At 48.4% G+C, this 72,089-nt stretch overlaps 3 protein-coding genes across 4 annotated transcripts in view; 1 reads left to right on the top strand and 2 right to left on the bottom strand.

Annotated features, from left to right (window-relative positions):
- Window positions 1–24,428: 24,428 nt before the first annotated feature.
- Window positions 24,429–38,349, bottom strand: MRPL55 (mitochondrial ribosomal protein L55). The gene is made up of 4 exons (XM_069729099.1): window positions 38,222–38,349; window positions 37,797–37,907; window positions 25,064–25,259; window positions 24,429–24,626 (listed from the first exon to the last, which is right to left on the bottom strand). Exons 2-4 carry the CDS (start codon window positions 37,880–37,882, stop codon window positions 24,477–24,479), a joined length of 432 nt encoding a protein of 143 aa, XP_069585200.1. The 5' UTR covers window positions 37,883–37,907; window positions 38,222–38,349; the 3' UTR covers window positions 24,429–24,476.
- A 65-nt stretch (window positions 38,350–38,414) lies between these two features.
- On the top strand, window positions 38,415–64,644 carry GUK1 (guanylate kinase 1). 2 transcript variants are annotated; one of them, XM_069729098.1, is made up of 8 exons: window positions 38,415–38,539; window positions 47,690–47,803; window positions 48,047–48,088; window positions 49,819–49,915; window positions 50,309–50,447; window positions 55,097–55,181; window positions 55,371–55,456; window positions 63,262–64,644. In XM_069729098.1, the coding sequence occupies exons 1-8, from the start codon at window positions 38,500–38,502 to the stop codon at window positions 63,295–63,297; spliced, it is 639 nt and encodes a 212-aa protein (XP_069585199.1). In that variant the 5' UTR covers window positions 38,415–38,499; the 3' UTR covers window positions 63,298–64,644. The 2 variants fall into 2 exon arrangements, with proteins under 2 accessions (XP_069585199.1, XP_069585198.1); XM_069729097.1 differs by lacking the exon at window positions 38,415–38,539 and adding an exon at window positions 41,452–41,662.
- Window positions 64,645–71,786: 7,142 nt separating this feature from the next.
- OBSCN (obscurin, cytoskeletal calmodulin and titin-interacting RhoGEF) overlaps window positions 71,787–72,089 on the bottom strand; it is a 655,700-nt gene continuing 655,397 nt past the window's right edge. The window contains exon 115 of the mRNA XM_069730488.1: window positions 71,787–72,089. This exon is cut by the window's right edge and continues 512 nt beyond it. The gene's annotated coding sequence lies outside the window, so the exon portion shown is untranslated.

Below are 72,089 nucleotides of genomic sequence, written 5' to 3'. Positions count from 1 at the left end.
TGCAGTGTTGTTTCAACACCTACTGTACTTAACAAGAGCTACAAGCTAGAAGCTATCGAGAGTCAACCTGGAGAACACCTTGGAGCGGCAGACACAGTCTCTACAACCCAGACCCAACTTGTAGGCCTAATGCAGTGTTGTTTCAACAACTACTTAACGAGAGCCTAAAAATGGAATTTCAGGACAGGAAACCAGGAGAACAGCACAGAGTGGCATACACCGTTAGTAGGCCCCAACCCAACTACTAGGCCAAATGCAGTGTAATTATAACAACTACTTAACGAGAGCCTGAAAATGGAAGTTCAGGACGGAAACCAGGAGAACAGCAAGGAGCAGCAGACAGCGTTAGTAGGCCTCAACCCAACTGGTAGGCCAAATGCAGTTGTTCCATTTAACAACTATTTAACAAGAGCCTCAAGATAGAAGCTCAGGAAAGGCAACCAGGAGAACACCTTGGAGCAGCAGACACTGTTAGTAGGCCCCAACCAAATTAGTAGCCCCACTACAGTTGTAAAATTCCGATAGGCTGAAAACCTGATAATTGCAGGTATTTTTTTTAAAGAGGACAGCTGTATTGAGTGGCGCTGCCAGACACTGTTAGTAGGCCTTACACCACAAAGTTGGCTCGACGCAGGTTTAAAAAAGGTTACATGGGTCCATATACGAAGTATACCATGGGGGGGAACCTCCTGAGGGCTCTTGGTTCTTTTACGAACAACTAAAGAGCTTCATAGGCACATCATTTAAACTCAACAAGTCCATGGGGGTGTTGACCCCTTTCGAGAAAATCTGTCTCGCGGAGGAGCCCCCATCTCGTAAGGTGTCCCTCTTATATAATCTTTTCCAGGAGAGTCAAACTCCAACACATGACTTCCCAACATTTTTCTCAAGATGGGAGAGTGACTTGGGGATCTCATTATCCCAAGAGGAAAGGGATAAGATTTTGCTGTTCACCTTTAGGACTTCGCTGTCGGCCGTATCACAGGAGAGGAGTTACAAGGTTCTGTCGAGGTGGTATAGATGCCCCTGCCAGGTTCACACCATGTTCCCGGTGATACCGGATACTTGTTGGAGGTGCTCATCAGAAAAAGGGACTTATGTCCATATCTGGTGGGATTGTCCACCCATAAAGAAATTCTGGATGCTGGTTTTCGATCTCCATAACAAATTATCCTTTCGCAAAATACGACCCACAGTGGAACTGGCCCTCTTGTCTCTGTGTGACATGTCGATATCTGGTTTTAAGAGGAGTCTTCTCAGACATTTTCTTACAGCTGCCAGAAATTTAATTCCTAGATACTGGAAGCAGGATCGTTACCCCTCAGGTTCCGACTTTGTTGTGGAGCTTAACAACATTTTCAGAATGGAACAATTGATAAGTGAATCCATGGGGAACTCGATGAAATTTTTTAACACTTGGGCTTCATGGATTGTATTCAGGGAGACCCCAGAATTGGATGCATGGTTGTCCAGGTCCTAATTCATATCTGGAGCCGATCTGGGAGCGCTCGTGTAACGGTAGTGACCCATATCCTCAGACTTGCTGTTGTGGCCTAGAGCCAATGTTGATGACCCAATGTTCTTCTCACCTTTACGTGGGGCTTGAGATCGGTCCGGGAGGGGTGTCGCACTCCTCACACCTAGTGTACCCTCTTACCTTCACCCGCCTTCCTTTCCCCTCCTCTCCCTACCCCCCTTCCCCTTATTTTTTTTTTTTTTTCTTCTCTTTTCTTATTCTTATTTCCTCCTCTTTCCGTTTCTTTAATTCTTTTTACTTTTACTTACTTTTTATATCTAGTGACATTATATACTAACACAAAGGATTAATATAGCTAGTAATGCTTGAGTGCCTTTGATGCTGCTTATTAGTTTCAACTGTGAAGAATATCATTACTAATTTGAAAGTGTTATCGTTGGCAGTGGCCAACTACATTTAATATCTGCTGAGACTCTCTCTTTTTATACGATCTACGGGCTGTAACCCGCTGAGTTTAACAATTGTTTCAGCATTGTACTATTGTTTGTATTGTTTATTTGCTTCAATAAACCTGATTTATACAAAAAAGGTTACATGGGTACACGGTCAGCATTGGTGTGCTCAGTGGAGGACAATTGGAAGGAGGAACACTTAGTAGGCCTAAAATAAAAAAAGTAGGCTCTATGCACTTTTAAATAGGTTCCAGGGGTACACAAGCAGCATTGGTGTGGTCAGTCGAGGACTATTGGAAGGAGGGACCGCAGACAGACTTAGTAGGCTTAAAATAACAAAATAGGCTCTATGCAGCTTCGATTATGTGGCAACCTGGAGAACAGCAAGGAGCGGCAGACCCAACTTGTAGGCCTAATGCAGTGTTGTTTCAACAACTACTTAACAAGAGCTTCAAGATAGAAGCTAGGGAGAGGCAACCAGGAGAACACCTTGGAGCGGCAGACACTGTTAGTAGGCCCCAACCAAACTAGTAGCCCCACTGCAGTTGTTAAATTCCGATAGGCTGAAAACCTGATAATTGCAGGTAATTTTTTTTAAAGAGGACAGCTGTATTGAGTGGCGCTGCCAGACACTTTCTCCCTTGAGAAAGCGGCGTTGTAGTGCCGCGAAACGTGCGTCGGGGGTCTCTCTTTCCGGCTGTGTCTCTCCTCTGCACTGTCTGGTGAGTGTACACTGGTATTGCGCTATTATTTGACCATATGCATCTGCAGCCCACATGGGTGTTGCTTTTGAATAGCTAGATTGACTTTACTGCTCTACCTGATACTTACCTGTCTTGTATAGTGCTCCTGGTAAGCATATTGTGTGTTTTATCCATTATATGCGGGACTTTCCCTGTCATATGTTTAGGGGTATTTTGGAGGGACTGTCCTCTTTCGGCCCTTCATTGGAACTTATACGCTGTAACTTATTACTGATCGTGTTTTAATCATTTTTATGTATTAATAAAGATTTAATTATATATTGTCCATGACATGCTCCTTATTCTCCTCCTTTGATATGTCAACACATTGGTATTGTCAGTGCCAGGCATTGAAGGATGTCAGCGCATAGACTAAACATTGGTGGAGCTGTGAGAGATAATTTTGCAAGTGGTAGAGCAATGTTTGAGCTGGGGGTGGGGGAACTCTCTTGTGGCCGGCGGTACAGGCCCAGGGCCCCTCATGTTACAACGGTGTGTCTGACGTTGGGTGCGCACCACCACCGCCAGAGACACTTTATTGTACTATGAGGGACCCAGTGGCAGTGCCGTCGACCAAAAGTGGGCACACCCACCTCTTCAGACAAACGGCACTCTCACGGGTGCTTGCGCCAAGTGGCGAGACCACGGCCCCGTGGGGGGAGTTAGCCCATTTAGGGAGGTGTAAACATGTCGTATGCTGGACAAACAGCTGCTGCAAATTAAGAGATTGGAACAGTCAGTAAGACCAGTCCACAAGCAAGACCTTTTTATAGGAAAGCTAGGTGTCAGCCGGGAAAGGTGGGGCAAAATAATTTGAAATCCATGAGTAGTTCATTTTAATGTAGGTTGGATCATCAACATTCTGGGTAACCAGACGAGTTCTTTTTTCGGTCAATATTGAACTAGCAGCACTGAATACTCTTTCTGATAGCACACTAGCTGCTGGGCAAGCGAGCTCCTGCAATGCATATTCTGCCAATTCTGGCCAGGTGTCTATTTTGGATGCCCAGTAATCAAATGGGAATGACGGTTGAGGGAGAACATCGATAAGGGATGAAAAATAGTAACCATACTGGACAAATGTTGTCTCCTGTCACTTTGAATCGATGCAGCAGTACCTGTCGTGTCTGCGGTCATTGCAAAATCACTCCACAACCTGGTCATAAAACCCCTCTGTCCAACACCACTTCTGATTTGTGCAACTCTAACACCTCTGCCCTGTTGCCCCCTGCAGCTCGTGTGAGAACCATCACCGGCGCTGTGTGCTGGGAATGCCTGAATCAAACGGTCTACAAGAGTTGCTTGTTTGGTTGCTAATATTTGTTCGAGGTTCTCATGTGGCATGATATTTTGCAATTTGCTTTTATAGCGAGGATCAAGGAGGCAGGCCAACCAGTAATCGTCATCGGTCATCATTTTAATAATGCGTGGGTCCCTTTTGAGGATACTTAAGGCATAATCCGCCATGTGGGCCAAAGTTCCAGTTGTCAAATCTGCGCTTGTGCTGGGTTGAGGGGCAGTTTCAGGCAAATCTATGTCACTTGTCTCCCTCAAAAAACCTGAACCCGGCCTTGCAACGCCACCAGTTTCTATTGGCCCCGGAGAAGCTTCCTCATTCAAAAAATACTCATCCCCATCATCCTCCTCGTCCTCCTCCTCTTCGCCCGCTACCTCATCCTGTAGACTGCCCTGACCAGACAATGGCTGACTGTCATCAAGGCTTCCCTCCTCCTCGGCTGCAGACGCCTGCTCCTTTATGTGCGTCAAACTTTGCATCAGCAGACGCATTAGGGGCATGCTCATGCTTATTATGGCGTTGTCTGCACTTACCAGCCATGTGCATTCCTCAAAACACTGAAGGACTTGACACATGTCTTGTATCTTCTACCACTGCACACCTGACAACTCCATGTCTGCCATCCAACTGCCTGCCCGTGTATGTGTATCCTCCCACAAATACATAACAGCACACCTCTGTTCGCACAGTCTCTGAAGCATGTGCAGTGTTGAGTTCCACCTTGTTGCAACGTCGATGATTAGGCGATGCTGGGGAAGGTTCAAAAACCGCTGATGGTTCTGCATACGGCTGGAGTGTACGGGCGAACGGCGGATATGCGAGCAAAGTCTGCGCACTTTGAGGAGCAGGTCGGGTAACCCCGGATAACTTTTCAGGAAGCACTGCACCACCAGGTTTAAGGTGTGAGCCAGGCAAGGAATGTGTTTCAGTTGGGAAAGGGCTATGGCAGCCATAAAATTCCTTCCGTTATCACTCACTACCTTGCCTGCCTCAAGATGTACAGTGCCCAGCCACGACTGAGTTTCTTGCTGCAAGAACTCGGACAGAACTTCCGCGGTGTGTCTGTTGTCGCCCAAACACTTCATTGCCAATACAGCCTGCTGACGCTTGCCACTAGCTGTCCCATAATGGGACACCTCGTGTGCAACAGTGGCAGCTGCGGATGGAGTGGTTGTGCGACTGCGGTCTGTGGACGAGCTCTCGCTTCTGCAGGAAGACGAGGAGGAGGAGGAGGGGCGAACGCCTACAGCAGAGGCGTAGCTAAGGGTTCAGCTCAGGGGGGACGAAAAATCTGAGTGGGCCCCTAACCAATAGCGCTGATTGGTTAACAACTGGCTAAGACGATGGTGCAGACAACAAGGATTTGGATTCCTGGACCACGGTGTGAATTACTGGTATGATGGACTCCTCGCCAGAGACGGACTACACCTCAACAAACCTGGGAAACACACATTCGCCAGAAGACTCGCTACACTCATCAGGAGGGCGTTAAACTAGAAGAAGAGGGGACGGGAAGAAAAACATTAGACTCGAACAAAGACGACCCAGGAAAACATACTCAGAAGGGAGGTAAGAACATTTCTAAAACAATCCCCAGTGAGGAGATTGGAACAAAACAAAATCCTCTAAACTGCATGCTCGCAAACGCCAGAAGCCTGACAAACAAGATGGAAGAACTAGAAGCAGAAATATCTACAGGTAACTTTGACATAGTGGGAATAACCGAGACATGGTTAGATGAAAGCTATGACTGGGCAGTTAACTTACAGGGTTACAGTCTGTTTAGAAAGGATCGTAAAAATCGGAGAGGAGGAGGGGTTTGTCTCTATGTAAAGTCTTGTCTAAAGTCCACTTTAAGGGAGGATATTAGCGAAGGGAATGAGGATGTCGAGTCCATATGGGTTGAAATTCATGGAGGGAAAAATGGTAACAAAATTCTCATTGGGGTCTGTTACAAACCCCCAAATATAACAGAAAGCATGGAAAGTCTACTTCTAAAGCAGATAGATGAAGCTGCAACCCATAATGAGGTCCTGGTTATGGGGGACTTTAACTACCCGGATATTAACTGGGAAACAGAAACCTGTGAAACCCATAAAGGCAACAGGTTTCTGCTAATAACCAAGAAAAATTATCTTTCACAATTGGTGCAGAATCCAACCAGAGGAGCAGCACTTTTAGACCTAATACTATCTAATAGACCTGACAGAATAACAAATCTGCAGGTGGTCGGGCATCTAGGAAATAGCGACCACAATATTGTACAGTTTCACCTGTCTTTCACTAGGGGGACTTGTCAGGGAGTCACAAAAACATTGAACTTTAGGAAGGCAAAGTTTGAACAGCTTAGAGATGCCCTTAATCTGGTAGACTGGGACAATATCCTCAGAAATAAGAATACAGATAATAAATGGGAAATGTTTAAGAACATCCTAAATAGGCAGTGTAAGCGGTTTATACCTTGTGGGAATAAAAGGACTAGAAATAGGAAAAACCCAATGTGGCTAAACAAAGAAGTAAGACAGGCAATTAACAGTAAAAAGAAAGCATTTGCACTACTAAAGCAGGATGGCACCATTGAAGCTCTAAAAAACTATAGGGAGAAAAATACTTTATCTAAAAAACTAATTAAAGCTGCCAAAAAGGAAACAGAGAAGCACATTGCTAAGGAGAGTAAAACTAATCCCAAACTGTTCTTCAACTATATCAATAGTAAAAGAATAAAAACTGAAAATGTAGGCCCCTTAAAAAATAGTGAGGAAAGAATGGTTGTAGATGACGAGGAAAAAGCTAACATATTAAACACCTTCTTCTCCACGGTATTCACGGTGGAAAATGAAATGCTAGGTGAAATCCCAAGAAACAATGAAAACCCTATATTAAGGGTCACCAATCTAACCCAAGAAGAGGTGCGAAACCGGCTAAATAAGATTAAAATAGATAAATCTCCGGGTCCGGATGGCATACACCCACGAGTACTAAGAGAACTAAGTAATGTAATAGATAAACCATTATTTCTTATTTTTAGTGACTCTATAGCGACAGGGTCTGTTCCGCAGGACTGGCGCATAGCAAATGTGGTGCCAATATTCAAAAAGGGCTCTAAAAGTGAACCTGGAAATTATAGGCCAGTAAGTCTAACCTCTATTGTTGGTAAAATATTTGAAGGGTTTCTGAGGGATGTTATTCTGGATTATCTCAATGAGAATAACTGTTTAACTCCATATCAGCATGGGTTTATGAGAAATCGCTCCTGTCAAACCAATCTAATCAGTTTTTATGAAGAGGTAAGCTATAGGCTGGACCACGGTGAGTCATTGGACGTGGTATATCTCGATTTTTCCAAAGCGTTTGATACCGTGCCGCACAAGAGGTTGGTACACAAAATGAGAATGCTTGGCCTGGGGGAAAATGTGTGTAAATGGGTTAGTAACTGGCTTAGTGATAGAAAGCAGAGGGTGGTTATAAATGGTATAGTCTCTAACTGGGTCGCTGTGACCAGTGGGGTACCGCAGGGGTCAGTATTGGGACCTGTTCTCTTCAACATATTCATTAATGATCTGGTAGAAGGTTTACACAGTAAAATATCGATATTTGCAGATGATACAAAACTATGTAAAGCAGTTAATACAAGAGAAGATAGTATTCTGCTACAGATGGATCTGGATAAGTTGGAAACTTGGGCTGAAAGGTGGCAGATGAGGTTTAACAATGATAAATGTAAGGTTATACACATGGGAAGAGGGAATCAATATCACCATTACACACTGAACGGGAAACCACTGGGTAAATCTGACAGGGAGAAGGACTTGGGGATCCTAGTTAATGATAAACTTACCTGGAGCAGCCAGTGCCAGGCAGCAGCTGCCAAGGCAAACAGGATCATGGGGTGCATTAAAAGAGGTCTGGATACACATGATGAGAGCATTATACTGCCTCTGTACAAATCCCTAGTTAGACCGCACATGGAGTACTGTGTCCAGTTTTGGGCACCGGTGCTCAGGAAGGATATAATGGAACTAGAGAGAGTACAAAGGAGGGCAACAAAATTAATAAAGGGGATGGGAGAACTACAATACCCAGATAGATTAGCGAAATTAGGATTATTTAGTCTAGAAAAAAGACGACTGAGGGGCGATCTAATAACCATGTATAAGTATATAAGGGGACAATACAAATATCTCGCTGAGGATCTGTTTATACCAAGGAAGGTGACGGGCACAAGGGGGCATTCTTTGCGTCTGGAGGAGAGAAGGTTTTTCCACCAACATAGAAGAGGATTCTTTACTGTTAGGGCAGTGAGAATCTGGAATTGCTTGCCTGAGGAGGTGGTGATGGCGAACTCAGTCGAGGGGTTCAAGAGAGGCCTGGATGTCTTCCTGGAGCAGAACAATATTGTATCATACAATTATTAGGTTCTGTAGAAGGACGTAGATCTGGGTATTTATTATGATGGAATATAGGCTGAACTGGATGGACAAATGTCTTTTTTCGGCCTTACTAACTATGTTACTATGTTACTATGATTGCAACTGAGGTGGCGCACTCTATTTGTGGGTATAGAAGAACCTCAGCACATTATAGTGCTGTAACTGAAAAAAATCTCTACACAAAAAACAATACTGATAATACCGTCATATGATGATCTCATAATTGTAGATACCAGTGTTGCAGAATATACAAGAGTTTACAATACAGTTACAGACAATAACTTACAGGTGACGTTCTTTTTGATAATCGTTCACTTTTACACCTTACTCAGACCGACATGACAACTTCTTCCAGCCAGGACTCCTCTGCAGAGATTACAACAAAGACAAATTTGACTTCTCACACATTTCCAGCCCAGTACCCATGTATCTCCAACCTGCACAAACTACTCAACCCAATACTGAGCCACTGCTGTCACATGTGTCCCTAGTATTGCACCTGCTGTGTGATACAAAAGCAATGCTCCTCATTCTGCCTCACATAATAATGCCACCATTGGGACCTTTACATAGTAGAATGTCTCTTTTGTGCCCCCACAGTAGCTCCAACAATGTACGTAAACCCCAGTTTATGACAGACCCCACAGTAACTCCCACACTGTATATAGGCCCCATACTGTATAATGGCCTCCGCATTAGCTCCCATGCTGTATAATGGCCTCCGAATTAGCTCTAACACTGTATGATGGCTCCCAAAAATAGCTATCATGCTGTATGCTGGCCCCACATTAGCTCCCATACTGTATAATGACCCCTGCATTAGCTCTCACGCAGTATACTGGCTCCTGCATCAGCTCATCTGCTGTATAATGACCCCTGAATTAGCTCTAACACTGTATAATGGCCCCCGCTGTAGCTCCTATGCCTTTGATTCTGGTCTCTGTTGGTCCCTGTTTGTGGACTACATCTTGCACAGTGCTGATATATATAACAAAGGGCTAAATAGAAGAAAACAGAAACAGCCAGTAGGTGTATATAGAGGTCAGCGTATGTAAATAGCTCCCTTGATGTACCCAGGTAACCCTAAAAGAAATACTATTGTCTGGGCAAGGCCCCAAAGAGGGGACCGGAAAGAAAGAGGGAATTAGTAGAGAGGGAGGTAAAATATTACTCATGTAAAGAAGAAAGTGCACCCCCTGGTAGGTCTTCTCTTTTATTCACTTTTCTGCCTTTAGGGGGGTCTTGATGTCCAGACTGAGTATACGTTCAGGGGTCTATACGTGATCATCTATACACACCTACTGGCTGTTTGTATTTTCTTCTATTTGGCTCTTTTATCATATATATTCATCCTCAACTTTGTGGGGATTATTTTTTTTAATAAAAAGTTATATAATTGTGTATTCATGCTTGCCACCCTGGATTTACAATATGATATGATAGGACCCTCACCCCGGCTACAGGACCAAGTCACAGAGTGTATAGTATCTGGAGAGAGAGGGAGATTTGAAAGCAGCACTAGCAAACAGTGTGTAATACAGAGCTGCCAAACCCAAACATTCCAGGCATTTACCGATCTTCAATGTAGCAGCAAAATTAAATGAAAAAACTGAATTTTGGTTCTCCTGGATAAAGGTTCTCAGTAGAACCGACATGTGGCTGAGCCCCAATGGGCTACTAACACACTATTTTTTAATTTTGCCAATGGTGTGCTGCCTTATTTTTTTATGCTGCTATGTATTTTTGCATACATACAGTGTATATATACAGGGAAGGACACATTCTTCTTTGTGCTGTCCTGCAGCTGGGGTGACTTCTATCAGGACAGTGCATGATAGTAACTATTTATGTTAGTGGCTCTATCTGAGGCATAATGAGATTTATGGCAGCTGACTTGCATTGGCAGGGACACCTTCTGATCTGTAAAAGTTCAAGTAGACTAGCAGCCATAAATGTACGGTGGTGCCTCAGATACAAGACCACAAATGCAAGAAAATAAACATAAACAATCCAGGACTAGTAAGGAGGGGAGCAGCGTCCTGCCCCCTCCTCACTGCACAGACACAGCCCCCTGAACGCAGCAACCCAAGCTCTAAATACTCACAGCACCACCTTGTCTAGCTCCTCTCTGGCAGGAAGAAGCCTCAAGCGCTGCGTGGTGACGTCTCTGTGCAGTCTCTCCTGCAGACACCCAGGGTGCAATGGGGGCGTGTGCTATACAACAGACAGTGGTAGTCCAGGGAGATTACGTCTCCCCACACTACAGTGGAGAGAACTACATCGGAGTGCTGCATACGCCCAGCCTAGTTAACAGCTGCAGTAACTCTGAGTGGGCCCCCTCAGAGCAAGGGGCCCGGGGCAACCGCACCCTCTGCCCCCCTGGTAGCTACAGCCAACTGTTTCCTAGACCGTGGGCTAGGCAGAACTGTCCCAATATTGCTGTCCCCTATGGACCCTGCATCCACCACATTAACCCAGTGTAACAAGTAACGTCCCTGGCCATGCCTACTGGTCCATGCATCTGTTGTCAGGTGCACCTTTGTGCTCACAGATTGCCTGAGTGCATGGACGATGCGCTCTTTAACATGCTGGTGGAGGGCTGGGATGGCTTTTCTCAAAAAGAAGTGTCGACTGGGTAGCTCGTAGCGTGGTACAGCGTAGTCCATCAGGTCTTTGAAAGCTTCGCTTTCAACTAACCGGTAGGGCATCATCTCTAACGAGATTAGTCTAGCTATGTGGGCGTTCAAACCCTGTGTACGCGGATGCGGGGCTAAGTACTTCCTTTTCCTAACGAGAGTCTCATGTAGGGTGAGCTGGACTGGAGAGCTTCAGATCGTGGAACTAGCGGGGGTGCCGGTGGACATGGCAGACAGAGACGGTTGGAGATGGTATTCTTGCTGGTGCCCTACATGCAGTGTTTCCTACTACGAAACTGGTGATTCCCTGACTGCTTTTGGCTGGCAACAAAACCTGCACAGATACTGCAGGTGGTGCGGGAAATGGTGGGCTTACAGTGAGGGAAGGGATGTTGCGTTGCTGACTAGCTTCATTGGCCGAGGGTGCTACAACCTTAAGGGACGTTTGGTAGTTAGTCCAGGCTTGCAAGTGCATGGTGGTTAAATGTCTATGCATGCAACTTGTATTTAGATTTTTAACATTCTGCCCTCTGCTTAAGGTAGTTGAACATTTTTGACAGATGACTTTGCGCTGATCAATTGGATGTTGTTTAAAAAAATGCCAGACTGCACTCTTTCTACTATCGGATACCTTTTCAGGCATTGCAGACTGAGCTTCTTTAACCGGATGGCCACGCTGTCCTACAACTGCTTTTGGTTTTGCCACACGTTTTTGGCCAGATACGGGCCCGGCAGATGGAACCTGTTGCGATGTTGATGCCTGCTGCGGCTCCTCCTCCTCCGCTTCAGAGATACTGCCGCCTGCACCCTGTTCCCCCAATGGCTGCCAATCGGGGTCAACAACTGGGTGATCTATGACCTCCTCTTCTATCTCGTGTGCAACTTACTCTGTGTCAACATGTAAGCCGGTGGTATAGCGTTCGTGACGGGGCTCCATAGTCTCATCAGGGTCTTATTCTGGATCAGTACACCGCGAGGGCAATGTTCTGCTCTGAGTCAAAGGAACAGCATAGTAGTCTGGCTGTGGCTGAGCATCTGTGCACTCCATGTCCGATTCAACTTGTAATGGGCATGGCCTGTTAACTGTTTCACTTTCTAACCCAGGAACGGTATGTGTAAAGAGCTCCATGGAGTAACCCGTTTTTTTAAAGCGGATTTCCTGCGCAGAGTCCGGATTATATCAGGGAAATTCTGCTTACTTTCTGCAGGTGGGCACATAGCCTCAGTCTGGTATAATAAGTGGCTAAGCAATTATGGACGTGGTATTGCGGCTTTGCCGTATTTAATTTCATAGATTTGGACTGTGCATTATGCCTTGCAGAAAATTCTTTATAGTGGTTGTGTATGTATAAGGGGGTCACAAATCGGCTATCCAGCAAGAGACATGTTTAGTCAGGGCTGACACTAGAAATTTCGGGGCCCCATACTAGCAAAATTTTCAGGGCTCCCTTGAGACTCTGCTCAGGCTCCACCCCAGCCCCGCCTCCAACCCTTGAACTGTCCACAGTCCCACCGCTATCTCTTGGAAAAACTCCACTTCTCACCTATCACACATTAACATTTCTCATCACCAAATCACACATATAGCCGGCAGCTTTTGTTTTGGCCAAAAGATTTTTTAAGCCGCCACCATAACACGGTAGACACTTTTGGCCGGGCCCTACTCTTCTGTAACCTATTAAATATTTGTTGAAATATGCAATACAATTTAGGTATATTTTTATTTATTTTTCAATTTTTAAAATGACTAATAATATCACATACAAGGGACAAATACCGCTACATCATGACCAGACCACAAATTACCACCACAAAGTGACCAAATAGCACATACAAGGGACAAATACCGCAACATGACCAGACCACATATTACCACCACAGTGACCAAATAGCACATACAAGGGACAAATACCACCGCACCATGACCAAACCACATATTACCACCACAAAGTGACCAAATAGCACATACAAGGGACAAATATCGCAACACCATGACCAGACCACATATTACCACCATATAGTGACTGAATACCACAATACTGATCAGTAATAAAAAAAAAAACACAATACTATCACCATCAGTGCCATTATACACAGGAGATCTGTACTTAGTATGCAGTGTCTGTGTAGAGGTAATACAGTGATCACCGGTGACATTATACACAGGACCTCTGTATATAGAATACAGTGTATAGTGTCAGTGTATAGGTAACATACTGACTCACCAGTGACGTCTCTAGGTGAAGTCCTTCAGCCTCACTTTCCATCTTCATCCAGCACAGACCGCCATTACTTCTTCCAGCCAGGACTCGTCTCTGCAGGAAATAACACAGTTATCTCGAGCTCCTCTTGCAGAACACATTACTTAATTTTTCCCAACTTCTACATTACACCACATGAAGAAAAGAAGGTGACATAGTGTCACTCTACACAGTAACAGGACCGCCCCATTTAAAACAGTATCCTCAAAAAATAAAATAAATACATCACTGCAGTAATAATATCCCTTATTAGCCCCTATGGTAATAATAATATCCCCCATCCTGGCCCCGTGTATCTCATTCCTGGCTTCAGCCATATGTTCTCCCACCCTGCCCTCATGAGTATCCATTCTGCCCCATATGATCTCCCCATCCTGCCCCATCAGTCTCCATTCTATCCTTCCTGCCCCATGATCCTGCCCCACCTGTCTCCAATTATGCCCCATGTCTTTCATCCTGCCCCGTGTCTCCAATCATGCCCCCGTATCTCCATTTTGCCCCAATGTCCAGCATTCTGCCCCCCGTGTCCAGCATTCTGCCCCCCGTGTCCAGCATTCTGCCCCCCGTGTCCAGCATTCTGCCCCCCGTGTCCAGCATTCTGCCCCATGTCTCACAGTCTGCCCCCATGTCTCAGTCTGCCCCCATATCCAGCATTCTGCCCCCATGTCTCAGTCTGCCCCATGTCCAGCATTCTGCCCCGTGTCTCAGTTTGTCCCCATGTCCAGCATTCTGCCCCATGTCCAGCAATCTGCCCCCGTGTCTCACAGTCTGCCCCCATGTCCAGCATTCTGCCCCCGTGTCAGTCTGCCCCCATATCCAGCATTCTGCCCCCGTGTCAGTCTGCCCCCATATCCAGCATTCTGCCCCGTGTCTCACAGTCTGCCCCCGTGTCCAGCATTCTGCCCCCATATCCAGCATTCTCCCCTGTGTCTCACGGTCTGCCCCCCGTGTCCAGCATTCTGCCCCCCGTGTTTCAGACTGCTCCCATGTCCAGAATTCTGCCCCCATGTCCAGCATTCTGCCCCCATGTTCAGCAATCTGCCCCCCGTGTCTCACACTCTGCCCCCATGTCCAGCATTCTGCCCCATGTCAGTCTGCCTCCATATCCAGCATTCTGCCCCCATGTCTCAGTCAGCCCCCCGTGTCCAGCATTCTGCCCCCATGTCTCACAGTCTGCCACCCGTGTCTAGCATTCTGCCCCCATGTCTCAGTCTGCCCCCATGTCCAGCATTCTGCCCCCGTTTCAGACTGCCCCCATGTTCAGCATTCTGCCCCATGTCTCAGTCTGCCCCCATGTTCAGCATTCTGCCCCCATATCTCACAGTCTGCCCCCGTGTCCAGCATTCTGCCATGTCTCAGTCTGCCCCCCGTGTCCAGCATTCTGTCCCCATGTCTCACAGTCTGCCCCCGTGTCCAGCATTCTGCCCCCATGTCTCACAGTCTGCCACCCGTGTCCAGCATTCTGCCCCATGTCTGTCTGCCCCCGTGTTCAGCATTCTGCCCCGTGTCCAGCATTCTGCCCCGTGTTCAGCATTCTGCCCCCGTGTCCAGCATTCTGCCCCCGTGTCCAGCATTCTGCTCCCATGTCTCACAATCTGCCCCCGTGTCCAGCATTCTGCCCCCATGTCTCACAGTGTGCCCCATGTCAGTTTGCCCCCATGTCCAGCACAATTCTTCACAATATAATTCCTGTACTGGTATATGGATTTTCTGCAGTGCTGCTCTCCTTGCAGCATTCTCAAGTGCACATCAAAAAAATACCAGAAATGTAATTCTAGATGTTTCCCAATATCACCACCACCTTTGATCTGTCTGTCCGCAGGTCTGCTTCATGTCTTTTTATTGTATATAATCACTAAATCCCATTCACATTGCATCTACAGCGGCTTGCAAAAGTATTCAGCCCCCAACCCCCTTTGCGTTTTACCCATTTTGTTACATTACAACCTGTGTGTAAATATTTTAGTAATCTGATTTGTGTGTGATGCATCAGCACTAAATAGTCATGTGAAGTGAGAAAAATATAGGCATAAATTAAATTTATGGGCTCAAATAACTAAAAATTGTCATATGCATAAGTATTCACCCCTTTTGCGATGAAGCCCCGAAAAATTTCTGGTGCAAGCAATTCCCTCCATAAGTCCCATGCTTAATAACAGGACATCCCCCTGTGTGCAATCCAAATGTCACTTGTCTGTTAGTGTACACACTATATTTTCTGAAAGGCTACAGAGGCTGCAACACAATTAACAAGAGACACCACTAACCAAACATCACCATGAAAACCAATGAGATCTCAAAAAAACACCATGAAGACCAAAGAGATTTCCAAGCATCACCATGAAGACCAAGATCTTCAAAACAACCATGAAGACTGAGGAGATCTCCAAACAACACCATGAAGACCAGGGAGATCTCCAAACAACACCAGGAAGAAAAAGAAAATCTCCAAACAACACCATAAAGACCAAGAAATTTCCAAGCACCACCATGAAGACCAAGATCTCCAAAACAACCATGAAGACCAAGGAGATCTCCAAACAACACCATGAAGATCTCCAAACAACAACACCAGGAAGACCAGAGAGATCTCAAAACACCACCAGGAAGATAAAGATCTCCAAACAACACCAGGAAGAGAAAGGAGATCTCCAAAATACACCATAAAGACCAAGGAGATCTCCAAACCACACCATGAAGACTGAGGAGCTCTCCAGACAACAACGTGAAGACCAAGGAGATCTCCAAACCACACCAAAATGCCAAGGAGGATCTCAGGTCTGTAGATATGTTCATTTTCTTGTCTAGCCCGGATGGATGTCTGTTCCAGGCTGATAGAATTGCACTTTGAAGTTCTCTAGAGTGGGCTTGACTGCACAATTGGGATGCAAGAAGTCATTAAGACCAGAATCCTCATAGCATACCTGATCAACACTGTCTTCTTTCTCTGGAAGGTTTGAATTCTGCCAATGATCTTTTCCATTTCCTTTTCTTTTTGTAGGGGGAAGGGAGGACATGCCACCACGGGAGTTGAGGAGGACCCCTAAGAATAATTTTTGTGTATCCGGATGTGCCATCTTAGATTTTATAGCATGCAGATAGTCTGGGAGAATGCTGATAGAAATTAGCCCTTGACTCTGCCACTAGGAGGAGATCATTCAGGCATGGGATGACGATGATTCCCTCCTTCCACAAGAAGGCAGCCACCTCCATCATTATCTTTGTGAAGATACAATGTGCCGAGAACGGGCTGAACGGCAAACACTGAAATTGGAAGTGGTGTATTACTCGCTGACATTCCCGTGTAAATCTCAGGAATTGTTGGTAGCTGAGATGGATGGCACACGGCAATATGCTTCTCTCAGGTCTAATGTCCACATTACAGAGTTCCTCATTATTAACGGAATAACAGATTTTTTTGTCTCCATCTTGAATTTTTTGTACCTGACACATTGATTTAGGAGTTTTAAGTTTATAATGATACGGTATTTGCCCAAAGGCTTTTTGTATGGAGAAAAAAAGAATAATAATGGCTCTGTGCTACCTCTGAGGGGTACTGTACTGACTGCCTCAGATTCTAGTAGGTCCTTGATATCTCCTCTAAGTCTTTTTGAGGAAGAGGGGGAGTGAGGCGACACTTTTGTCGGGGTGGGGAATCTATTTTGTAACCCTCCCCTATTGTTCGCAGAATCCATTGAGTTTTTGTGATGGCCTGCCAACCCTCCAGAAATAACTAAAGCCTCCCGTCGTCTTTGGTGTCGTGGTCTCCATGGTGGGCCTGAATTAAACTGGGTGGTTCTACCCTTGCTCACTTTTGTAACTCCACTTTCCCATCTTACCCTTTACTCTTTCCCCAAAATCTTGTCTCTGGGATAGATGGGGTCTACAAAATGAACTTTCCACACTGGGGTCATTTTGGGGGGTTTTCTACAGTTCTGGCACCTTTGGGACTCCACAAATGTTGCCCGTAAACTATTCTAGGAAAATCTATGCTCCAAACTCAGAACAGCGCTCCTTCCTTCTCAGTCCAGACGTGTGGCCTAACTGTAATTTCTAACATATGGGCCAGCACCGCTTTCAGGAAAAAATTGTCAAATAAATTGTGGGGTCTTGGTTCACCTATTAACCCTTGTGTACCTGGCAAATTTAAAGCAAATACAAAAAAATTACATTTTTACCACTAAAATGTCATATTTCCTTGTCTCAATTTTATAAAATTCTGTGAGGCACCTATGGGTTCAAAATACTTGTTACACCCCAAGTTGAATTCCTTGAAGGGTCTAGTTTCCAAAATGGTATCACTTGAGGGAGGTTTCTGCTATTTTCGCATGTCAGGGGCTCTTCAAATGCCACATGGCATTCTCAATCTATCCCAGGCAAATAGCGCTCTTTCATTTCCTAGCCCTGCCATGTACCCAGGCAGAAGTTTTTGACCACATATGGGGTATTGTCGCATTTTGAACAAATTGTGCAACAAACTGTGGGGTTTCTTTTCTCCTATTATCCATTGTGAAAATTTAAAATTCTGGGATAAAACAGTTTTGTGAAAAAAAATGAAATTTTTCAAAATCACGACTTAATGTTATCAAATTCTGTGTCGTACCTGTGGGTTCAAAATACTCACTATAACCCTGGCTAAAATCTTTGAGGGGGTACTTTCCAACATGGGGTAACTTGTGTGGGGTTTTCAGTATTTAAGCACATCAGGGGCTCTCCAAATGCATCATGACATCCACAGACCAGTCTATCAAAGTTCCAAAATGTCACTCCTTCCTTTTCGAGCCCTGCCGTGCGCCAAAACAGTAGTTTTCCTCCACATATGGGATATTGGCGTACTCAGGAGAAATTGCACAACAAATTTTGGGGTCCATTTTCTCCGGCTACACTTGTGAAAATAAAAAAATGGGGCTAAAATTACATTTGTGGGCAAAATGTGTTTTTTATTTCCACAGCTCTACGTTATAAACTTCTGTGAAGAACCTGAGGGCTCAAGGTGCTCAACACAAATCAAGGTACATTCTTTGAGGAGTCTAGTTTCCAAAATGGTGTCACTTGTGGGGGATTTCGATTGCTTAGGTACAACAGGAGCTCTACAAACGTGACATGGTGTCCGCTCTTGTTTCCAGCCATTTTTGTGTTAAAGTCAAACGGCGCTCCATCTCTTCTGATCTCTCCCATGCGCCCAAACAGTGGTTTTCTCTCTCATATGGGGTATTGGCGTACTCAGGACAAATTACACAGCAAATGTTAGGGTCCATTTTCTCCTTTTACCCTTGGGAAAATAAATTTGGGGCTTAAGTAAAATTTAAATTTTTTCCTTCAGTTCTTGAGAAGCACCTGAAGGATTAATAAACTTCTTGAATGTGGTTTTGAGCACCTTGAGGGGTGCAGTTATAGAATGGTGTCACTTTTGGGTTCTTTCTGTCACATAGGCCCCTCAAAGTCACTTCCAAAGTGAGGTGGTCCCTAAAATATTGTTTTGTAAATATTGTTGGAAACATGAGAAATTGGTCAACTTTTAACCCTTATGACGTCATAAAAAAATTATGTTTCCAAAATTGTGCTGATGTAAAGTAGACATGTGGGAAATGTTATTTATTAACTATTTTGTGTGATTTACAGTGGGGGCATTAAGTATTTAATCCCTTGCTTCCCTCCACCAGGACATTAAAAATGGGTCGTGGCTGGGTCTTCCAGCAAGACAATGACCCAAAACATAAACCAAGGCAACAAAGGAGTGGCTCAAAAAGAAGCACATGAAGGTCATGGAGTGGCCTAGCCAGTCTCCAGACCTTAATCCCATAGAAATCATATGGAGGGAGATGAAGCTCCGAGTTGCCAAGCGACAGCCTAAAAATCTTCATGATTTAGAGATGATCTGCAAAGAGGAGTGGAGCAAAATTCCTCCTAACGTGCGCAAACCTCATTATCAACTACAAAAATCGTCTGACTGCTGAGCTTGCCAACAAGGGTTTTACCACCAAGTATTAAGTCTTGTTTGCCAGATGGATCAAACAATTATTTCTCACTGCAAAATGCAAATAAATTTATACAATATGATTTTCTGGATTTTATTTTTGATATTCTATCTCTCAATGTTAAAATTAACCCTCCCTTAAAATTATAGACTGTTTATGTCTTTGTCAGTGGGAAACTTACACAATCAGCAAGGGATCAAATATTTATTTCCTTCACTGTAAGTTTTTGATTTAAGGGCATGACAATTGAAAGTTTGAAAATTGCTAAATTTTCTCCAAATTTCTGATATTTTCTCAAATAAACACAAATCATATTGAAGAAATGTTGCCACTATTATGAAGCACAATATGTCAGGAAGAAAAACAGTCTCAGAATCAGCGGGATCCGTTCAAGCGTTCCAGAGCTATGACTTCATAAAGTGACAGTGGTCAGATTTTAAAAAAAATTCGTCCAGTCATTAAGGTTAAAATTGGCTCGGTCACTAAGGAGTTAATACATCAACCCTTTCCCAATTGTTCTGTTTTTGATCTCCTCACATAAATCAACACTGATGATTTCAACAGTTTATCATTCTTCCACGACAGCACAGAATTGGCCGACTTATATGCCAACGCTAATACACATGCCGTCCTAAACAAGCAGCCGTCAGATTCATCTCCGCACTTCTGCCAATTCCCACCATAATGAACTGATACCAGGCGCCGGTCATCGGCCACCAAGACACGTCCTCTATCCTTTCCTTAATTGGTTAATGAGAAATAGTTACTTAAAAAAAAGAGACAGCCTCCGAAAGAAAAGCCCCAAAAAGAAAAGCCCCCAAAGAATAGGGAGGTGCTGACATTTTCCAAATAGAGGAGAATGATAAATGTCTTTTGAATCCACCCCTCAGTAAGTCGGCCCCTGACCTTTACGCTGCGTTGCGTAGAATCCATTTCCATTGATCTGCGGTATTTCTCCCGCTCGCTCTGCGGTGCCATTATCAGCCCATGTTCTGCTGCAATGGATTTCTCTATATAAAAACAGGTCACCATCATTATGCCCCATAAATGCCAATATTCAAAATGTCTCCCACTGGCGACGAGAGAAAGAATCTGCTTAGGAATGCTTCATCCCTTCACTATACAGTGAACGTTTGTGCACCCCTGATCAGCAGGTGAAGATGAAATGATCTCCACATGGCTCATTTTCATTTTTGTAATTTTTAAAATGTTAAAAGGTGAAAATATATATATTTTTTTAAATAAAAAAAGGCCATGTGTCATCTGTAACTTTAGGCCTTTTACATGATTTCATCTTCAACTTACTTAACTGTTCACAATAGCGGTAATGTTGGCCAGGGGTGCCCAAACTTTTACGTTACTGTAATTAGCTTTCACCATATGTTCAGCACAATAGTAAATGCCTGAGCAGCTCAACAGTCCACATACCTTGTTGATGGCACACACGACTCCCTGCTTGTCGGAATGGAGCAGAATTCTTTAATCCTGCAACAATTACCGGAAACAATTCCGGGACGGCTACGTTCTTCATGACTTCATCACCTTGGCCGTAACTCCGCCGGACATTTACAATTATGTGCCATATCCACAACTACCGGTTTCCTCCCACACTCCAAAGACACATTGATAGGGGATGAAGATTGTGAGCCGTGATGGGGACAGCGATGATGATGGTCAGCGCTGAGGAGTAAACGACCGGCTGCCTTTGTGATGTCTCTGCTGCTGCCCGAACATTGTGCTGCGGCCACATCACTAAATCCTCTCATTTCTGTCCAGCCTAACAGGCCTCCTCAAAGTCTCCGAGAAAATCCTCTACCCATTGGCTATTATACACAAAAAAGCCTTGAAACGCTTGTAATTCCTGTAACGTGGCCTCCTCTCTCGCCAGCATGGCCACTGGCAATACTCCAAGTCTATCTCATTGTTCCACACTCCATGTTAACAGAATTCGTCAAGATTCTAGATGACAGTATGGAAACACTGTCTTCTCCTCATCTAATGGCCAATGCCAGCTCCTGGAATTAATGCCTACAAGACTCGGTGTTTGCGCTGCCTATAGTCATCTAAACCGTGCCGCAATCCTCCGTCCTCCCATTGATACTGCAAAATCCACTGGAGCAGGGATTACGATTCCCCAGAGTAATATCAGGATAAGGACTAACCCTCAGGTAAACTTTTACCAAAATATTGTCCTTCAAACTGAAATCCCAAAGAATTGGCCCCACCGGGGCTGAGCGCCACCTGAAGCCGAGGTTCTCTCTCCCTTCGCTATTAGCGCCTTTTCTTCATAAAATGTTATTAATTCTGTCTCCTGACCAAGAGACGCAAGATTTACAGAAATGTCTGATTTTTCTCCTCCATAATTTTAGAGAGGTTTGTTTTGGATGAGAGAGATGGCACTTCAGCCTAAACCATCCGGCTTCTCTCTTGGGAATGACTAAAGGTGATAAAGGAGCTGGAGGAACCGGAGATCCTGCCTAACCCCCAACTCATGAAACCTTCTCTAACCACACATTTCTATACTTTATCCAATGCTGGATTCTCCATCCATCGACGGACGAACCATTAACTGCAGCACCGGAAAACCTTCTATATCAGGTCAACTTTCTCAAGGTCTGCTGGAGCTGCACTTCTGCCAGACTCTCCAGACTCTCTGCTCTTGCCATTCTTCAGTACTCGGCTGTTGCTGGTTGGTGCAAGGATGTTGTCAGCACAAAATAACTGTTCAGACCAAGCGCAGGGGGTGGGGGCATCATGGCGGCCAATCAATGATATACACCTGCTGGGCTTCCATCTATCTCCACCCTTCTCCAGCTTTATGAAACCAGAGCAGTCAAAGAAGAGGGGGCAGAAATGGAGGGAAACTAAGCAGGTGGGAAGGTGCCCCGAACCCCAGTGTGAACAGTGATTCTGTGCTGACAGATTCCCTTCAACACATTTCCACATGAAATGGGAACCCAGGATAAAAGGAGGCCTCATGCCGATATCCATGAGTGCTCGTCCATTTACAGGATGCGTCATTAAAGGCAAAACAAATTCCGTATTACTACTTGGTTGCCCAGATATTATACTTCTGTGCGGTAACATTAACTTCAGCCATAAACCGACGTTTAACCCCATTTCATGGCTGCCAGTTTCTGTCTCCATAGCCCCTACATTGTGATCTGCCCTCAGTCGATTAAGTAAAGCTCCACAAGCCCCCGACCAGAGCAAACACAAGAGGACTGTGACCGATCGTCAGATCACAGCGGATATTACGCTTCATATCACCACCATCGTTCTTTTCTTATCGCCTCTACCAAACTGACCATGTTGAAGGCAATGAATCCACAGAATTATTATCCCAAATTCACTTTCAATGAAGCGTTTAAATTAGATCCTGGCGGAGACATCTCAGCGGTAATGTCCTCCTACATACAAGCTCCGGCTGCACCTGATTCCGAACGTGGGAGTCTCTAAAGACCTCGTCCCCTTCTCTACTGTTATCTGAAGGTTTGGCATCAGCCCCATTATCGGGCTCAGTTCCGGACTGATCTCACACATCCCATCATTCCTAATGTGGACACAAGGGAACATCGGCCTTCTCACCCCATGCTGCAGCGACATTCCCACCTTCATCTTCGGTGGTCAGAGCCTCCTTGGAGCCGAGCACTTGCACCACCATTGTTCTGATGGGGTGGCCGGCGCCTCTTCATCCTCTTTTGATCTCCCACTGTCATTCCACATTGTAGCGATTCATCCAGGTATCAGCTGTGCCTTCGCGGTCACTAGGCCTCTGCTGTTCTTTTACAACAGTGGCGACTAATAACCGGAACCCTTTGTTGTCTAGGTAACCATTGCTTCTTGATGACACTCACAAACATGTGACCCGACCTCTGACCTCACAATGGGCGGTGATTTCCTCCTTGCACTGTTCTTCCGGATGACGAGCAGCAGGTAATGTTTTCCATCTTCTTTTTAGATTTGCAGCGCTCCATTTCCAGGTCTGTTCTGCTACATCCACCGCTGCTTCTTCCACTTCATCCTCTTCTTCATCAGGAACCATTTCTTCTGCTGCTTTAAGGGCTCATACTCACTTGCGAGAAACTCGGATGAGTCTCGCACGGCAGTACCCGGCACTCAGGAGCGGAGCGTTTAGCGCATGTATTGCTATGTGGCCACACACTCCGATCTGAGTGCCGGATATTGCCATGCGAGACTCATCTGAGTTTCCCGCAAGTGAGTAAGAGCCCTAGGGCATCTTCTCCGCCAGCTTCTCCTGCTCTCCGGACCAGCTGCTCCAGAAAGTTCTCCATCCTGCTTTCAGCCTTGATGTGCTGTTTTCTACATCCGCTATTGTTCAGGTTCCACATAAAAGCCTATAGAGAAAAAAAATGCACCAAAAAGTGCAGCGCACGCAGGACCTTCAGATGGACGGTGGTCAGCGGTTTCTTGACATCACATCCACTTTATTATTATTGTAAATGTTTTTCTTTATTTTATAGGAATTTAATAGTAAGAAAAAAAAATCTAACTTGAATTTTGCCCCTGAATACAAGGATGTAGAAGTTCACTGATACATAGAGATGAAGCTCTATAGCCACAGCTGCTGCCTCCAATGCTACTGGCTGAGGGTTCAAATCCTGAGGCGCTCAAATCTCAAGAAAGGAGAAGAATGAGTTCATTAATTTAAGAGTAGAGAGACACCAGCCTCTTGAGAGGAGGGCAAGAGGAGAGGTTTCCCAGGACAGCGTCCCTAAATCAGGACTGTTCTACAGGAGGGTCGTAAAATATTTCTATTTACATACTGTCATGAACATCACCACTCATAACATACGTAACTTAAAGGGGGAGGCTGGGTGTAAGGAGAGATGGTGATGCCTCTACAGGCTCAGTAATGGCGGCTGGGTGTAAGGAGAGCTGGTGATGCCTCTACAGGTTCAGTAATGGCGGCTGGGTATACAGAGGGCGGGCGATGCCTCTACAGGCTCAGTAATGGCGGCTGGGTGTACGGAAAGCTGGCGATGCCTCTACAGGCTCAGTAATGGTGGCTGGGTGTACGGAGAGCTGGCGATGCCTCTACAGGCTCAGTAATGGCGGCTGGGTATACGGAGGGCGGGCGATGCCTCTACAGGCTGAGTAACGACAGTGCACAATAAGAAAAAAACTCCATGGTGGTCATATAAATGGTGTATTATTTAGGAGGAAAGAGTTCAGGTGCAATCACTTCTTCCAGAATTGCCTGTATTCTTGTGGGTTGAAGTCATCGTCGACCTCCTGCTCCTTCTTTGCGCTGGTTTTCCTTGCTTGGTTCCTCTGACGCAATCGGGCTTTACGCTCGTCTTCAGATAACGTGCTGATGTCTATGGGCATCTGTAGACAGAGGAGAGAAGGCATGTCAGTGCCCAGAGGGAGCAAGAGGGCGACGAGCCCAGAGAACCGACAGGGGGAGCAAGAGGGCAACACGCTGAGAGGACCGACAGGGGGAGCAAGAGGGCGACGAGCCCAGAGGACCGACAGGGGGAGCAAGAGGGCGACGAGCCCAGAGGACCGACAGGGGGAGCAAGAGGGCGACGAGCCCAGAGGACCGACAGGGGGAGCAAGAGGGCGACGAGCCCAGAGGACCGACAGGGGGAGCAAGAGGGCAACGAGCCCAGAGGACCGACAGGGGGAGCAAAAGGGCAACGCGCTGAGAGGACCGACAGGGGGAGCAAGAGGGCGACGAGCCCAGAGGACCCACAGGGGGAGCAAGAGGGTTGGTGGAGAAATAGGATATGATATAATGGCTCCCAGTATGGGCAGAGTCTTACCAACAGCATCCTCCGAGGCTCCTTGTACTCGATAGTGATGGTGGAGCCGTCCGGCTGCACCAGAAGGACGGGGTAGCTTCTCAGGAAAGTGGTGCGGGCGGAGCGCCCAATGCAGGCCCTGTTAGAGTTCTGCTGTTTGGCTGAAGAGTGAAAGGAACATGATGCAAGACTGCGGAGGGCAGAACAGGGTGAACCACTGTGAGGAGAAAAAGGAATTACAGTATCACAAGGACCAAAAAAAAAAAAAAAAAAAAAAAAGGTAGAACATTTTTCCACAACCCCTCTGTCAGGAAATAGGAAAGTTCTGATTACTTCAATTACACATACAGAGCTCTCAGCTGCAGTTTCCTCTGCCTGCCAGCACAGGCTGGAATTCAAAGCCACTCTTCCCTCCCCCCTGCTATGCAACTGTAATGTGAGATGAGCGTGCCAGCAACATTCACTGAGGAATTTTTATGGCTTTGTGCTGGGAAAACCAGTTTTCTGCCTAAACCTCTCATACCCCCTCCTGTCTGATACCAGCTATTACTGGTACAGCAAATTTCCAACCACATGGGACTCTATTTGTTCTTCAAAAGTTATGTATAATGGCACCGATCAGGGATAGAGATATAAGGGTTACATATTCCGAATGTCCACCAAGAAATCTATAACTCACGGAAATCGCTAGGAGCTAAATCCAACGAAATGCAAGGAATGGGTTTCTCCATAAGCGGGTCACATGTTTACGCCGTATTTATACTAAAAAGAACCCCCATGACGTGATGAGCATCCTGATCATTGTGTCATTCTTCTACTAGGGTCATACAGCGAGTTATATACAGAAATGGCTTATCCTGACTCTAAGAAAGGGGAGTATTCAGCCTCTGAGTGAGGTCACCACAGGGGGAGTGCCTTGGTTATGAGCACGGAGATAAGTGAGACATTAGTCTTCGGGAGTCTTTTGTCCCGGGTCTAGCCGAGAGTCTGTCATGCACTCTGATGTCCGCCCCTCCCCCAGCCACATGGTTTGCCATGATCTGAAATATGGGAAAACCGTGTTTCTTTTCAACTTTAATCCTTTTCTATTTGTAATTGTTTGTACAAGAGATACTGGTCTTTTATAATATCCTTTTACCCTTTCATAAACACTGTCTACCTTTTTTGAGTAAAGTATATAAAATTATTAGCTTTGTTTCTCCTTGCTCTAGAACGTACTGTCACGTCCTCTGAAGCGAATAACGCTACTAATTTGGGTTGGCTCTGGACCCGTTATTAATTAAGAAATTGGAGCTGGTGGCAGCGGATATTTGCTGTGCGTTTGGGAGACTTTGTAGCGACGGACAGCATTGATAATTATTGTTCCCGCCTGAGTGGGAGTAATTATATTGCCCTCGCTGCAGTGTGCCCATTAGCCAGTACAAAGTAAACTAATTATCCTAGGTGCAGTACCCTGTCTGACCTGAGGGTAAGGGGGGCATCAGAGAGCTGCAAGTTCCAAACCGGAACTAGGAAGTGGGATATAGATAAATCCCCTTCAGAAAGGAACCAGGGGCAACCAAACAACCCCGGTTCATGACAAATTGGTGTGAGTGGTGAGGATGATAAAGGTATCCTCACTGGGATCCGTGACATCCTCCAATGTACAATACTCAGTAACTGTACTCCCGATTCTACTGGTGGAGTGCAGCTGTGGAGTATAATACAGGATCAATAATGTAATGTATGTACACAGTGACTGCACCAGCAGAATAGTGAGCGCAGCTCTGGGGTATAATACAGGATGTAACTCAGGTTCAGTAATTGTTATGATATGGTGGCCTAGGAGCAGCATGAGACGGACTCTGGAGAAGGTGGTCCCTGTACTGACCGCAAACCCTGAACCTAGCAGCGCAACTAGAAGTAGCCGTGGGGGGTACCTAACACTACCTAGACCCCTCGGCACAGCCTAAGATCTAACTACCCCTAAAGACAGAAACACGAAACCTATCTTGCCTCAGAGAAAATCCCCAAAGGAAAGATAGCCCCCCACAAATATTGACTGTGAGAGGATAGGGAAATAACATACGCAGATATGAAATCAGATTTTAGCATAGGATGCCATACTAGCTAAAAAGAAAGAAAAGAACAGAGTACTATGCGGTCAGTATAAAAACACTAGAAAATATCCACCGCAGAAAATACGGATCACCACATCTGACTAAAGACATGGGGGGTATATCTGCATCTCCAGAGAAATAGCTAGGCGGCAAAAAATCCTTCACAGACTAAGCTGGACAAGACAAAAACATGAAAAAGCACAGAACTAAGGTCCACTGCAGGTGGACAGCAAAAACAAAGCCAGGACTTATCTTTGTAGAAAAGCACAGCAAACTGGAGAGACCAGCGGGGAAGTAAATCCTTCAAGAACAATGAACAACTGGCACTGACTAAAGGATCCTGCAAAGCTATATACCCCAGTCAGTTTTGCAATTAGTAGATACACCTGTCCACTCCTGCAGTCCAGGCACAACTGCATTACCCTCTACAACCACCGGAGGGAGCCCAAAAGCTGAATTCACAACAGTACCCCCCCCCTTGAGGAGGGGTCACCGAACCCTCACCAGAGCCCTCAGGCCGATCAGGATGAGCCCGATGAAAGGCACGAACCAAATCAACGGCATGGACATCAGAGGCAGAAACCCAAGAATTATCCTCCTGGCCATAACCCTTCGACTTGACAAGGTACTGAAGCTTCCGCCTCGAAAAACGGGAATCCAAAATCTTCTCAACAACATATTCCAACTCCCCATCGACCAATACAGGGGCTGGAGGATCAACAGAGGGAACAACGGGCTCCACATATTTCCGCAACAAAGATCTATGGAAGACATTGTGAATAGCAAAAGAGGCCGGAAGCGCCAGGCGAAAGGACACCGGATTAATAATCTCAGAAATCCTATAAGGACCAATAAATCGAGGCTTAAACTTAGGGGAAGAAACCTTCATAGGAACATGACGGGAAGATAACCAAACCAGATCACCAACCCGAAGCCAGGAACCAACACACCGACGACGGTTAGCAAAACGCTGAGCCTCCTCCTGAGACAGCACCAAATTGTCCACCACATAAGCCCAAATCTGCTGCAACCTGTCGACCACAGAATCCACACCAGGAAGGTCAGAAGGCTCAACCTGCCCAGAAGAAAAACGAGGATGAAAACCAAAATTTCAAAAAAAAAAAGGCGAAACCAAAGTAGCCGAACTAGCCCGATTATTAAGGGCAAACTCGGCCAATGGCAAAAAAGCCACCCAATCATCCTGATCAGCAGACACAAAGCATCTCAAATAGGTCTCCAAGGTCTGATTAGTTCGCTCAGTCTGGCCATTTGTCTGAGGATGAAATGCAGAGGAAAAAGACAAAATCAATGCCCAGCTTGACACAAAAGGCCCGCCAAAACCTGGAAACAAACTGGGAACCTCTGTCGGACACAATATTCTCCGGAATACCATGCAAAAGCACCACATGCTGAAAAAACAACGGAACCAAATCAGAAGAAGAAGGCAATTTAGGCAAAGGCACCAAATGAACCATCTTAGAGAATCGGTCACAGACAACCCAGATAACCGACATTCTTTGGGAAACAGGAAGATCGGAAATAAAATCCATAGAAATATGCGTCCAAGGTCTCTCAGGGACCGGCAATGGAAAAAGCAACCCACTAGCGCGGGAACAGCAAGGCTTAGCCCGCGCACAAATCCCACAGGACTGCACAAAAGAACGCACATCCCGTGACAAAGAAGGCCACCAAAAGGACCTACTAACCAAATCTCTGGTACCAAAAATCCCAGGATGGCCAGCCAACACAGAACAATGAACCTCAGGAGTCAAATCAATAGCACAATCACAGTCCCTATGCGGTGGAAGGCAACTGGATTTGGGCTCATCAAATACATCCTGGAAGTCAGACAAAAACTCAGGAACTTCAGAAGAGGGGGAAGAGGAGATTGACATTAAAGGAACGTGACCATGAAACCCCTGACAACCCCAACTAGTCACAGACATGGATTTCCAAACTAACACCGGATTATGTAGCTACAACCATGGAAAACCCAGCACAATATCATCATGCAAATTATGCAACACCAGAAAACGACAATCTTCCTGATGGGCTGGCGCCATGCGCATGGCCAGCTGTGCCCAAAACTGAGGTTTATTTTTAGCCAACGGTGTAGCATCAATGCCCCACAAAGGAAAAGGGCTCTGCAAAGGCTGCAAGGGAAAACCACAACGTCTGGCAAATTCTAAGTCCATTAAGTTCAGAGCGGCGCCTGAATCCACAAATGCCATGACAGAAAATGATGATAATGAGCAGATCAAGGTCACAAATAACAGAAATTTAGGTTGTACAGTACTGATGGCAACAGAACTAGCGATTCTCTTAGTACGCTTAGGGCAATCAGAAATAACATGAGCAGAATCGCCGCAGTAAAAACACAACCTATTCTGACGCCTGAATGTTTGACGTTCAGCTCTAGACAAAATCCTATCACACTGTATAGGCTCAGGGCTCCGCTCAGAGGACAACGCCACAGTGTGCACAATTCTGCGCTCGCACAAGCGCCAATCAATCTGAATGGCCAGAGACATAGAATCACTCAGACCAGCAGGCGTGGGGAACCCCACCATAACATCTTTAACGGATTCAGAAAGACCCTTTATGAAAATTGCCGCCAAGGCATCCTCATTCCATTTAGTCAGTACAGACCATTTTCTAAATTTCTGGCAATAAAATTCTGCCGCTTCTTGACCTTGACACAGGGCTAACAAGATTTTCTCAGCCTGATCCACAGAATTAGGCCGGCTTCACACTTGCGAGTTTTACGGATGTAAGAGCGCAGAAACTACGTCCGTAAAACATACGTCCCAATTATTCTCTATGCTCCTGCTCCTATCTGCAGTATTAAACTGATCAGTATTATACGGCTTTCTACGGCTGTAGAAAATCGCAGCATGCTGCGTTTGTCACTGTATTGCGCAAATAAAACGTCAATGAAAGTCTATGGAAGCCCCAAAAATACGGATTACACACGGACCAGCAGTGTGACTTGCGAGAAATACGCAGCGGTGTTAGCGAGAAAAGCCGGCAATTCAGTGCGGTGTACAGTAAAATCACACTGACAGCTTCCAGTAGAATAGGTAGAATAAATATGTACACATAGAATAGGATATATATATATATATATATATATATATATATTTTAATATTTCTTCCAGCGCTAGACAGCTTTAAAGCCGATAATTCAATTACCGGCTTTTGCTTTCTCCTTCCTAAAACCCGACATGATATGAGACATGTTACATATAGTAAACCATCTCATATCACCTTTTTTTTTGCATATTCCACACTACTAATGTCAGTAGTGTGTCTATGCAAAATTTGGCCGTTTTAGCTAGTAAATTAAGGGGTTAAATGACGGAAAAAATTGGCGTGGGCTCCCGCACAATTTTCTCCACCAGAGTAGTAAAGCCAGTGACTGAGGGCAGATATTAATAGCCTGGAGAGGGTCCACGGTTATTACCCCCCCTGGCTAAAAACACCTGCCCCCAGCCACCCCAGAAAAGGCACATCTGGAAGATCCGCCTATTCTGGCACTTGGCCACTCTTCCCACTCCCGTGTAGCGGTGGGATATGGGGTAATGAAGGGTTAATGCCACCTTGCTATTGTAAGGTGACATTAAGCCAAATTAATAATGGAGAGGCGTCAATTATGACACCTATCCATTATTAATCCAATACTAGTAAAGGGTTAAAAAAAAACACACATTATTAAAAATTATTTTAATGAAATAAAAACAAAGGTTGTTGTAATATTTTATTGAACGCCCAATCCAATCACTGAAGACCCTCGTTCTGTAACAAAAAAAACATAATAAACCAACAATATACATACCTTCCGCAGATCTGTAAAGTCCAACGATGTAAATCCATCTGAAGGGGTTAAAATATTTTGCAGACACGAGCTTTGCTAATGCAATGCTGCTCATGTCTGCAAAACCCCGGAGAATGTAGGTAAAGTAGGTCATTGACCTATATTTACCTGCATTTGCGGTGAGGCGCCCTCTGCTGGCTGTTCCTAGATCGTGGGAACTTTCCTAGAAAGCTCCCAGGCTCGAGATCATAAGAGGCGACCTCTGCTGGTTGTCCTCATATGAACTCGAGCCTGGGAGCTTTCTAGGAAAGCCTGGGCCTCGAGCCTGGGAGCTTTTGCCTCACCGCAAATGAAGGTAAATATAGGTCAATGACCTACTTTACCTACATTCTCCGAGGTTTTGCAGGCAGGAGCAGCTGCATTAGCAAAGCTCGTGTCTGCAAAATATTTTAACCCCTTCAGATGGATTTACATCGTTGGACTTTACAGATCTACGAAAGGTAAGGATTTTGTTGGTTTATTATTTTTTTTTGTAACAGAACGAGGGTCTTCAGTGATTGGATTGGGCGTTCAATAAAATATTACAACAACCTTTGTTTTTATTTCATTAAAATAATTTTTAATAATGTGTGTGTGTTTTTTTAACCCTTTACTAGTATTGGATTAATAATGGATAGGTGTCATAATTGACGCCTCTCCATTATTAATCTGGTTTAATGTCACCTTACAATAGCAAGGTGACATTAACCCTTCATTACCCCATATCCCACCGCTACACGGGAATGGGAAGAGAGTGGCCAAGTGCCAGAATAGGCGCATCTTCCAGATGTGCCTTTTCTGGGGTGGCTGGGGGCAGATGTTTTTAGCCGGGGGGGGGGGGGGCAATAACCGTGGACCCTCTCCAGGCTATTAATATCTGCCCTCAGTCACTGGCTTTACTACTCTGGCGGAGAAAATTGTGCGGGAGCCCACGCCAATTTTTTCCGCCATTTAACCCCTTAATTTACTAGCTAGAACGGCCAAATTTTGCATAGACACACTACTAACATTAGTAGTGAGGAATATGCAAAAAAAAATGGTGATATGAGATGGTTTACTGTATGTAATCATGTCTCATATCATGTCGGGTTTAGGAAGGAGAAAGCAAAAGCCGGTAATTGAATATATATATACACAGTATATATGTTTGTTTGTTTTTTTACACATGGATCCCTTGTATAGCCGTATGTCGGTTTTGCAAGCCTGCGATAAAAACACGCAGTACGGATGCCATACGGATTACATACGGAGGATGCCGTGCGCAAAAAAACGCTGACACACCCTGCCTACGGTGGAGATACGGACCACTATTTTCGGGACTTTTCAGCTTATTACGGCCGTAAAAAACGGACCGTATTTTCATACGCTGAGTGTGAAGCCGGCCTTAGGCTCATCATACAACAACCCCAATGCCTGAAAGAACGAATCAACATTAAGCAAAGCAGGATTGCCAGATTCCAGGGAAAATGCCCAATCCTGTGGGTCACCACGCAGCAGAGATATAATGATTTTAACCTGCTGAATAGGATCACCAGAAGACCGGGGTCTTAATGCAAAAAAACAGTTTACAGTTATTTTTGAAACTCAAAAATTTGGATCTGTCACCAAAGAATAAATCAGGAGTGGGAATCTTAGGTTCTAAGGCAGGAGTGTGAACAATGAAATCTGAAATATCCTGTACCCTAGCAGCAAGCTGATCCACCCGAGAAACTAACTCCTGAACATTCATGTTAATACTAGACTCCGTAGCCACCCAGAGGTAAAGAGGGAGGAAAATACCAAACAGGCTAAGGAAAAAAAATGGCTCAAAAGCTTCCCGCCCTTCTTCTGAGATGCAATTAACTCATTGTTGACCAGTTGTACTACTACTAGAAGTAGCCGTGGGGGGTACCTAACACTCCCTAGACCCCTCGACACAGCCTAAGATCTAACTACCCCTAAAGACAGAAACAGGAAACCTATCTTGCCTCAGAGAAAATCCCCAAAGGATAGATAGCCCCCCACAAATATTGACTGTGAGAGGAGAGGGAAATAACATACGCAGACATGAAATCAGGATTTAGCATAGGAGGCCATACTAGCTAAAAAGAAAGAATAGAACAGAGTACTATGCGGTCAGTATAAAAACACTAGAAAATATCCACCACAGAAAATACAAAACACCACATCTGACTAAACACATGGAGGGTATATCTGCATCTCCAGAGAAATAGCTAGGCTGCAAAAAATCCTTCACAGACTAAGCTGGACAAGACAAAACATGAAAATGCACAGAACTATAAGGTCCACTGCAGGTGGACAGCAAAAACAAAGCCAGGACTTATCTTTGTAGAAAAGCACAGCAAACTGGAGAGACCAGCAGGGAAGTGAATCCTTCCAGAACAATGGACAACTGGCACTGACTAAAGGATCATGCAAAGCCATATACTCCAGTCAGTCCTGCAATTAGTAGATACACCTGTCCACTCCTGCAATCCAGGCACAACTGCATTACCCTCTACAACCACCGGAGGGAGCCCAAAAGCTGAATTCACAACAGTAATGTAATGTATGTATACAGTGACTGCACCAGCAGAATAGTGAGTGCAGCTCTGGGGTATAATACAGGATCAGTAATGTAATGTATGTACACAGTGACTGCACCAGCAGAATAGTGAGTGCAGCTCTGGGGTATAATACAGGATGTAACTCAGGATCAGTAATGTAATGTATGTACACAGTGACTGCACCAGCAGAATAGTGAGTGCAGCTCTGGGGTATAATACAGGATGTAACTCAGGATCAGTAATGTAATGTATGTACACAGTGAATCCACCAGCAGAATAGTGAGTGCAGCTCTGGGGCATAATACAGGAGGTGACTCAGGATCAGTAATGTAATGTATGTACACAGTGACTGCACCAGCAGAATAGTGAGTGCAGCTCTGGGGTATAATACAGGATGTATTATCTAACCCAAGAAGAGGTGCGAAACCGGCTAAATAAGATTAAAATAGATAAATCTCCGGGTCCGGATGGCATACACCCACGAGTACTAAGAGAACTAAGTAATGTAATAGATAAACCATTATTTCTTATTTTTAGTGACTCTATAGCGACAGGGTCTGTTCCGCAGGACTGGCGCATAGCAAATGTGGTGCCAATATTCAAAAAGGGCTCTAAAAGTGAACCTGGAAATTATAGACCAGTAAGTCTAACCTCTCTTGTTGGTAAAATATTTGAAGGGTTTCTGAGGGATGTTATTCTGGATTATCTCAATGAGAATAACTGTGTAACTCCATATCAGCATGGGTTTATGAGAAATCGCTCCTGTCAAACCAATCTAATCAGTTTTTATGAAGAGGTAAGCTATAGACTGGACCACGGTGAGTCATTGGACGTGGTATATCTCGATTTTTCCATAGTTCATCATTGGAACATATCCTTCTTGCACGTAGGAATTGACCCGTAGGGATATTCCTGATGAGATGCTGTGGATGCTGTGAAGAAGCGTGCAATAGAGCATTAACAGACGTATTCTTTCGAAATAAGTCAGTATGGATGTTACCATCATCATCGACTATAATGGAGATGTCCAAGAAGTCTATTTTTCGAGTCTCATATCTGTAAGTTAATTTAATGTTCCTGGTATTGGAATTCAAGTCATTGATGAAGGTACCTAACTCTTCCCGTGTCCCTTGCCAGATCATGATGACATCATCAATGTACCTCCACCAAGAGACCACCTTGTGGCTAAGGGCATGTGGGTTGGTCTGAAAAATTTCCCGTTCCCATAATCCCAAAAATAAATTTGCGTAAGAGGGCGCACAAGACGCCCCCATCGCGGTACCTTGTAGTTGCAGAAAAAAAGAATCACGGTATGCAAAAAAATTGTGTGTGAGAACAAATCTTAGGGCTTCACAAAGGAAAGAACACAAATCCTGATCTAGTCCACTATTCGTAAGATAGAATGAAGTAGCCTCAAGGCCATCCTGGTGTCGAATCGAGGTGTATAACGATTCAACATCACAGGTGACCAGGCTCATGTTTTCTTCCAATTGTAACCCGTCAAATTTCCTCAAGGCATCTGTAGTGTCCTTAAGAAAAGAATAGTGAGTGCAGCTCTGGGGTATAATACAGGATGTAACTCAGGATCAGTAATGTAATGTATGTACACAGTGACTGCACCAGCAGAATAGTGAGTGCAGCTCTGGGGTATAATACAGGATGTAACTCAGGATCAGTAATGTAATGTATGTACACAGTGACTGCACCAGCAGAATAGTGAGTGCAGCTCTGGGGTATAATACAGGATGTAACTCAGGATCAGTAATGTAATGTATGTACACAGTGACTGCACCAGCAGAATAGTGAGTGCAGCTCTGGGGTATAATACAGGATGTAACTCAGGATCAGTAATGTATGTACACAGTGACTGCACCAGCAGAATAGTGAGTGCAGCTCTGGATTATAATACAGGATGTAACTCAGGATCAGTAATGTAATGTATGTACACAGTGACTGCACCAGCAGAATAGTGAGTGCAGCTCTGGGGTATAATACAGGATGTAACTCAGGATCAGTAATGTAATGTATGTACACAGTGACTGCACCAGCAGAATAGTGAGTGCAGCTCTGGAGTATAATACAGGATGTAACTCAGGATCAGTAATGTATGTACACAGTGACTGCACCAGCAGAATAGTGAGTGCAGCTCTGGATTATAATACAGGATGTAACTCAGGATCAGTAATGTAATGTATGTACACAGTGACTGCACCAGCAGAATAGTGAGTGCAGCTCTGCAGTATAATACAGGAGGTAACTCAGGATCAGTAATGTAATGTATGTACACAGTGACTGCACCAGCAGAATAGTGAGTGCAGCTCTGGGGTATAATACAGGATGTAACTCAGGATCAGTAATGTAATGTGTGTACACAGTGACTGCACCAGCAGAATAGTGAGTGCAGCTCTGCAGTATAATACAGGAGGTAACTCAGGATCAGTAATGTAATGTATGTACACAGTGACTGCACCAGCAGAATAGTGAGTGCAGCTCTGGAGTATAATACAGGATGTAACTCAGGATCAGTAATGTAATGTATGTACACAGTGACTGCACCAGCAGAATAGTGAGTGCAGCTCTGGGGTATAATACAGGAGGTAACTCAGGATCAGTAATGTAATGTATGTACACAGTGACTGCACCAGCAGAATAGTGAGTGCAGCTCTGGAGTATAATACAGGAGGTAACTCAGGATCAGTAATGTAATGTATGTACACAGTGACTGCACCAGCAGAATAGTGAGTGCAGCTCTGGAGTATAATACAGGAGGTAACTCAGGATCAGTAATGTAATGTATGTACACAGTGACTGCACCAGCAGAATAGTGAGTGCAGCTCTGGAGTATAATACAGGAGGTAACTCAGGATCAGTAATGTAATGTATGTACACAGTGACTGCACCAGCAGAATAGTGAGTGCAGCTCTGGAGTATAATACAGGAGGTAACTCAGGATCAGTAATGCAATGTATGTACACAGTGACTGTACCAGCAGAATAGTGAGTGCAGCTCTGGAGTATAATACAGGATGTAACTCAGGATCAGTAATGTAATGTATGTACACAGTGACTGCACCAGCAGAATAGTGAGTGCAGCTCTGGAGTATAATACAGGAGGTAACTCAGGATCAGTAATGTAATGTATGTACACAGTGACTCCACCAGCAGAATAGTGAGTGCAGCTCTGGAGTATAATACAGGAGGTAACTCAGGATCAGTAATGTAATGTATGTACACAGTGACTGCACCAGCAGAATAGTGAGTGCAGCTCTGGAGTATAATACAGGAGGTAACTCAGGATCAGTAATGTATGTACACAGTGAATGCACCAGCAGAATAGTGAGTGCAGCTCTGGAGTATAATACAGGATGTAACTCAGGATCAGTAATGTAATGTATGTACACAGTGACTGCACCAGCAGAATAGTGAGTGCAGCTCTGGAGTATAATACAGGATGTAACTCAGGATCAGTAATGTAATGTATGTACACAGTGACTGCACCAGCAGAAGAGTGAGTGCAGCTCTGGGGTATAATACAGGATGTAACTCAGGATCAGTAATGTAATGTATGTACACAATGACTGCACCAGCAGAATAGTGAGTGCAGCTCTGGAGTATAATACAGGATGTAACTCAGGATCAGTAATATATGTACACAGTGACTGTACCAGCAGAATAGTGAGTGCAGCTCTGGAGTATAATACAGGATGTAACTCAGGATCAGTAATGTAATGTATGTACACAGTGACTGCACCAGCAGAATAGTGAGTGCAGCTCTAGGGTATAATACAGGATGTAACTCAGGATCAGTAATGTAATGTATGTACACAGTGACTGCACCAGCAGAATAGTGAGTGCAGCTCTGGAGTATAATACAGGATGTAACTCAGGATCAGTAATGTATGTACACAGTGACTGCACCAGCAGAATAGTGAGTGCAGCTCTGGGGTATAATACAGGATGTAACTCAGGATCAGTAATGTAATGTATGTACACAGTGACTGCACCAGCAGAATAGTGAGTGCAGCTCTGGGGTATAATACAGGATGTAACTCAGGATCAGTAATGTATGTACACAGTGACTGCACCAGCAGAATAGTGAGTGCAGCTCTGGGGTATAATACAGGATGTAACTCAGGATCAGTAATGTAATGTATGTACACAGTGACTGCACCAGCAGAATAGTGAGTGCAGCTCTGGGGTATAATATCGGCTGTTTCTGTGATAATTCTTGCATTTCCCGCTGACATTAGTGGTTACCGGGGGAGGGTGGCGGCGGCGCTCGTCCTCAGTAGTGCGGTGCTGCTCCTCAGTAGTGCGGTGCTGCTCTTCAGTAGTGCGGCCATCTTTGTTGTGCCCGGAGTCGTCTCCCTGTGACAGGACGGCAGTGATCAGATACAGGGGCAGCGGGTGAGGGGAGCTCAGGGCAGGCAGCGGCTCCTCCGGTATCTGATAATCTGGAATCTCCCGGGTCAGGGCGGGGTCACCTGCGATGATGACGTCATGTGACCTTCAAGAGCCGCTGCCATGGATGAATAATCCGGCACTGACACTACATGAAGACAGTGACAACTACAAGTAGCAGCAGTCTGCCCCGAGAACAACTCCCAGCAGGCAGCGCTCGCACCTTCGTGCTGGGACCTCTGGTTCTACAGTAACAAGAGAGACACGAGGCAGAAACTCACCGCAAGGAAAGTCCCAGCGTCACACTGACGTCATCAGCGCGCGACCATGGAGCGCCGCTACCGCCGCCATGTTATCGAAGCCCTGAGGTAAGAAGGCTCCGTCATCACGGGCGACAGGATGTGACGTCATCCACTCTGCTCAAAGCGAAACTAGGTCTACTGGCCGTTACTGTGGTGATAGGACACGCCCTTTATTCTGAGTCTTTTCGCGAGGACACGCCCCTTGCGGTATACTCCCGTCCACGTGGTCCCGCCCCTCAGTCCGGACTGATGTGTCCATGAGTCGCGGGAGGTTCCTGAGAGCCGCGGTGTCTGCAGGTGAGAAACCCCCGAGCCGGGAAATGAGGTGTCCCGCTGTGTGAGAGGTCCCCACCTCCTGAGAGAATGGTCTGCCCCACCAATTCATAAAGTGGCCAGCCTCCCGCCACGTATGGTCTGCTCCACCCGAGTGTCGGGAGCTGCTACCTAGAGGATGTGTGGTGGAGACGAGGACAGAGATGGGGGACGGAGGGGGACAGGACAAAGATGGGGGATGGAGGGGGACAGGACAAAGATGGGGGATGGAGGGGGACAGGACAGACACGGGGGACGGAGGGGGGCAGGACAGAACAGAGATGGTGGAAGGAGGGGGGCAGGACAGAGATGGGGGACGGAGGGGGGCAGGACAGAGATGGGGGACGGAGGGGGGCAGGACAGAGATGGGGGACGGAGGGGGGCAGGACAGAGATGGGGGACGGAGGGGGGCAGGACAGAGATGGGGGACGGAGGGGGGCAGGACAGAGATGGGGGACGGAGATGGGGGACGGAGGGGGGCAGGACAGAGATGGGGGACGGAGGGGGGCAGGACAGAGATGGGGGACGGAGGGGGGCAGGACAGAGATGGGGGACGGAGGGGGGCAGGACAGAACAGAGATGGGGGGCAGGACAGAGATGGGGGACGGAGGGGGACAGGACAAAGATGGGGGATGGAGGGGGGCTGGACACACGGGGGACGGAGGGGGGCAGGACAGAGATGGGGGACAGGACAGAGATGGGGGACGGAGGGGGGCAGGACAGAGATGGGGGACGGAGGGGGGCAGGACAGAGATGGGGGACGGAGGGGGGCTGGACACACGGGGGACGGAGGGGGACAGGACAGAGATGGAGGGGGACGGAGAGGGACAGATACGGGGGACGGAGAGGGACAGATACGGGGGACGGAGAGGGACAGGACAGATACGGGGGACGGAGAGGGACAGGACAGATACGGGGGACGGAGAGGGACAGGACAGATACGGGGGACGGAGAGGGACAGGACAGATACGGGGGACGGAGAGGGACAGGACAGATACGGGGGACGGAGAGGGACAGGACAGATACGGGGGACGGAGAGGGACAGGACAGATACGGGGGACGGAGAGGGACAGGACAGATACGGGGGGCAGGACAGAGATGGGGACGGAGGGGGACAGGACAAAGATGGGGGACGGAGGGGGGCAGGACAGAGATGGGGGGCAGGACAAAGATGGGGGACGGAGGGGGGCAGGACAGAGATGGGGGCAGGACAGAGATGGGGGACGTAGAGGGACAGGACAGAGATGGGGGACAGAGGGGGACAGGACAGAGATGGAGGGGGACAGAGACGGGGGATGGAGAGGGGCAGGACAGAGACAGGGGACGGAGAGGGGCAGGACAGATACGGGGGCAGGACAGATACGGGGGACGGAGAGGGACAGGACAGATACGGGGGACGGAGAGGGACAGGACAGATACGGGGGACGGAGAGGGACAGGACAGATACGGGGGACGGAGAGGGACAGGACAGATACGGGGGACGGAGAGGGACAGGACAGATACGGGGGACGGAGAGGGACAGGACAGATACGGGGGACGGAGAGGGACAGGACAGATACGGGGGACGGAGAGGGACAGGACAGATACGGGGGACGGAGAGGGACAGGACAGATACGGGGGACGGAGAGGGACAGGACAGATACGGGGGACGGAGAGGGACAGGACAGATACGGGGGACGGAGAGGGACAGGACAGATACGGGGGACGGAGAGGGACAGGACAGATACGGGGGACGGAGAGGGACAGGACAGATACGGGGGACGGAGAGGGACAGGACAGATACGGGGGACGGAGAGGGACAGGACAGATACGGGGGACGGAGAGGGACAGGACAGAGACGGGGGACGGAGAGGGACAGGACAGAGACTGGGGGCGGAGGGGGACAGGACAGAGACGGGCGGAGAGGGACAGGACAGAGACGGGGGGCGGAGGGGGACAGAGACGGAAGGAAGACAGGACAGAGACGGGGGGGGCGGAGGGGTTCAGGACAGACGGGAGGGGGACAGGACAGAGACGGGGGGCGGAGGGGGACAGGACAGAGACGGGGGACAGGACAGAGATGAGGATGTATTGGGGACCTGCACTGGGACAGGACAGAGATGGGGGACGTAGAGGGGAACCTGCACTGGGACAGGACAGAGACGGGGGGCGGAGGGGGACAGGACAGAGACGGGGGACAGGACAGAGATGAGGATGTATTGGGGGACCTGCACTGGGACAGGACAGAGATGGGGGACGTAGAGGGGAACCTGCACTGGGACAGGACAGAGATGGGGGACGTAGAGGTCGACCTGCACTGGGACAGGACAGAGATGAGGGACAGAGATGGAGTTGGAGACCTCACGGTGACAGGGCGATGACAGAGATGGGGGACGTAGAGGGGGACCTGCACTGGGACAGGACAGAACGGTGACAGGGCGATGACAGAGATGGGTTGGAGACGTCCCTGATCTGCAGTTGTGAAGGCCGGAGACGCCATCTACCCTCTGGATTCTCCAACCCGGTGTCTGAGCCTCGTGCAGGATTCCCGGCGCCTCCAGACAGTAGGCAGAGGAGACGTATAGAAGTGGTGAATGGTGGCGATCACAGGATGGAGACGACACTGATCGGAGATGTGATCTCTGACTTCAGCCCGTAGTCTGATCCTCGGCTGCTGACGAAGGTTCTGCTGCTGAATGTTCAAATCATCAAGATCCGCCGCTGGCAGCTCCTGTGTAATCACCGACCAGTGACGTCCCTGCTGCGACCATTTCTCGAGTCTTTTAGGAACCGTTATTCACCACAGCGCCGGCTTCGTGTTCCTCACACCACTGTGAGCAGCCTGTGTGGCCTAAACCTGCTCCCGTGGCTACAGCGTCTCCGGCAGCGTCTCCATCGGCACATTGGGGACGTCATTGGTCGGTGATTACACAGGAGCAGCCGGCAGTGTCTCCATCGGCACATCAGAGACGTCGTTGTACAGCGCTGCGGAATCTGTCAGCCCCTCCAGCTCTACTATAATCTCCGGCTGGTGGGTGTGTCTCCGAGGAGGAATGCAGATTGGCCGCCTCCACCCAGAGTCTCCGCTTATTCTCAGTTCAGCTACTGACGAGCACAGAAGGCAGACAGGTGATGACCGGCCCTCTCCTCCTCCTCCTCCTCTCTATAATAGACCCTGGGACCTCTCCTCCTCTATGAAAGATCCCTGGGACCTCTCCTCCTCTCTATAATAGATATCTCCTCTCTATAATAGACCCTGGGACCTCTCCTCCTCTCTATAAAAGATCCCCGGGACCTCTCCTCCTCTCTATAATAGACCCCTGGGACCTCTCCTCCTCTATAAAAGATCCCTGGGACCTCTCCTCCTCTCTATAATAGATATCTCCTCTCTATAATAGACCCCGGGACCTCTCCTCCTCTCTATAATAGACCCCGGGACCTCTCCTCCTCTATAATAGACCCCGGGACCTCTCCTCCTCTCTATAACAGATCTCTCCTCCTCGCTATAATAGACCCCGGGACCTCTCCTCCTCTCTATAATAGACCTCTCCTCCTCCTCTCTATAATAGACCCTGGGACTTCTCCTCCCCTCTATAAAAGATCCCCGGGACCTCTCCTCCTCTCTATAATAGATATCTCCTCTCTATAATAGACCCCGGGACCTCTCCTCCTCTCTATAATAGACCCCGGGACCTCTCCTCCTCTATAATAGACCCCGGGACCTCTCCTCCTCTCTATAACAGATCTCTCCTCCTCGCTATAATAGACCCCGGGACCTCTCCTCCTCTCTATAATAGACCTCTCCTCCTCCTCTCTATAATAGACCCTGGGACTTCTCCTCCTCTCTATAATAGACCCCTGGGACCTCTCCTCCTCTATGAAAGATCCCTGGGACCTCTCCTCTCTATAATAGACCCCGGGACCTCTCCTCCTCTATAAATGATCCCTGGGACCTCTCCTCCTCTATAAATGATCCCTGGGACCTCTCCTCTCTATAATAGACCCCGGGACCTCTCCTCCTCTCTATAATAGATCTCTCCTCTCTATAATAGACCCCGGGACCTCTCCTCCTCTCTATAATAGACCTCTCCTCTCTATAATAGACCCCGGGACCTCTCCTCCTCTCTATAATAGACCCTGGGACCTCTCCTCCTCTCTATAATAGACCCCGGGACCTCTCCTCCTCTATGAAAGATCCCTGGGACCTCTCCTCCTCTCTATAATAGACGCCCGGGACCTCTCCTCCTCTCTATAATAGACCCCCGGAACCTCTCCTCCTCTCTATAATAGACCCCGGGACCTCTCCTCCTCTCTATAATAGACGCCCGGGACCTCTCCTCCTCTCTATAATAGACCCCCGGAACCTCTCCTCCTCTCTATAATAGACCCCGGGACCTTTCCTCCTCTCTATAATAGACCCCGGGACCTCTCCTCCTCTCTATAATAGACCCCTGGGACCTCTCCTCCTCCTCCTCCTCTCTATAATAAACCCCCGGGACCTCTCCTCCTCCTCTCTTTAATATACCACCGGGACCTCTCCTCCTCCTCTCTTTAATATACCACCGGGACCTCTCCTCCTCTCTATAAAAGATCCCCGGGACCTCTCCTCCTCCTCTCTATAATAAACCCCCGGGATTTCTTTTCCTCTCTATAATAGACCCCCGGGACCTCTCCTCCTCCTCCCCTCTGTATAGTAGACCCCCGGGACCTCTCCTCCTCCTCCCCTCTGTATAGTAGACCCCCGGGACCTCTCCTCCTCCTCCCCTCTGTATAATAGACCCCCGGGACCTATCCTCCTCCCCTCTGTATAATAGACCCCCGGGAATGCTCCTCCTCATCTCCTCTGTATAATAGACCCCCGGACCTCTCCTCCTCTCTATAATAGACCCCGGGACCTCTCCTCCTCTATGAAAGATCCCTGGGACCTCTCCTCCTCTCTATAATAGACCCCGGGACCTCTCCTCCTCTATGAAAGATCCCTGGGACCTCTCCTCCTCTCTATAATAGACGCCCGGGACCTCTCCTCCTCTCTATAATAGACCCCCGGAACCTCTCCTCCTCTCTATAATAGACCCCGGGACCTCTCCTCCTCTCTATAATAGACCCCGGGACCTCTCCTCCTCTCTATAATAGACCCCTGGGACCTCTCCTCCTCCTCCTCCTCTCTATAATAAACTCCCGGGACCTCTCCTCCTCCTCTCTTTAATATACCACCGGGACCTCTCCTCCTCTCTATAAAAGATCCCCGGGACCTCTCCTCCTCCTCTCTATAATAAACCCCCGGGATTTCTTTTCCTCTCTATAATAGACCCCCGGGACCTCTCCTCCTCCTCCCCTCTGTATAGTAGACCCCCGGGACCTCTCCTCCTCCTCCCCTCTGTATAATAGACCCCCGGGACCTATCCTCCTCTCCTCTGTATAATAGACCCCCGGGACCTCTCCTCCTCCTCCCCTCTATATAATAGACCCCCGGGACCTATCCTCCTCCCCTCTGTATAATAGACCCCCGGGAATGCTCCTCCTCATCTCCTCTGTATAATAGACCCCTGGACCTCTCCTCCTCCTCCCCTCTATATAATAGACCCCCGGGACCTCTCCTCCTCTCTATAATAGACGCCCGGGACCTCTCCTCCTCTCTATAATAGACCCCCGGAACCTCTCCTCCTCTCTATAATAGACCCCGGGACCTCTCCTCCTCTCTATAATAGACCCCTGGGACCTCTCCTCCTCCTCTCTATAATAAACCCCCGGGACCTCTCCTCCTCCTCTCTTTAATATACCACCGGGACCTCTCCTCCTCTCTATAATAGACCCCGGGACCTTTCCTCCTCCTCTCTATAATAAACCCCCGGGATTTCTTTTCCTTTCTATAATAGACCCCCGGGACCTCTCCTCCTCCTCCCCTCTGTATAATAGACCCCCGGGACCTATCCTCCTCCCCTCTGTATAATAGACCCCCGGGACCTCTTCTCCTCCTCCCCTCTGTATAATAGACCCCCGGGACCTATCCTCCTCCCCTCTGTATAATGGACCCCCGGGAATGCTCCTCCTCATCTCCTCTGCATAATAGACCCCCGGACCTCTCCTCCTCCTCCCCTCTATATAATAGACCCCCGGGACCTCTCCTCCTCCCCTCTGTATAATAGACCCCCGGGATCTCTCCTCCTAATCTGCTCTGTATAATGGACCCCCGGGATCTCTCCTCCTCCTCCCCTCTGTATAATAGACCTCCAGGACCTCTCCTCCTCCGCTCTGTACAATAGACCCCCGGGATCTCTCCTCCTCCTCCCCTCTGTATAATAGACCCCCGAGACCTATCCTCCTCCTCCCCTCTGTATAACAGACCCCCGGGACGTATCCTCCTCCCCTCTGTATAATAGACCCCCGGGACCCCTCCTCCTCTCTATAATAGACCCCCGGGTCTTCTCCTCCCCTCTGAGTAATAGACCCTCGGGACTGCTCCTCCTCATCCCCTCTGTCTAATAGATCCCCAGGACCTCTCCTCCTCCTCCCTTCTGTATAGTAGACCCCCGGGACTTCTCCCCTCTGTATAATAGACCCCCCGAGACCGCTCCTCCTCATCCCCTCTGTATAATAGACCCCCGGGACCTCTCCTCCTCCTCCTCCCCTCTGTATAATAGACCCCCGGGACTTCTCCTCCTCCCCTCTGTATAATAGACCCCCAGGACCTCTCCTCCTCCTCCCCTCTTTATAATAGACCCCCGGGACCTCTCCTCCTCCTCCCCTCTGTATAATAGACCCCCGAGACCGCTCCTCCTCATCCCCTTTGTATAATAGACCCCCGGACCTCTCCTCCTCCTCCCCTCGGTATAATAGACCTCCAGGACCTCTCCTCCTCCCCTCTGTCTAATAGACCCCCGGTACCTCTCCTCCTCATCCCTTCTGTATAATAGACCCCCGAGACCTCTCCTCCCCTCTGTATAATAGACCCCCGAGACCTCTCCTCCTCCTCCTCCCCTCTGTATAATAGACCCCCGAAACCTCTCCTCCTCCTCCCCTCTGTATAATAGACCTCCAGGACCTGTCCCCGAGACCTCTCCTCCTTTCTATAATAGACCCCCGGGACTTCTCCCCTCTGTATAATAGACCCCCGGGACTTCTCCCCTCTATATAATAGACCCCCGGGACCTCTTCTCCTCCTCCTCCCCTCTGTATAATAGACCTCCAGGACCTCTCCTCCTCCTCCCCTCTGTATAATAGACCTCCAGGACCTCTCCTCCTCCCCTCTGTATAATAGACCCCCGGGACCTCTTCTCCTCCTCCCCTCTGTATAATAGACCTCCAGGACCTCTCCTCCTCCTCCCCTCTGTATAATAGACCCCCGAGACATCTCTTCCTTCTCCCCTCTGTATAATAGACACCCGGGACCTCTCCTCCTCCTCCCCTCTGTATAATAGACCCCCGGGACCTATCCTCCTCCCCTCTGTATAATAGACCCCCGGACCTCTCCTCCTCCTCCCTGTATAATAGACCTCCAGGACCTCTTCTCCTCCTCCCCTCTGTATAATAGACCCCCGAGACCTCTCCTCCTCCTCCTCCCCTCTGTATAATAGACCCCCGAAACCTCTCCTCCTCCTCCCCTCTGTATAATAGACCCCCGGGACCTCTCCTCCTCCTCCCCTCTGTATAATAGACACCCGGGACCTCTCCTCCTCCTCCCCTCTGTATAATAGACCCCCGGGACCTATCCTCCTCCCCTCTGTATAATAGACCCCCGGACCTCTCCTCCTCCTCCCTGTATAATAGACCTCCAGGACCTCTTCTTCTCCTCCTCCCCTCTGTATAATAGACCCCCGAGACCTCTCCTCCTCCCCTCTGTATAATAGACCCCCGAAACCTCTCCTCCTCCTCCCCTCTGTATAATAGACCTCCAGGACCTGTCCCCGAGACCTCTCCTCCTTTCTATAATAGACCCCCGGGACTTCTCCCCTCTGTATAATAGACCCCCGGGACTTCTCCCCTCTGTATAATAGACCCCCGGGACCTCTTCTCCTCCTCCTCCCCTCTGTATAATAGACCTCCAGGACCTTTCCTCCTCCTCCCCTCTGTATAATAGACCTCCAGGACCTCTCCTCCTCCCCTCTGTATAATAGACCCCCGGGACCTCTTCTCCTCCTCCCCTCTGTATAATAGACCTCCAGGACCTCTCTTCCTTCTCCCCTCTGTATAATAGACACCCGGGACCTATCCTCCTCCCCTCTGTATAATAGACCCTCGGACCTCTCCTCCTCCTCCCTGTATAATAGACCTCCAGGACCTCTTCTCCTCCTCCCCTCTGTATAATAGACCTCCAGGACCTCTTCTCCTCCTCCCCTCTGTATAATAGACCCCCGGGACCTATCCTCCTCCCCTCTGTATAATAGACCCCCGGACCTCTCCTCCTCCTCCCTGTATAATAGACCTCCAGGACCTCTTCTCCTCCTCCCCTCTGTATAATAGACCTCCAGGACCTCTTCTCCTCCTCCCCTCTGTATAATAGACCCCCGGGACCTATCCTCCTCCCCTCTGTATAATAGACCCCCGGACCTCTCCTCCTCCTCCCTGTATAATAGACCTCCAGGACCTCTTCTCCTCCTCCCCTCTGTATAATAGACCTCCAGGACCTCTTCTCCTCCTCCCCTCTGTATAATAGACCCCTGGTACCTCTTCTCCTCATCCCCTCTGTATAATAGACCCCCGAGACCTCTCCTCCTCCTCCCTTCTGTATAATAGACCCCCGGGACCTCTCCTCCTCCCTGTATAATAGACCCCCGAGGCTCTCCTCCTCCTCCCCTCTGTATAATAGACCCCCGAGACCTCTCCTCCTCCTCCCTTCTGTATAATAGACCCCCGGGACCTCTCCTCCCTGTATAATAGACCCCTGAGGCTCTCCTCCTCCTCCCCTCTGTATAATAGACCCCCGAGACCTCTCCTCCTCCTCCCCTCTGTATTATAGACCCCGGGACCTCTCCTCCTCCTCCTTGTGTAATAGACCCCCGGGACCTCTCCTCCTCCCTGTATAATAGACCCCCGGGAGCTCTGCCATATTTCGGGCCTCTTGCTGGTTTTGTGGCCGCCCCGTCCTGTCTGTCGGCCATTGCTGCTTCCTTGTCCTCCCGTCTTCTGTGTGGCGCTGACTGATTTGTCTTCCCGCAGTGATGGCCGGACCCCGGCCCGTGGTGCTGACCGGACCCTCCGGTGCAGGAAAGAGCACGCTCCTCAAGAGATTACTGAAGGACTATGAGGGCGTGTTCGGGTTCTCTGTGTCCCGTAAGTACCTGGATGCCATGATGGGGAGGACTGAATATCGGGGGGGGGGGGGGGGGGCCGGCTGACTATCGGGGGGGGGGGGGGATGGCTGAATATCGGGGGGGGGGGGGATGGCTGAATATCGGGGGGGACGGCTGACTATGGCGGGGGGACGGCTGACTATGGGGGGTGGACGGCTGACTATGGGGGGGGGGTGGAAATGAAACCTTCAGTCCACCTTGTTTTCTGTCTCTGGAATTCCAGACACCACCAGGGGTCCGCGACCCGGAGAAGCCAACGGAAAAGGTAGAGATCCCCCCACACTTGGCTCTGACAAAAGCATTGTGATATCTCATGAATGTGGAGTTTTCTTTGTGGGATTTGTGTCTTTTTCACGCATTTCTGTATGGTTTGGTGGAGATTACGGGCGCAGGTCACAGATGAAAACCACAAACCAGAGAGTACCTAAAATCGCGAAGTTTCTCCTCCCGCAGGCACCTGCCGCGTCTCCTCCCTTGCCTGCGCCTCGTCTCCTGGCTGCGCCTCGTCTCCTGGCTGCGCCGCGTCTCCTGCCTTGCCTGCGCCGCGTCTCCTGCCTTGCCTGCGCCGCGTCTCCTGCCTTGCCTGCGCCGCGTCTCCTGCCTTGCCTGCGCCGCGTCTCCTGCCTTGCCTGCGCCGCGTCTCCTGCCTTGCCTGCGCCGCGTCTCCTGCCTTGCCTGCGCCGCGTCTCCTGCCTTGCCTGCGCCGCGTCTCCTGCCTTGCCTGCGCCGCGTCTCCTGCCTTGCCTGCGCCGCGTCTCCTGCCTTGCCTGCGCCGCGTCTCCTGCCTTGCCTGCGCCGCGTCTCCTGCCTTGCCTGCGCCGCGTCTCCTGCCTTGCCTGCGCCGCGTCTCCTGCCATGCCTGCGCCGCGTCTCCTGGCTGCTCCGCGTCTCCTGGCTGTTCCGCATCTCCTGTCTTGCCTGTTCCGCGTCTCCTGGCTGTTCCGCGTCTCCTGGCTGTTCCGCGTCTCTTGGCTGCGCCTCGTCTCCTGGCTGCTCCGCGTCTCCTGGCTGTTCCGCGTCTCCTGGCTGTTCCGCGTCTCCTGGCTGCGCCGCGTCTCCTGTCTTGCCTGTTCCTTGTCTCCTGGCTGTTCCGCGTCTCCTGTCTTGCCTGTTCCTTGTCTCCTGGCTGTTCCGCGTCTCCTGGCTGTGCCGCGTCTCCTGGCTGCTCCGAGTCTCCTGACTGTGCCGCGTCTCCTGGCTGCTCCGCGTCTCCTGGCTGTTCCGCGTCTCCTGGCTGCGCCGCGTCTCCTGTCTTGCCTGTTCCTTGTCTCCTGGCTGTTCCGCGTCTCCTGTCTTGCCTGTTCCTTGTCTCCTGGCTGTTCCGCGTCTCCTGGCTGCTCCGCGTCTCCTGGCTGTGCCGCGTCTCCTGGCTGTGCCGCGTCTCCTGGCTGCTCCGCGTCTCCTGGCTGCTCCGCGTCTCCTGGCTGTTCCGCGTCTCCTGGCTGTTCCGCGTCTCCTGGCTGCTCCGCGTCTCCTGGCTGTGCCGCGTCTCCTGCCTGTTCCTCGTCTCCTGGCTGTTCCGCGTCTCCTGGCTGTTCCGCGTCTCCTGTCTTGCCTGTTCTGCGTCTCCTGGCTGTGCCGCGTCTCCTGGCTGTGCCGCGTCTCCTGGCTGCTCCGCGTCTCCTGGCTGCTCCGCGTCTCCTGGCTGCTCCGCGTCTCCTGGCTGCTCCGCGTCTCCTGGCTGTTCCGCGTCTCCTGGCTGCTCCGCGTCTCCTGGCTGCTCCGCGTCTCCTGGCTGCTCCGCGTCTCCTGGATGTTCCGCGTCTCCTGGCTGTGCCGCGTCTCCTGGCTGTGCCGCGTCTCCTGGCTGCGCCTCGTCTCCTGGCTGTTCCGCGTCTCCTAGCTGTGCCGCGTCTCCTGGATGTTCTGAGTCTCCTGGCTGTGCCGCGTCTCCTGCCGGTGCCGGACAGCGTCGGACAGTTTCCAGGGTGTTTGGTGTCTTTTTCATCTGACATTTCGGCTTCTTGTGTCTCATGGCTTTTCCTCCCGTCGCAGATTACCACTTTGTGACCCGGGAGGAGATGCAGCGTGGCATCGATAACGGGGACTTCATAGAACACGCCGTGTTTTCAGGGAACATGTACGGGACCAGGTATGTGATGTTGGGGTCCGGAGGGGCATCCCGTGTAGCCCTTACTGGCTGCTAACACAGAACAATAGCTCGCTGGCAGCTGCGTAGAAGGCCAGGTCCTGCCTTACATAAGTGTCCTCCTGGGGTCAGCTCCTCCACGAGGCCCAGGACGCCTCCAATTAGCCCAATCTCTTCATCCCAGTAATCGGCTTATCGCTCCGGGCAGATGGTGCCGGAAATGTGACTAAGCAGAGACAGCTCAGCTTTAATTAGCCGCCTTACACAAGGGTCAGAAAGCAGGACGCCACAGCAGCACAGAGGGTTTTAGGAGATGTTAGTGAAGCTGCTCATGATAATGTATAGCGGGGGGACCCCCATATCTGGCCTCACGCTGTAATATTGTGCCCCCTCCAGTAAAGTGGCAGTGCAGGCGGTGCAGGCCCAGAACCAGATCTGCATCCTGGACATCGACATGCAGGGAGTGAAGAACATCAAGAAAACCGAGCTGAACCCCATCTACATCTCCATCCAGCCGCCGTCCGTGCAGGTCCTGGTAAGTCAGCAGTGAGGGAGAGGGCAGTCTGCAGCTTCAGAGCTGAAATCTCCCAGCATGCCCTGCTCCTTCTGTATGATTGGGTGGGGTGTGGGGCTCTAACTGCCCCCCCATTATATCCGCTCAGGTAAGCGGATGGCGCGGATGTCCACAAGCTTGCTGACTGTTTCCATTAACCCCCTCACAGAGCAGCACAGTAAATGTCACAAGTCTGCGCCTCTCCGGCCGCTCGCGCTCTTATTCTGTTATGCCGGATTTTTTGCGTTATTTTTCGGGAGAGAGAAACTTGTGTAACAAAAAGGTTTCAAACTTTTTTTTATTATTGTTCTTACAATTTTTAATGCTAAAAGTCACAGCAGATCGTGAAGACGTCACAACTAGAGTTCTCAGCGCAGTTGCTGCGTCCGCAGCTTCTTTACCAGCCGCGAGCAAATCTGACGAAATTCCAGGTCGCCCAGAAATGAGATGAAGGGCGAATGGGACGTGTAAAGGGCCAAGTGATCCCTCACTGGTGCTGGATGCACGGGGGTCCCCGACGGGCACAGGGAGCCATGACCTGAGCCCTATACTGGGACATCTCACTGTACAGAAGAAGCCATCGAGGGCTCAGGTCCCCAGAGGACTAAACACTAAGTAAAGAGAAAAACGAAAACTGACTGACCGTATTCAGCGTTGCTGCGTCCATAGTCTGATCCATCAACATCTAAAATGTTTGAGACAGAAAATCGAAACTTCAGACTTGTGTTCATTGGTTTCCACAGCCCTCCCCGAAAACGCAGTAAAAAGTACTGAGCGGCCTTTGTACAGGAGCATCACATCGCTGGGCGGCCTTTGTGCTGGGGTGGTGACTCATCACTGGGCGGCCTTTGTGCTGGGGTGGTGACTCATCACTGGGCGGCCTTTGTGCTTTGGTAGCGGCTCATCACTGGGAGGCCTTTGTGCTTTGGTGGCGGCTCATCACTGGGCGGCCTTTGTGCTTTGGTGGCAGCTCATCACTGGGAGTTCTTTCTGCTTTGGTAGCGGCTCATCACTGGGAGGCCTTTGTGCTGGGGTGGTGACTCATCACTGGGCGGCCTTTGTGCTTTGGTGGCGGCTCATCACTGGGCGGCCTTTGTGCTTTGGTGGCAGCTCATCACTGGGCGGCCTTTGTGCTTTGGTGGCGGCTCATCACTGGGCGGCCTTTGTGCTTTGGTGGCAGCTCATCACTGGGCGGCCTTTGTGCTTTGGTGGCGGCTCATCACTGGGAGGCCTCTCTGCTTTGGTGGCAGCTTATCACTGAGAGGCCTTTGTGCTTTGGTGGCGGCTCATCACTGGGAGGCCTCTCTGCTTTGGTTTCGGCTCATCACTGGGAGGCCTTTGTGCGTGGGTGGCTCATCACTGGGCGGCCTTTGTGCTTTGGTAGTGGCTCATCACTGGACGGCCTTTGTGCTTTGGTAGCGGCTCATCACTGGGAGGCCTTTGTGCTTTGGTGGCTGCTCATCACTGAGAGGCCTTTTTGCTTTGGTGGCGGCTCATCACTGAGAGGCCTTTGTGCTTTGGTGGCGGCTCATCACTGGGAGGCCTCTCTGCTTTGGTTTCGGCTCATCACTGGGAGGCCTTTGTGCTTTGGTTTCAGCTCATCACTGGGCGGCCTTTGTACTTTGGTGGCTGCTCATCACTGGGAGGCCTTTGTGCTTTGGTGGCTGCTCATCACTGGGCGGCCTTTGTGATTTAGTGGCGGCTCATCACTGGGAGGCCTTTATGCTTTGGTTTCGGCTCATCACTGGGAGGCCTTTGTGCTGGTATGGCAGCTCATCACTGGGAGGCCTTTGTGCTTTGGTGGTGGCTCATCATTGGGTGGCCTTTGTGCTTTGGCGGTTCATCACCGAGAGGCCTTTGTGCTTTGGTGGCTGCTCATCACCGAGAGGCCTTTGGGCTTTGGTGGCGGCTCATCACTGGCGGCCTTTGTGCTTTGGTGCCGGCTCATCACTGGGTGGCCTTTGTGCTTGGGTGGCGGCTTATCACTGGGAGGCCTTTGTGCTTTGGTGGCGGCTTATCACTGGGCGGCCTTTGTGCTTTGGTGGCGGCTCATCACTGGGCGGCCTTTGTGCTTTGGTGCCGGCTCATCACTGGGAGGCCTTTGTGCTGGTATGGCAGCTCATCACTGGCTTTGGTGGCTTATCACTGGGCGGCCTTTGTGCTTTGGTTGCGGCTCATCACTGGGCGGCCTTTGTGCTTTGGTGGCTGCTCATCACTGGGAGGCCTTTGTGCTTTGGTGGCGGCTCATCACTGGGAGTTCTTTCTGCTTTGGTAGCGGCTCATCACTGTGAGGCCTTTGTGCTTTGGTGGCTGCTCATCACTGAGAGGCCTTTGTGCTTTGGTGGCTGCTCATCACTGGACGGCATTTGTGCTTTGGTAGTGGCTCATCACTGGACGGCCTTTGTGCTTTGGTAGTGGCTCATCACTGGGCGGCCTTTGTGCTTTGGTGGCTGCTCATCACTGGGCTGCCTTTGTGCTTTGGTGGCTGCTCATCACTGAGAGGCCTTTTTGCTTTGGTGGCGGCTCATCACTGAGAGGCCTTTGTGCTTTGGTGGCGGCTCATCACTGGGAGGCCTCTCTGCTTTGGTTTCGGCTCATCACTGGGAGGCCTTTGTGCTTTGGTGGCAGCTCATCACTGGGAGTTTTCTGCTTTGGTTTCAGCTCATCACTGGGCGGCCTTTGTACTTTGGTGGCTGCTCATCACTGGGAGGCCTTTGTGCTTTGGTGGCTGCTCATCACTGGGCGGCCTTTGTGATTTAGTGGCGGCTCATCACTGGGAGGCCTTTATGCTTTGGTTTCGGCTCATCACTGGGAGGCCTTTGTGCTGGTATGGCAGCTCATCACTGGGAGGCCTTTGTGCTTTGGTGGTGGCTCATCACTGGGCGGCCTTTGTGCTTTGGTGGCGGCTCATCACTGGGCGGCCTTTGTGCTTTGGTGGCGGCTCATCACTGGGCTGCCTTTGTGCTTTGGTGGCTGCTCATCACTGGGCGGCCTTTGTGCTTTGGTGGCGGCTCATCACTGGGCGGCCTTTGTGCTTTGGTGGCTGCTCATCACTGGGCGGCCTTTGTGCTTTGGTGGCTGCTCATCACTGGGAGGCCTTTGTGCTTTGGTGGCGGCTCATCACTGGGCGGCCTTTGTGCTTTGGTGGCTGCTTATCACTGGGAGGCCTTTGTGCTTTGGTAGTGGCTCATCACTGGGCGGCCTTTGTGCTTTGGTAGTGGCTCATCACTGAGAGGCCTTTGTGCTTTGGTGGCGGCTCAGCACTGGGCGGCCTTTGTGCTTTGGTAGTGGCTCATCACTGAGAGGCCTTTGTGCTTTGGTGGCGGCTCATCACTGGGAGGCCTTTGTGCTTTGGTAGCGGCTCATCACTGAGAGGCCTTTGTGCTTTGGTAGCGGCTCATCACTGGACTGCATTTGTGCTTTGGTAGCGGCTCATCACTGGGAGGCATTTGTGCTTTGGTAGCGGCTCATCACTGGGAGAGACGTGGCCACGGTCTCCGGGGAGGGAGAATCTGGGTGGCCTGTTGTTGCTGTATCAGTGGGCTCGTTTCCAAGTCTGTGTGCTCGTTGCAACAGTGGGACGTCTCTGCGGAGGACACGACGCTCACTGCGACAACGGGAGGACGTTCATGCAATGGACACGACGCTCACTGCGACAGCGGGAGGACGTCTCGGAGGACACGACACTCAGTGCGACAGCAGGAGGACGTCTCCTCGGAGGACATGACGCTCAGTGCGACAGCAGGAGGATGTTCATGCAATGGACACAATGCTCACTGCGACAGCGGGAGGACATCTCTGCGGAGGACACGACGCTCACTGCGACAACGGGAGGACATCTCTGCGGAGGACACGACGCTCACTGCGACAACGGGAGGACGTTCATGCAATGGACACGACGCTCAGTGCGACAGCGGGAGGACGTCTCCTCGGAGGACATGACGCTCAGTGCGACAGCAGGAGGACGTCTCCTCGGAGGACATGACGCTCAGTGCGACAGCGGGAGGACGTCTGCGGAGGACACGACGCTCACATCGTGCACCAACATGCCCAGTGCAGTGAACAGGATGGAAAGAAATGTTCACGTGTCTGGGGCAGATCCTTCGGGCATTTCACAAGACATAATCAGGTCGGCAGCAAATTCCATTATACGTTATTTTTTTTTTTCTACTTTTGCTCCTTTGACCCACTTAACTCTTAACTGCTATTTTTCATTTCTGCGTTTTCTTTTTTTCCGTCCCTGCAGCCATTGGAGGATTGCATTGTGACCCGGCAGGAATACGTCACAGCGATGGCAGACGGGGCCACGCTGTTCTTATTTCTCATGGTTCTGTCCTTGGCCTATGGGAGCTTGTTGCACCTTCAGATCTATGAGATGCTGGAGAATGTGATCGAGGTCCATGGGGGCACAAATCAGAAAGTCTGTACCCGGCCGTTAGTCCAGACCTCGCTGTCTCCAGCGTCGGCAGGTCAGCCGAGATGGTGGTCAGGATGGTGGAGGCTGCACTCAGCCAGGTGGAATCCCCTGTAAAGCCCCTTGTATTATCCGCGGGGTCGGCCGGTACTGATCGCTGCCAGTCGGATGGACGCGGCTCTCATCTGATTGTGACTCTGCTCCCGTCTCATTACAGGAGAAGAGGCTGCGAGACCGAAAGACGGAGTCCGAGGAAAGTCTACAGAAGAGGCTGCAGGCGGCCAGAGACGACATGGAAATAAGTACGTGCACCCTCTGCTAAAGAAACAACAATCCCCGCAGCACTTAGCTTGTCCTGCAGGTGGCGCTGCTGTGACATCACTCCAGCTTGTGCTAAACTAAGTGAACCCCTCAGATAAACCAGAAGTTCTCATCAGGCCCCGCCCCCGCTACCATAACTCCGCCTTATTTAGTCTAAGTCTTGTCCGCAGGCAAAGAGCCCGGCCTCTTCGATGAAGTCATTATTAACGATAACCTGGAAGAGGCCTACTCCAGACTGAAAGACGCCCTGTCCGAGGTGAGAGACGTTACATCCTGTATTATACTCCACAGCTGCACTCACTATTCTGCTGGTGCAGTCACTGTGTACATACATTACATTACTGATCCTGAGTTACATCCTGTATTATACCCCAGAGCTGCACTCACTATTCTGCTGGTGCAGTCACTGTGTACATACATTACTGATCCCGAGTTACATCCTGTATTATACTCCAGAGCTGCACTCACTATTCTGCTGGTGCAGTCACTGTGTACATACATTACTGATCCTGAGTTACATCCTGTATTATACTCCAGAGCTGCGCTCACTATTCTGCTGGTGCAGTCCCTGTGTACATACATTACATTACTGATCCTGAGTTACATCCTGTATTATACTCCAGCGCTGCACTCACTATTCTGCTGGTGCAGTCACTGTGTACATACATTACATTACTGATCCTGAGTTACATCCTGTATTATACCCCAGAGCTGCACTCACTATTCTGCTGGTGCAGTCACTGTGTACATACATTACATTACTGATCCTGAGTTACCTCCTGTATTATACCCCAGAGCTGCACTCACTATTCTGCTGGTGCAGTCACTGTGTACATACATTACATTACTGATCCTGAGTTACGTCCTGTATTATACTCCAGAGCTGCACTCACTATTCTGCTGGTGCAGTCACTGTGTACATACATTACATTACTGATCCTGAGTTACATCCTGTATTATACTCCAGAGCTGCACTCACTATTCTGCTGGTACAGTCACTGTGTACATACATTACATTACTGATCCTGAGTTACATCCTGTATTATACCCCAGAGCTGCACTCACTATTCTGCTGGTGCAGTCACTGTGTACATACATTACTGATCCCGAGTTACATCCTGTATTATACTCCAGAGCTGCACTCACTATTCTGCTGGTGCAGTCACTGTGTACATACATTACTGATCCTGAGTTACATCCTGTATTATACTCCAGAGCTGCGCTCACTATTCTGCTGGTGCAGTCCCTGTGTACATACATTACATTACTGATCCTGAGTTACATCCTGTATTATACTCCAGCGCTGCACTCACTATTCTGCTGGTGCAGTCACTGTGTACATACATTACATTACTGATCCTGAGTTACATCCTGTATTATACCCCAGAGCTGCACTCACTATTCTGCTGGTGCAGTCACTGTGTACATACATTACATTACTGATCCTGAGTTACCTCCTGTATTATACCCCAGAGCTGCACTCACTATTCTGCTGGTGCAGTCACTGTGTACATACATTACATTACTGATCCTGAGTTACATCCTGTATTATACTCCAGAGCTGCACTCACTATTCTGCTGGTGCAGTCACTGTGTACATACATTACATTACTGATCCTGAGTTACATCCTGTATTATACCCCAGAGCTGCACTCGCTATTCTGCTGGTGCAGTCACTGTGTACATACATTACATTACTGATCCTGAGTTACATCCTGTATTATACTCCAGAGCTGCACTCACTATTCTGCTGGTGCAGTCACTGTGTACATACATTACATTACTGATCCTGAGTTACATCCTGTATTATACCCCAGAGCTGCACTCGCTATTCTGCTGGTGCAGTCACTGTGTACATACATTACATTACTGATCCTGAGTTACATCCTGTATTATACTCCAGAGCTGCACTCACTATTCTGCTGGTGCAGTCACTGTGTACATACATTACATTACTGATCCTGAGTTACCTCCTGTATTATACCCCAGAGCTGCACTCACTATTCTGCTGGTGCAGTCACTGTGTATATACATTACATTACTGATCCTGAGTTACATCCTGTATTATACTCCAGAGCTGCACTCACTATTCTGCTGATGTAGTCACTGTGTACATACATTACATTACTGATCCTGAGTTACATCCTATATTATACCCCAGAGCTGCACTCACTATTCTACTGGTACAGTCACTGTGTACATACATTACATTACTGATCCTGAGTTACATCCTGTATTATACCCCAGAGCTGCACTCACTATTCTGCTGGTGCAGTCACTGTGTACATACATTACTGATCCTGAGATACATCCTGTATTATACCCCAGAGCTGCACTCGCTATTCTGCTGGTGCAGTCACTGTGTACATACATTACTGATCCTGAGTTACCTCCTGTATTATACCCCAGAGCTGCACTCACTATTCTGCTGGTGCAGTCACTGTGTACATACATTACATTACTGATCCTGAGTTACATCCTGTATTATACTCCAGAGCTGCACTCACTATTCTGCTGGTGCAGTCACTGTGTACATACATTACATTACTGATCCTGAGTTACCTCCTGTATTATACTCCAGAGCTGCACTCACTATTCTGCTGGTGCAGTCACTGTGTACATATATTACATTACTGATCCTGAGTTACCTCCTGTATTATACCCCAGAGCTGCACTCACTATTCTGCTGATGTAGTCACTGTGTACATACATTACATTACTGATCCTGAGTTACATCCTATATTATACCCCAGAGCTGCACTCACTATTCTGCTGGTACAGTCACTGTGTACATACATTACATTACTGATCCTGAGTTACATCCTGTATTATACCCCAGAGCTGCACTCACTATTCTGCTGGTGCAGTCACTGTGTACATACATTACTGATCCTGAGATACATCCTGTATTATACCCCAGAGCTGCACTCACTATTCTGCTGGTGCAGTCACTGTGTACATACATTACATTACTGATCCTGAGTTACCTCCTGTATTATACTCCAGAGCTGCACTCACTATTCTGCTGGTGCAGTCACTGTGTACATATATTACATTACTGATCCTGAGTTACCTCCTGTATTATACCCCAGAGCTGCACTCACTATTCTGCTGGTACAGTCACTGTGTACATACATTACATTACTGATCCTGAGTTACCTCCTGTATTATACCCCAGAGCTGCACTCACTATTCTGCTGATGTAGTCACTGTGTACATACATTACATTACTGATCCTGAGTTACATCCTATATTATACCCCAGAGCTGCACTCACTATTCTGCTGGTACAGTCACTGTGTACATACATTACATTACTGATCCTGAGTTACATCCTGTATTATACCCCAGAGCTGTACTCACTATTCTGCTGGTGCAGTCACTGTGTACTTACATTACTGATCCTGAGTTACATCCTGTATTATACCCCAGAGCTGCACTCACTATTCTGCTGGTGCAGTCACTGTGTACATACATTACTGATCCTGAGATACATCCTGTATTATACCCCAGAGCTGCACTCACTATTCTGCTGGTGCAGTCACTGTGTACATACATTACATTACTGATCCTGAGTTACATCCTGTATTATACTCCAGAGCTGCACTCACTATTCTGCTGGTGCAGTCACTGTGTACATACATTACATTACTGATCCTGAGTTACATCCTGTATTATACCCCAGAGCTGCACTCACTATTCTGCTGGTGCAGTCACTGTGTACATACATTACATTACTGATCCTGAGTTACATCCTGTATTATACTCCAGAGCTGCACTCACTATTCTGCTGGTGCAGTCACTGTGTACATATATTACATTACTGATCCTGAGTTACCTCCTGTATTATACCCCAGAGCTGCACTCACTATTCTGCTGGTACAGTCACTGTGTACATACATTACATTACTGATCCTGAGTTACATCCTGTATTATACTCCAGAGCTGCACTCACTATTCTGCTGGTACAGTCACTGTGTACATACATTACATTACTGATCCTGAGTTACCTCCTATATTATACCCCAGAGCTGCACTCACTATTCTGCTGGTACAGTCACTGTGTACATACATTACATTACTGATCCTGAGTTACATCCTGTATTATACCCCAGAGCTGTACTCACTATTCTGCTGGTGCAGTCAATGTGTACATATATTACATTACTGATCCTGAGTTACATCCTGTATTATACCCCAGAGCTGCACTCACTATTCTGCTGATGTAGTCACTGTGTACATACATTACTGATCCTGAGTTACATCCTGTATTATACCCCAGAGCTGCACTCACTATTCTGCTGGTGCAGTCACTGTGTACATACATTACTGATCCTGAGATACATCCTGTATTATACCCCAGAGCTGCACTCACTATTCTGCTGGTGCAGTCACTGTGTACATACATTACATTACTGATCCTGAGTTACATCCTGTATTATACTCCAGAGCTGCACTCACTATTCTGCTGGTGCAGTCACTGTGTACATACATTACATTACTGATCCTGAGTTACATCCTGTATTATACTCCAGAGCTGCACTCACTATTCTGCTGGTGCAGTCACTGTGTACATACATTACTGATCCTGAGTTACCCCCTGTATTATACCCCAGAGCTGCACTCAATATTCTGCTGGTGCAGTCACTGTGTACATACATTACATTACTGATCCTGAGTTACCTCCTGTATTATACCCCAGAGCTGCACTCAATATTCTGCTGGTGCAGTCACTGTGTACATACATTACATTACTGATCCTGAGTTACATCCTGTATTATACTCCAGAGCTGCACTCACTATTCTGCTGGTGCAGTCACTGTGTACATACAGGTCCTTCTCAAAAAATTAGCATATAGTGTTAAATTTCATTATTTACCATAATGTAATGATTACAATTAAACTTTCATATATTATAGATTCATTATCCCCCAACTGAAATTTGTCAGGTCTTTTATTGTTTTAATACTGATGATTTTGGCATACAACTCCTGATAACCCAAAAAACCTGTCTCAATAAATTAGCATATCAAGAAAAGGTTCTCTAAACGACCTATTACCCTAATCTTCTAAATCAACTAATTAACTCTAAACACATGCAAAAGATACCTGAGGCTTTTATAAACTCCCTGCCGGGTTCATTACTCAAAACCCCCATCATGGGTAAGACTAGCGACCTGACAGATGTCAAGAAGGCCATCATTGACACCCTCAAGCAAGAGGGTAAGACCCAGAAAGAAATTTCTCAACAAATAGGCTGTTCCCAGAGTGCTGTATCAAGGCACCTCAATGGTAAGTCTGTTGGAAGGAAACAATGTCGCAGAAAACGCTGTACAACGAGAAGAGGAGACCGGACCCTGAGGAAGATTGTGGAGAAGGACCGATTCCAGACCTTGGGGAACCTGAGGAAGCAGTGGACTGAGTCTGGTGTGGAAACATCCAGAGCCACCGTGCACAGGCGTGTGCAGGAAATGGGCTACAGGTGCCGCATTCCCCAGGTAAAGCCACTTTTGAACCATAAACAGCGGCAGAGGCGCCTGACCTGGGCTACAGAGAAGCAGCACTGGACTGTTGCCAAGTGGTCCCAAGTACTTTTTTCTGATGAAAGCAAATTTTGCATGTCATTCGGAAATCAAGGTGCCAGAGTCTGGAGGAAGACTGGGGAGAAGGAAATGCCAAAATGCCTGAAGTCCAGTGTCAAGTACCCACAGTCAGTGATGGTGTGGGGTGCCATGTCAGCTGCTGGTGTTGGTCCACTGTGTTTCATCAAGGGCAGGGTCAATGCAGCTAGCTATCAGGAGATTTTGGAGCACTTCATGCTTCCATCGGCTGAAATGCTTTATGGAGATGAAGATTTCATTTTTCAGCACGACCTGGCACCTGCTCACAGTGCCAAAACCACTGGTAAATGGTTTACTGACGATGGTATTACTGTGCTCAATTGGCCTGCCAACTCTCCTGACCTGAACCCCATAGAGATTCTGTGGGATATTGTGAAGAGAAAGTTGAGAGACGCAAGACCCAACACTCTGGATGAGCTTAAGGCCGCTATTGAAGCATCCTGGGCCTCCATAGCATCTCAGCAGTGTCACAGGCTGATTGCCTCCATGCCACGCCGCATTGAAGCAGTCATTTCTGCCAAAGGATTCCCGACCAAGTATTGAGTGCATAACTGAACATTATTATTTGATGGTTTTTTTGTTTGTTATTAAAAAACACTTTTATTTGATTGGATGGGTGAAATATGCTAATTTATTGAGACAGGTTTTTTGGGTTATCAGGAGTTGTATGCCAAAATCATCAGTATTAAAACAATAAAAGACCTGACAAATTTCAGTTGGTGGATAATGAATCTATAATATATGAAAGTTTAATTGTAATCATTACATTATGGTAAATAATGAAATTTAACACTATATGCTAATTTTTTGAGAAGGACCTGTACATTACATTACTGATCCTGAGTTACCTCCTGTATTATACCCCAGAGCTGCACTCACTATTCTGCTGGTGCAGTCACTGTGAACATACATTACTGATCCTGAGTTACATCCTGTATTATACCCCAGAGCTGCACTCACTATTCTGCTGGTGCAGTCACTGTGTACATACATTACATTACTGATCCTGAGTTACCTCCTGTATTATACCCCAGAGCTGCACTCACTATTCTGCTGGTGCAGTCACTGTGTACATACATTACTGATCCTGAGATACATCCTGTATTATACCCCAGAGCTGCACTCACTATTCTGCTGGTGCAGTCACTGTGTACATACATTACATTACTGATCCTGAGTTACATCCTGTATTATACCCCAGAGCTGCACTCACTATTCTGCTGGTGCAGTCACTGTGTATATACATTACATTACTGATCCTGAGTTACATCCTGTATTATACCCCAGAGCTGCACTCACTATTCTGCTGGTGCAGTCACTGTGTACATACATTACATTACTGATCCTGAGTTACATCCTGTATTATACCCCAGAGCTGCACTCACTATTCTGCTGGTGCAGTCACTGTGTACATACATTACATTACTGATTTTGAGTTACATCCTGTATTATACCCCAGAGCTGCACTCACTATTCTGCTGGTGCAGTCACTGTGTACATACATTAATGATCCTGAGTTACATACAGTATTATACCCCAGAGCTGCACTCACTATTCTGCTGGTGCAGTCACTCTGTACATACATTACATTACTGATCCTGAGATACGTCCTGTATTATACCCCAGAGCTGCACTCACTATTCTGCTGGTGCAGTCACTGTGTATATACATTACATTACTGATCCTGAGATACGTCCTGTATTATACCCCAGAGCTGCACTCACTATTCTGCTGGTGCAGTCACTGTGTACATACATTACATTACTGATCCTGAGTTACACCCTGTATTATACCCCAGAGCTGCACTCACTATTCTGCTGGTGCAGTCACTGTGTACATACATTACATTACTGATCCTGAGTTACCTCCTGTATTATACTCCAGAGCTGCGCTCACTATTCTGCTGGTGCAGTCACTGTGTACATACATTACATTACTGATCCTGAGTTACCTCCTGTATTATACTCCAGAGCTGCACTCACTATTCTGCTGGTGCAGTCACTGTATACATACATTACATTACTGATCCTGAGTTACCTCCTGTATTATACCCCAGAGCTGCACTCACTATTCTGCTGGTGCAGTCACTGTGTACATACATTACATTACTGATCCTGAGTTACATCCTGTATTATACCCCAGAGCTGCACTCACTATTCTGCTGGTGCAGTCACTGTGTACATACATTACATTACTGATCCTGAGTTACCTCCTGTATTATACTCCAGAGCTGCACTCACTATTCTGCTGGTGCAGTCACTGTATACATACATTACTGATCCTGAGTTACCTCCTGTATTATACCCCAGAGCTGCGCTCACTATTCTGCTGATGTACATATATATTACTGATCACTGAATGCAGCCCTGTAGAATAATTCAGGAGATGGAGGAGATTATTTGAGTCTGTGCCCGGTTTTGTGATGTTTCTCTTTCCTGCAGGAGATTACGGCTGTGCAGACGTCGGAGGATTCGTGACCGGAGCCTCCATTCCCTTCCGCAGTCATTCCTTGCTGGTGTCCATTCCTGCAACTCAGGTTCCTCCTTTTAGGCTCAGTGCCCTTCTCCCGCGCTGCGTCATTATGACTTCCGCGGAGATCTGCACTGTCAGCAGAGTCGTGTCCGCACATTCGCACAATCACTCGTCTTCCAGCTTCACGGTGTTCTGTGGCAATGAGGAAAGGAAGAGGCTACGGTGTCAATGGCGCTAATATGACGAAACCCTGACTGTGGCCATCCGCATCTTGCCCTACACTCCTCACCGCCTCCCGCCCTACGCTCCTCACCGCCTCCCGCCCTACGCTCCTCACCGCCTCCCGCCCTACGCTCCTCACCGCCTCCCGCCCTACACTCCTCACCGCCTCCCGCCCTACGCTCCTCACCGCCTCCCGCCCTACGCTCCTCACCGCCTCCCGCCCTACGCTCCTCACCGCCTCCCGCCCTACGCTCCTCACCGCCTCCCGCCCTACGCTCCTCACCGCCTCCCGCCCTACGCTCCTCACCGCCTCCCGCCCTACGCTCCTCACCGCCTCCCGCCCTACGCTCCTCACCGCCTCCCGCGCTACGCTCCTCACCAGCTCCCGCCCCACGCTCCTCCCGCCCCACGCTCCTCACCAGCTCCCGCCCCACGCTGCTCACCGCCTCCCGCCCCACGCTCCTCACCGCCTCCCGCCCCACGCTGCTCACCGCCTCCCGCCCCACGCTGCTCACCGCCTCCCGCCCCACGCTCCTCCCGCCCCACGCTCCTCACCAGCTCCCGCCCCACGCTCCTCACCGCCTCCCGCCCCACGCTCCTCACCAGCTCCCGCCCCACGCTCCTCCCGCCCCACGCTCCTCACCAGCTCCCGCCCCACGCTCCTCACCGCCTCCCGCCCTACGCTCCTCACCGCCTCCCGCCCCACGCTCCTCACCGCCTCCCGCCCCACGCTCCTCACCGCCTCCCGCCCCACGCTCCTCACCGCCTCCCGCCCCACGCTCCTCACCGTCACTTCAACGATCATGGATTAATTTAGGTCATCAGATATTTCTGTTCAAAATATGGCAGTGTAGGCTCCGCCCACCGTAAGGCACCACCCATAACTAGGCTCCGCCCAATGAAATGAGCCACTCATTACAAGGCTCCGCCCATCACAAGGCTCCTCCCTCAGTGGCAGAATCATTGGCGCTGATGTGTGCCGCCGCAGTCACGGGACTAATATAAGATGGTTTCTGCCATAAGTGACCAGTCGCTATTTTCCTGATCCTCGGTGGTGTCTGCCGATCGTCTGTGGCTGCAGAACACGTGATGTCCTTTTAATTGTGTCATAAAGTGTTGTCTGTCTGGTGCCTGCTGCCTCATTGCACTGATTCATTGTAACAGACCCCCAGCTGTGTGAGCAGGAGCTCCAGGGTCCTGCATAAATCTGTCCTTGCCTCCCAGACAGGCGCTGCTGCTCTGCGCTCGGTGCCGTATCCTCCGCTGGTCTCCTGCCATGTCCCTTGACCACTGCAGTCAATCAGTGGACACGTGTCGTGTCGGAGAGCCGCACCACTCTGGGAGGTGAGTATTGCGAGGATTAATGTGACTTTCTGCAGTCCCCAGGGGCCACAGGTACGAGGGGTCTCCAGGAGCAGAAAAGACACCGAAAGTCTGCAAGAAGTAGCTGATGGGAATTCAGGGCGGGAAGAGAAATGTGAGACGTCTCCGTCCAGCAGTGTTACGTGATCGCCGTGGGTCAGGAATGATGACACAAGATGGAGTCCTCTCACATCCCCCTTCTGTGGCCATTATGGGTAATTCAGGAGATCTATAGCAGCGCGCGGCCCTCGTCCTCGGGTCTTTCCTACCTGCTTCACCTCCGTTCCCAACCCGAGTACTCACAATCCACAACAATGGATCTCTGGGGTCCGGAATATACAACCAGGGGTTCTTTGAGGAGGCTTCTCTTACACATGGGCCTGATTATTTTGGGTAGAACACGGATTAGCGCTTTTACAGCCACTTCTACCAACAGACGGCACAATACCAGCTGCCACATGTATACATGATCCCGGAGACCTTTCGTTTTACATCAGTGAACCAAATGGCAGGTTCAGGAAAGAGAATGTTTCCCCACTGTGAGTGTTTGCTTTGTATTCCTGTAACCATTCTATATAGTGACCACATGTAGGACCTATCTGACACCTCCACCTTCTCTTGTAGTCTTTGCATCGTGTTCCTGTAACCATTCGATAGGTCCTACATGTGGTCACTATACCTGACACCTCCGCCTTCTCTTGTAGTCTTTGCTTTGTGTTCCTGTAACCATTCTATATAGTGACCACATGTAGGACCTCTCTGACACCTCCACCTTCTCTTGTAGTCTTTGCATCGTGTTCCTGTAACCATTCGATAGGACCTACATGTGGTCACTATACCTGACACCTCCGCCTTCTCTTGTAGTCTTTGCTTTGTGTTCCTGTAACCATTCGATATAGTGACCACATGTAGGACCTATCTGACACCTCCACCTTCTCTTGTAGTCTTTGCTTTGTGTTCCTGTATTCATTCGATAGGTCCTACATGTGGTCACTATACCTGACACCTCCGCCTTCTCTTGTAGTCTTTACTTTGTGTTCCTGTAACCATTCTATATAGTGACCACATGTAGGACCTATCTGACACCTCCACCTTCTCTTGTAGTCTTTGCATCGTGTTCCTGTAACCATTCGATAGGACCTACATGTGGTCACTATATCTGACACCTCCGCCTTCTCTTGTAGTCTTTACTTTGTGTTCCTGTAACCATTCGATATAGTGACCACATGTAGGACCTCTTGCTGTGACATAGACTATCACTATAGTGTGTTGGTCAGTGACTACAATTAGTTGAGACCATCATTCTGCTGGTGGTGTGGCTCTTTGCAGCGGCTGCTTCTATCCAGGTGGGTTTCCTCTAGAGCTGTACCAAAGTTTCAGTGGTTAGGAGAACCTGGAAAGGCATTGCATCTTGGCTCACGGCTCAGAATCACATGACTTTGTAGGAGCACCCTGTCTCCCAGCTTCAGCTCATGTTCTCATACTGATTCGGGGTCACCTCCTTCATCAGGTTTTGAGCAGTAATTAGTGATGAGCGAATATACTCGTTACTTGAGATTTCTCGAGCACGCTCGGGGGTCCTCCCGAGTATTTTTTGGTGCTCGGAGTTTTAGTTTTTCTTGCCGCAGCTGAATGATTTAGATCTGTTAGCCAGCATAAGTACATGTGGGGATTCCCTGGCCACCCCCACATGTACTCATGCTGGCTAACAGATGTAAATCATTCAGCTGTGGCGATGAAAACTAAATCTCCGAGCACCAAAAATACTCGGAGGTCACCCGAGCATGCTCGAGAAAAGAGTATATTCTCTCATCACTAGCAGTAACCTTAGCATTATCTTCTCTCACCTAATATGCCTCAGGCCAATCTGAAAAGACATAAACACAAACAAGCACAACCTCATATACTCCTAGTTGTGGTAGCGGTATATAGTCAATTGCAATTCCTGGATGCGGTAGAGCGGACAAGGGCTGAGTTTCTGCAGGGTCTTTACGTGAAACAGCTGCTACTGCACATCTGTTTCCCGTATATATCCTGAATGCACGTTAGGTAAATATACGTAAATCTTGGATGAAGATTTCTGTGGAGGGTGCCATGGATATACTTCTGAAGAAGGATTTCGTACAAGACTAGGTGTACCGGGGTTCTGAACCGTGACGCCAGCCGTACTTTGTCTACCAAAGTGCACACAGCTGTTTGACAAAATGTGTAAGTCCATGGGTTACCTGCGCCATCATGGAGTAGAGAGCTTGTGGCAGGCAAAGCCTTACCTCCCTTTTTCCAAAGACTTTCCTCAGTCTTCCACTCCTTCTGTAGGGATTTAAGAATGTCAGAAGTGACAGGTGCCACTGAGGTTCTGGTCTGTACTGGTACCAGACTCTCGACCTCTTCACTGCTTCCTTGGTGGCTTCTTCTGGGCAAGCGGTTCCTCTGGCTTCATCTGTATCAGGTGTGAGCTTTATCTTCACTATGCCAAGCTTGGTAGGTTACAGGGGAACTTCCCTCAGGACCCGTACTCTTTGTGGTTTTAAGGGTTTCTCGTGACATTCGAGACATCCCGTCTACATGGACATTGGACATCTTACCCTTTGATACTTTTACCTCATTGAGTGCCTTCATCTGTGCCAACAGTTGAGAATGAGTAATTCGGCTTTTATTACCTCCTGTCGTGTGACCACAGTATATCCAGTGTAGAATCGACCAGCGTCTTGGTATCTGTATCCATCCACAAAAAAATGCAAAATCTGCTCCAGAAATGTACTCGTCTGAGGCTCCAGGTCCAGGATTCGATCATCGCCCTTTGAGGAGCAGATGTTTCAGACATCTATCAGACACCTTCTATCATCTGTGACTTCTCAGAACTTTGAATATTGCAGATAGAAATATTTACATTTTAAGATGTATTTTCTGCTAGCCAGGAAAGTGCTTGTATGTTTGCCACTTGCCTGTGGAGGCTTTTGGTCCTCACTTGGTCTCTGTGGGGAGGACGCAGACATGTGGTGGTCCCTCACTCAATGGGCACTGCATACATAAAAAAATGGTTTCCTTTATTTGGGGCTCGGTTCCACCATTACTCCAAAGCAACATGCCCGCTGCCTTGGGGTCATCCTTGATTCTGACCTTTCATTCACCCCCCACATCCGATCACTGGCTCGCTCTTCTTACCTGCATCTCAAAAACATTTCTAGAATTCGCCCTTTTCTTACTTTCGACTCTGCAAAAACTCTTACTGTTTCACTTATTCATTCTCGTCTGGACTATTGTAACTCTCTACTAATCGGTCTCCCTCTTACCAAACTCTCCCCGCTCCAATCTGTCCTGAATGCTGCTGCCAGGATCATATTCCTCACCAACCGTTACACCGATGCCTCTACCTTGTGCCAGTCATTACACTGGTTACCCATCCACTCAAGAATCCAGTACAAAACTACTACCCTCATCCACAAAGCACTCCATGGCTCAGCACCACCCTACATCTCCTCTCTGGTCTCAGTCTACCACCCTACCCGTGCCCTCCGCTCCGCTGATGACCTCAGGTTAGCATCCTCAATAATCAGAACCTCCCACTCCCGTCTCCAAGACTTTACACGTGCTGCGCCGATTCTTTGGAATGCACTACCTAGGATAATACGATTAATCCCCAATCCCCACAGTTTTAAGCGTGCCCTAAAAACTCATTTGTTCAGACTGGCCTACCGCCTCAATGCATTAACCTAACGATCCCTGTGTGGCCTATATTAAAAAAAAAAAAAAAAAAAAAATTAACTGGTTCATGCAGCTTTACATGAACACCCAAGCCTTACACTATGGCTGGTCCGAATAACTATAGCAATTGTTACCATCCACCTCTCGTGTCTCCCCTTTTCCTCATAGTTTGTAAGCTTACGAGCAGGGCCCTCACTCCTCTTGGTATCTGTTTTGAACTGTATTTCTGTTATGCTGTAATGTCTATTGTATGTACAAGTCCCCTCTATAATTTGTAAAGCGCTGCGGAATATGTTGGCGCTATATAAATAAAAATTATTATTATTATTATATTATTCTGTACTTAGTGGTGGCTTGGATCATAGGACGACACAAATATTTTCTTTTTCCCCATCTTTCATGTTTTTGGACACTAAGAGGAGGCACACATCCATGCACTTCCATTCCAGGTTAGTAAATCCACGTGGTGCATGTTCTATGAGATCTGGCAGCTTTTGTAGCCCATCGTGAGGCTCAGTCCCGGGCACGCGGCTGCAGGCTCCCTCTCTGCAGGAATGTGCCATACTACATCTACAGGAAGGACTTTAAATCCTACAATAAGCATGAATCTAATGTCCACAAAATATATATCTCACAAAAATTATTCATTTCCAACAGACAGGCTGACATACAAACTATGACAATTAAAACCGGTCGTATAGAGAGAAACACTGGTGTCCGTGGCTGCAGGTCCACTGCATATAACCGGGTACGGTGAGCGGAGTCTCACAACTGTGAAGAGCGGATTATATGTAGCTTCAAAACCTCACACAGCCATTACCATTTATAAAAATGTTGAACAACACTGGGGCCAGGACAGAGCATTGTGGTACCCCATTTGTAACACTGGGGCCAGGACAGAGCCTCGTGGTCCCCACTTCAAATCCTCTTCCAATTAGATGTGCAGCCATTTATTACCACTCTTTGAGTACGATCAATGAGCCAGTTATGAGTCCACCTAACCGTAGCCTTGCTAATCCCATACTTGGTCATATTTTCAATAAGGATAGTATGAGATACTTTATCAAATGCTTTGCTGAAGTCAAGATATCCTATAGCTACCACATTTCCCTGATCCACCTAGTCAGTGATTCCATCATAGAAGGAAATTAGATTCGTCTGCCATGACTTATTAGTTACAAACCCATGCTGGCTCTGGTTATTTACTGTATTCTTATCCAAGTACTTACATGCTGTCTAATAATTTGTTCAAAGATCTTTCCTGGTATAGAAGGCTCACAGGCTTGTAATTTGACTGCTCCATCTTCTTTCCTTTTTGGAAGATAGGGAAAACATTTGCCCTTCTCCAATCTACTGGGACTTATCCTGTTTTCTTATCCTGTTTTCCAGGATTTTTCAAAGATTCTGGCTAGTGGTTCTGCAATTTTCTCTGCTAATACTTTCAGTTCCCTAGGATGTAATTCATTTGGACCTGGAGATGAAAATTCATGTAAATTAGTTACCGTATATACTTGAGTATAAGCCGACCCGAGTATAAGGCTGCTTTCACACTAGCGTTGGCACGGGACCGTCGCTATACGTCGGCCCGACGTGCCAACGCGCGTTGTGAAAATAATGCCTGACGTGGGCAGTGGAAGCAGTCTTACGACGCTTCCACTGCCCCATTGTAAGGTTCGGGGGAAAGGGGGCGGAGTTTCGGCTGCGCATGCGCGGTTGAAAATGGCGGACCCGACTCGCAAAAAAAGTTACATGTAACGTTTTTTGTGCCGACGGTCCGCCAAAACACGACGCAACCGTCGCACGACGGTTGTGACGTGTGGCCATACGTCGCAATGCGTCGCTAATGTTAGTCTATGGGGAAAAAATGCATCCTGCAGACAACTTTGCAGGATGCGTTTTTTTCTTCTAAACGACGCATTGCGATGTACAGCCAACAACGCTAGTGTAAAAGTAGCCTAAGCCGCCCCCCTAATTTTGCCACAAAAAACTGGGAAAACTTAATGACTCGATTATAAGCTTAGGGTGGGAAATGCAGCAGCTACCGGTAAATGTCAAAAGTAAAAATAGATACCAATAAAAGTAAAATTAATTAAGACAGGAGGTTAAGTGTTTTTGAATATCCATATTGAATCTGGAGCCCCATATAATGCTCCATAAAGTTTACGATGACCCCATAAAATGCTCCATATTAAAATATGCCCCATATAATCCTGCATAAAGGTTAATAATGGCCCCATAATATGCTCCATAGACACATTTGCCCAATATAATGCTGCACAAATGTTGATTATGGCCCCATAAGATGCTCCATAAAGATATTTGCCCCATATAGTGCCGCACAAACCTTGATTATGGCCCCATACGGACACTTGCCCCATTTGCTGTTGCTGCGATAAAAAATAAAATCACATACTCACCTCTCCGTCGCTCAGGCCCCCGACACTTTCAATATTCACCCGCTCCTCGTTCCGGCGCCGCTCCATCTTCAGCGTCTTCTGCACTGACGTTCAGGCAGAGGGCGTGCACTAACCACCTCACCGCGCCCTCTGACCTGAGCGTCACTGCAGAAGATGCTGAAAACGGAGCAGTGCCGGAACGGGGAGAGGTGAATATCGCGCAGTGCAGTGCTCCTGGTGCGGTCCCTGCTTCCCCGGCGCCGCAGCTTCTTCCTGTACTGAGCGGTCACCGTTAATGCTCATTACAGTAATGAATATGCGGCTCCACCCCTATGGGAGGTGGAGCCGCATATTCATTACTGTAATGAGCGGTACCATGTGACCGCTTAGTACAGGAATTAGCTGGGGAGCCAGGGACCGCACCAGGAGCAGGTGAATATAATTAGACAGCCCCCGCTCCCCCTCCCCCGCCGACCCCTGGGTATGACTCGAGTATAAGCTGAGAGGGGCAATTTCAGCCCCCAAAAATGGTCTGAAAATCTGGGCTTATACTCAAGTATATACGGTAAGTGTTCCCTCATCATTTCTCTGTTTATGGATAGAACCACAAACACAGGTTGAAGCAGTAGAACTGCAGCTTCACCCCCCTCCTGCCTCTCACAGCATGAGAAGCACAAACACATGGACTGCAGCTTCCTCTCCCTCCTCCCTGTCACAGCACAGTGTAACTGACTGACCTCCACGTGTGAAAAAATGAAATATGACTGATACAGTTCTCATAACTTTTTCACTAATAAACCATCATCCAATTGCCAAATTACTTAAAACTTTATTGAAAAAAGTTCAAACAGACAAATCTGACCACAATAAACTGGTTATAAATGTGATTTTCAGTGACAGGAGATAAACTCTGTTCCCTTAGCTCTAAATAAACAAAAAAGACCATAATAATTATAAAAAAACTGCTGGAAAACGGTACGGAGCAACTGTCAGCCGACGAAGTGGGTGAAGCCTGAAGTGGCATAAAGCCATCCACTCCGAGATCGGCTGCATCCGCCAGAACTCACGTCATGTTCTCCAACATGGTGGTTACTAAATGTTCACACAGAAAC

This window comes from Ranitomeya imitator, chromosome 6, assembly GCF_032444005.1.
Source record: "Ranitomeya imitator isolate aRanImi1 chromosome 6, aRanImi1.pri, whole genome shotgun sequence".
NCBI classification, from domain to species: Eukaryota; Metazoa; Chordata; class Amphibia; order Anura; family Dendrobatidae; genus Ranitomeya; species Ranitomeya imitator.
The sequence above is the reverse complement of the archived record's forward strand: the minus strand, read 5'-3'. Positions and strand labels throughout refer to the sequence as shown.

Excerpts from the sequence above, each read along its gene's own strand:
- MRPL55 (XM_069729099.1), bottom strand. The coding sequence starts at position 37,882 with ATGGCCGCACTACTGAAGAGCAGCACCGCACTACTGAGGAGCAGCACC. Across the intron at positions 25,260-37,796 it reads GCCGCCGCCACCCTCCCCCG|TGGTTCACCCTGTTCTGCCC; the intron begins GTAACCACTAAT and ends TTCTCCTCACAG. Across the intron at positions 24,627-25,063 it reads AGCCTCGGAGGATGCTGTTG|ATGCCCATAGACATCAGCAC; the intron begins GTAAGACTCTGC and ends CTCTGTCTACAG.
- GUK1 (XM_069729097.1), top strand. The coding sequence starts at position 41,587 with ATGCAGATTGGCCGCCTCCACCCAGAGTCTCCGCTTATTCTCAGTTCA. Across the intron at positions 47,804-48,046 it reads GTTCGGGTTCTCTGTGTCCC|ACACCACCAGGGGTCCGCGA; the intron begins GTAAGTACCTGG and ends CTGGAATTCCAG. Across the intron at positions 50,448-55,096 it reads CGCCGTCCGTGCAGGTCCTG|GAGAAGAGGCTGCGAGACCG; the intron begins GTAAGTCAGCAG and ends GTCTCATTACAG.